Here is a 72,089-nt window from a genome sequence, read left to right as displayed (position 1 = left end):
CAAAAGTCTTGGAGAGATCAGGGATAAAGGGAATATATATAAACATAATAAAAGCAATATAAAGCAACTGACAGTCAACATCAAATTAAAGGGAGAGACAATCAAAGCAATTCCACTAAAATCAGAAACAAAACAAAGCTTTTTACACTCTCCATATCTATTCTATTTAGTACTTAATGTTCTAGCAAGGAAAATATGAAGAAAAAGGGAGATCAGGAGGATACAAATTTGAAAATGAGAAGTTAAATGTTCAGTTTTGCAGATAATATGATAGTATACATAAGTGATCCACAAAATTCTATCAGGGCATTTTAACAGCTGATGAAGAGCTTCAATAATGTGGCAGGATGCAAGATCAACTCAAAAAATCAGTAACCCTCCTATATACAAATGTTAAAAGGGCTGAGAAAAAATCAGAGAAACATCACCTGTCACAATAGCCACAACTAACATAAAATATCTGGGGTAACACTAACCAAAGATGTGAAAGACCTGTTGAAAACTGTATCAGTAAATGGGAAGATTTCCCATGCTCTTGGATAGATAGGATGAACATAATAAAAATAGAAATCTTACCATCTATGAATTCAATGCAATCACCATCACAATTTTTCACAGACCTCAAAAGAATAATACTCAATTTCATATGGAAAAATAAAAAGCCCAGGAAAACCAAAAAAATCATGTACAATAAGGGAACCTCTGGAAGTATCACCATCCCTGACTTTAAGCTCTACTATAATGCTATAGAGATTAAAACAGTTTGGAATTGGCATAAAAATAGATAGGTGGACCAATGGGATCTAATTGAAGACCTTGATATTATTCCACATACTTATGAACACCTGATTTTTAACAAAGAAGATAAAATTATACAATGGAATAAAGAAAGCATTTTCAACAAATGTTGCTGGCATAACTGTGTGTCAACATGTAGAAGAATGAAAATAGATCCATATCTATACTCATGCTCAAAATTCATATCCAATTGGATTAGAGACCTCAACATAAATCTAGGCATACTGAATCTCATAGAAGAGAAAGTGAGAAGTAGTGTTGAATTCAAGGGCACAGGAGACCTCTATCTATATATAACACCAGCAACAAATAGTGATAGGAATTCAAAACAGTGAATGCCATTGTAGTCTTACCTAGACAGTAACCATGCATCTTTGGAAGGAGTTTCCAAAGAATATTAAACTAGCAAGATGTGTTAAAAACTTATGAAGAATGAAAGGAAAGGGAAGAAGAAGTGATGAAAGCTGTTTGTCTAGTATGAAATTCCAACACCTTAAAAATTGAGAGAGAAATAAAAGAGTTGGGTAGAAATCTCAGATTTAGATGGCAGTTCTAGAATATCTTATGCAGGGTATCGGGAAATTTTTGCAAAGATTCCCAGTAACCTCCCATGCATTGCAGAAATAGTGAGGCCTAATGCAATCCACCCACCATACTTAATCATTGGCAGACTCATCTCACCTGACACAAGGGCATTATAGTATAAGAGAAGCATCAGCTACAGATGTTGTCAGCTAGATTCCATACAACAGCTTCTCATGACAAGCTTCTGGGTAGGAATCTCTAAGACTGCCCTAGTTAACTTCCAAAAATTATCAAAATTCTCCTGGTTTATTATTTTGTTACTTTTCATTACTATTCTTCATTAACAATCTTGTTATAGTTTTATATATTTTTAAGATTTTCATATATTATGATCATTTTTTCTCCTCCCTAATGCCTCCAAGTTCTTCCATTACTACCAATCTATCAGACATCATGTTTTGATCTATTTAAAATAAAATAAAGCTAAAAATGAACAAAAAAAACCCTGGAGTTTAAATTTGTGTTTACCAACTACCAAAGCATGAAGATTTATCTTCCCAGAGGAATTATTTTGGTTTTGTTCAGAAAGTATTTGAATATGGAACTAAAGATCATTTTTAACCTACTATTCTATTCTATTAACATGTTTCAGTACCAAGAAATTTAATTAATTGTCATTGCTTTATGGCAGCTCTGTAAAAGCACTTAGTATTATCACTCTGCCCTTCAAGATCCCCTTAGAGAATGATATCAAGAAATAATAAGACTTAGAACATGCTTATTAGGGCAAATGCATATGAAAGATACAGCCAGAGGGATTAGGATTCAGTGATTAAAGTTTCAACATAAGAAAAGAATGATAGCTAAGAAACAAGATAAAAATCGAAGGATTTAGTAGGAAGATCTCAAACTACAGGGCAGTTCTGAAAGATCTTCAACACACTGATGAGCAACCTATATTAGGCAGAAAGTAATTAACCCCAGTACATGGATACACCATTAACAGTCATTGAGTGGAGCATATCAACAAACCTGCCTTTACCTGAGCCGTATAATGCACACAAAGACTTACCAGTCATAGGTCAACCTCAACTGTGTATGCTCCAAGAGCTTCTCTTGACAAAGAGCTAAGGAAAATCATAAGGCTAATGAACAAAAGATAGACTAAGCCCTAAAGTAGTTTGCAATTAGTAGTAGTAGAATTTGCTAAATTTCATTAATTATTAATTGCAAGAGTAATGATTTGTTGGTTATTATATTAAGAACTACATGCTACATTTCAAAATTTATCATCCCTTTTATATAATCGATATAACTTATATAATATAATATCCCTCTTCTATTTCTTACAATACTGGAATAAATATGTAGGGGTTTGTGCATGTGTGTGTGTGTGTGTGGTGTGTGTGTGTGTGAGAGAGAGAGTGCATGCATGCATACACATTTATTTCTATGCAATCCTGTTAATACTGGTTAGGCAAATAACATAGACTTGCATATGCTGTTTTAGAGGATGTAAATTCTAGGCTTACTAAGGATCTCAGAGGTGGTTGACATGTGTTGTAGATCCAGTCATTTGTTGAAGACCAGAAAAATCAAAAGAGTAGAACAGAAGGACATGATTGTGCAGCTATGGCTCTGCTCTAAGTTTTGCATAGCTCATAACAAAAACATTTCACTATGCTTATGCCTGGAGCAGCCAATAATATTGACAATAATATGAATGTTCTTTAAAACACCTCAGTGTTTAGATAACAGAACTGTTATTTCAACATATTGTAAAGTAGTGAATACTGATATTTTCACAGATGGGGAATAATGAATGGCATTAATGTATTTGTGCCTGAGGGACACATAGTCATCCATTTTGAATTTATGAAAAAAATAACAGGAATAGTGAAACAAAACTAAGACAAGATTATATGAAAGAAAAATGATCAGACATGTCTCTTAGATTATAGACATGGCAACTAGTGACAATAATATGTGTCCAAAAAAGGCAGTTCTTTAAGTAAAACAGCACCATAAGGTTAAGGTCTTTACCCTCTTTCATTATTTCACCTCTAAATAAAAGACAACTCTCTGAAGCTTCATCATGGCATCCATCAGTGCCATTTTTACATCTTCAATCCACAAATTATAGATTAGAGGATTGAACACTGAAACCACATTAGTGTAGAAAACAGAAAAAAAATCTGTGGTTCATAGAATCAGATGAATGTTTAAAATGATTGAATGCTGCAGACCCAAAGAAAAGATACATGGTAATAATATGAGAGCTAAAGGTACGGAAGGCTTTTGGTCTCCCTTGTGTGGATTGAAGTTTAAAATGTTGCCAAGGATGAAAACATAGAAAATGAGAATGGTCAAACTGGGGATTTTGATGTTAATACCCATATATCTGATAACTATGACCTCATTGACATAGGTGCTGTAGCAAGAAAGTTGAGGAGGAACAGAATGTCAAACAAGTAATGGTTGATGACATTGTCATTGCAGTAGATCAGTCTGAGCATGTGTTAAATTAAGATGTAAAAATTAGCCAATAAGAAATTAGAGCTAATGGGTCAAGCAGTGATTTAATTAATATAGTTTCTGTATGGTTATTTCAGGGCTAAGCTAGCCAGGCAGCCAGGATGAAGAAGCAGGCTCTCCTTGAAACAATTGGCACTCCAATGTAGTCAACTAACTCCAAGTAAAAACTGAGGTTTAAAAAAATTCTAGACAAAAAAAAAATACAGATCTTGCTGTTTTCTGGCAGCTTGCCACAGCTCTTTTAAGAAAGACTTTCCTGACCCAGATGCAGCAGGAAAAATGTGGTGGGTTTTAAAATGCTGGTTTTCTGGGCTCTGCTGCCAGCACAATCTCTGGCTCTTTCAGGAGACCAAATATTTGGATGGGGTTTGTGAGTAGACTGCTGCAGCATGCTTAATGATAAGATGGACTCTCTGTGTGCCTGGAAGTGGGGCAGTAGGCACAGCTCAGGGACACAAGAGGCTTTGCCTTGCTGGACTGGGTGGGCAAGGTAGAAACTACCATATTTGACCTAGCAATGACACAACTTAAGTTTTTAAGAAGTGCTTAACATTTTAAGAAGCACTCCTGGACAGTAAAGAATTACAGATTTACAATAGGACAGATTCAGATATTAACAACCTGTTGGTGTCCATGAGGAAAAGCCTAAAGCCTGTCCAACTTAGGGTGGGTGGAGAAGGGAGGACAGAAAGAAAGGAAGAGGAGAGAAAGGGAGGGGAGGAGAACTCAAGGGAATGGGATGATTGAAATGGGGGAAGGGCAGAGAGAACAAGGGAAGAGATATCTTAAGAGAGGGAGAAATTGTGGGGATAGTAAGAAACCTGGTACTAGAGAAATTCCCAGGAATCCACAAGGATGACCTTAGCTAAGACCCTAAACAATAGTGGAGAGGGTATCTGAACTGGCCTTGTCCTGTTGTTGGATTGAAAACTATCATTAAAATCATCATAAAACCTTTATCCAGTAACTGATGAAAACAGATGCAGAGAACTCTCTATATGGAATATTTCAGTCACCAAGACCATTGTGGTCTCATCACATTTGTGACCATTGCAATAATGACTGATGAATGGTATATACCAGTGCTCTTTACATCTGAACAGTGTGATGGTAGCAAACAATGTTCTTGCCCTAAGTTGCTGCTCCTCCTCTTCCTTGATTCTTCTGTTTTGTCTACTTCTTTTAAACTGCCAGAATGTCTTCAGATGCCATTTGGGAAACATCTTTTTTTCTCTAGGAGCCAGTATTTGTGTTTCCTACCCAAAAATGGTTATCTTTCTTGTTCTCATAGTCATAGTCCTTTAACTTTCCTTATAGGTGAAAGTCAAAGTCATTTAGAAGACATTATCACTCAGATAAGTGCAATTATTATTTATTAACTGAAAACTGTAGTTAGTTCTTTATACAAAATACAATCTTTCTAATAATTGAGAGGCTTTATTTCACTTTTACTCTTTCTTTTGTCTTTGACTTTTTATTCTTTTTATGTTTTACTTGTTTATTTGTTTGTTTTTTTGTTTGTTTGGTTGGTTATAAAGACACAGTCTCTGTATATAACACATGGTATCCTAGAACTAACTATGGAATCCTTGAACCAGTTCATGGAATCCTTGAACTGGTGATGCACTAGCATCAGACACGCATGTGTGAAATTATAATATGTGTCACCACAACTGCCAGGATTTTTTTTGGTCTCTTCTATTGTTTGTTTTTTATCACTGTAGGTTCATAACATCAATTAGCTGTGCCTATACTCCTAACAACTCTAGAGTCTGAGTTCAAGACCTACCTGGAATCCAGAAAGGGTTCACAGTCAGCACAGATAACTCAGACCTTGCTTCAAACAAAAAAGTTAAAAGAGATGTGTATACATAGCTCAATGGTAGGGTAGTTATATGAATCTTAAATGGCCCTGAGTTAGCTCCAAGTGTGTATTAACACAGATTCTCCTCCTATTCAATTGCAGTGACAGTGATACTATTATCAATGATCAGGTGCTTACACAGATACTAGCAATGGCACCTATGTTGGAACTGCCAGCAACCATCATCAGTACTGAGAAGTTTTTAAGTCAAGGGTAGTGGCACATGCCTATAGTCTCAGTCCTCAAGAGACAAAGACAAGAGAATGATAATGTTATGATCCATTTGAAATCCAAAACATACTTCTGTCTCAAGGCAAAAGGACAAAAGGAAGCAGTGAGAAGTTATTAAGTATCAAGTGCACACATACTTCAAAGAAATTAAGTAGAAAAAATTACATGTTTATTTTCTGGGATATTGTATTTAAAATAAAGTATGTAATACTTTTAAAATATGTATTATTATTTATCATTTATTCAATGTGTACCCCTAGAAGTTTTAATAGTAACTTGCGGAATCTAAGACTCTAAGACTCAAAACATGCAAAACTCAAACTCAAAACCAATTTTTTCTGTTGGTCCTTCCATTTGACACAGCTTAGTAAACTCATGCTGACACAGGTCCAAGTAGCTCCCACCTAACTTGTGCCACTGTTTTAGCTGACATTTAGCAAACTTGATTCATTTTTCAGGTACGTACAATTAGCAAAGAATTATCACATCTCCTGTGGGGCATACAAATTTTTATTATTTAAATTTTCTCTTTCATGAATTTCAATACAATTTCTTTCTGGAAGATACTTTAGTTATAAATGATCATTGACCATGCTTCAGAATATGGGAGAAGGAAGGAAAAGCTGGCAGATGTTTGAGTGATATCACCCAGATTTTCATTGTGCTTATGTCCATCAATTCTTTTCCATTACCAAGCCCAGTTCAACTTCATGTTAATTACTCTTCACACTTGTATGCACACTCTTTTGCTCAGCCTTCTTCCACAGCATTCATCTGTTTCCCAAAACCTTTCTTCCTCCTCATCAAGATCGTTGCTGCCCCTGAAACTCTACTCAGCTCCTCCCTTTACTTAGATGTTCTGTTGGCAACCATGTCTTCAGTCAAGACACCTGCCACCTCCTGAGAAGAGTCTTTCAACCAGCCCATCCAAGACAGTAAGACAGTTATTCTGAGTAAAATTACATTTTCATTTTTTTTTGTTTGAAAATATTTATTTATTTATTATGATTTATTTTATTTATTATGTATACAGTGTTCTGCCAGCATGTATTCCCGCAAGTCAGAAGCGGGCACCAAATCCTATTACAGATGGTGAGCCATCATGTGGTTGCTGGAAATTGAATTCAGGACCTCTGAAAGGGCAGTCAGTGCCCGTAATCTCTGAACCATTTATCCATCCCCTATAATTACATTCTTTTAAGCTTTTGTGTACAATTTTTATTACATACTCACAAGTACAAATTTAGTTTTATCACCACCTTCTGAACCCTTCTGAGATCATAAGCATCTTCAGTCTTCTTCAGGGCTACAATTGTAATGTTAGACCAAATCTTACATATCCTGCTGTCTAAAATAGGATAGATGGTCACTCAGTTTATATTTGCTCTTAAATAAACTTGATAATTGTATATTATAAAATTAAAATCAATAAAGGGAAAGAAGTGACCACTAGTAAGTTAAGAATATATAATTTTTTGAGGAAAAGACAAAATTCCTTTAACAATGACAACTAAAATTGCTAGTCAAATTTTCCCAATGAAAATATAGCATGTCTTTATACACACATTTTAGCCCTCAACTCCATAAATAAAACCTAATATAGGATCCCTTTGTCCTAAATGACCACAATTATTTCACTTTTAGTCTGCAAGCACTGGAATCACAACAGACTTGTCAACTCCTCTTCACTAAACTGATTTAAGGATAAAGAGAACCATTCAAAAAAAAATCTACAATTATTCCTAGAGGATGCATACCTGAGTAAATGAGACTCTGTCTATAAGACTACTGAAATCCATATTTCAGTGCCACAGTGAAATAGACTTCTAGATGTACCCTAGTCAAAGATTTCACAGATGTGCTTAAGATGTAGATAAATGAAAGAGCACTTGCCGAGCATGTAAAAGATTTTGAATATGATTCTCCAAGCACATAACCTGTAAAAATATTATGCAGTGTTCATTGAAAATATTTCATTACCTTATCATTCTGAGTATAATATCATCCATTGCTTTGTATACATAAATCCCTGTGATTTCTAAGACTAGATCGTAAAATGCTGGTAGATGGCTGCCCAACTGTGTTTGTTCAGTCTCTAATACTGAAAAAAATACTTATGATTTTGGAAAAATATCTAATAAACTCTGCTCTCAACCATAAAAGAATGATGGGATAATCATTCTTTACTGTCTTTACTTCTAAAATTTTCTTGATAATTAACTTAACTTTGCATAATATTAAATAGTTTTCATTTCATAGTATTCTGACCACTGATATCTATTCCTACTTTTTGTTTTGTTTTGTTTTTGGATTTTAATGTTATTTTAGTTGTTGTTGTCATTGAAGTTTTTCAAGACAGTGGATCAAATCCAGGGTCTCATGCACATGAGCAAATGCTCTGCAAATGAGTGACTCCTCCAGTCCTATGCTTCAAATGTGCTAAGAGGTCCTTCTAAAACAAGTACAGATTCTTACTTAGGTAAACATGCTTTTCATCAAAGTTTTTCTCAGTGCAATGTGGACATCCTTATTCCTTAAACTGTAGATGAAAGGATTCAGCATTGGGCCCACAATGGTATAAAAAATGGTAGATACTTTATCTTCATCCCCAGATGTACGAGAAGGCTTAAGATACATGAATGCTGAGGCTCCAAAGAAAAGAGAAACAGCTACAACATGGGAGCCACAGGTGCTGAAGGCTTTTGACCTACCCCCTGCTGAATGGATGCCAAGGATGTTGGAAAGGATCAAGGTGTAAGAAATAAAGATAGTCAGACTGGGCACGATTACATTGACACCCACAACAATGAAAACGACCAGTTCATTAATGGCAGTATCTGTGCAGGACAGCTTCCTGAGAGGAGGTATATCACACATGTAGTGATTGATGATGTTGCCATCACAGAAGCTCAGACTTAGCATGCTACAAGTATGGGCCAAGGCTCCCACAAACCCCATCCCATAGACACCCACCATCATCAAGTGGCAGACCTGATGAGACATGGTGACCTGGTAAAGCAGGGGCTTACAGATGGCAGCATATCTGTCATAGGCCATGGCTGTCAAAATGTAACATTCATCAATAACAAAGAAACAGAAGAAAAAGAGCTGAGTCATGCACTCCGCATGGGAGATGGTGTTCTGCTTCACAAAACTCACCAGCATTTTGGGTGTTATGACAGAGGAGTAGCAGAGATCTGTGAAGGAAAGGTTGAAGAGAAAATAGTACATGGGGGTGTGCAGGTGAGGGTTCAAAACAATCAGAACAATCAAGCCCAGGTTTCCCACCATGGAGACCACATAGATTCCTAGGAAGAGGAAGAAGAGAGGCAGCTGGAGCTCTGGCTGCTGTGTCAAACCCAGCAGGATAAACTCCTTCACTGAAGAGTCATTAACTAATGCCATTCTTCTCTCGGTCCTATCTGTGAGAACAAAAACATTGTAACATTAAAATAAAATCCCAACCCCCTGTAACCTACCCCAGTAAAATAAGATTAAGAACCAGAATTGAATGTTCAACTCAAGCTCACACTTCTCCATGCTTTTGCTTTCTACATATCATGGGTGTTCATGTGCAAAAATAAACATAAAAGTGTGAAAGGTCATTTCTCTGAAAATAATATTCAGGGAACCAGTTACTGTATTTGGTTCTACTGCATCTCTGTTGTGCTTCTACCATCAAAATCTACCTCTTATTTAAGGTTCAGTAATTATCTCAGAAGTGAAGACACAAGGCATATCATAGATTCAAGGTGTTCCGGGAAAAGAAAAACAGGAATGTATCCACTTCAATACTTACCCCTGTGCAAGGAAAACTCATCAGTGACCTAAGTCCTCTTTTCTCTCACAGATGGGCAAGTACTTAATGTGTTGAAGAGCTATATGGGTGCATAGCCTCAAAAGAAGTGTGTGTGTGTGTGTGTGTGTGTGTGTGTGTGTGTGTGTGTGTGTATACACTTTTCTGTTGTTACTACATTTGCCTTCCTGATGATGAGGGAAATTAATTTTGGACTGCCAAAGTCAGAGCCATCATTTCTAGAGATTATATAAAGTCATGATAGTAAATCATTATTTCTAGTTGTGACTTTTCCAAGGTTGTCTTCTCTAGCCCAGAGGTTGTTAAATAGCATCTACTGGTGTATTTAAGAGCCAAGTGATTATGACTCAAGAGAGCTTTATGATACTATAATCTTAGGACCTCATTAAATATTGAAAAGTTTTTCTCTCCCAGGTATTTTCCCCAAGAGATCAGGCTTTATTGCTATGGTACTTAGGGACTAGTTCAACAGTAGTGACATTGGCTTGTTAGAGGTATACAATTTTGTTTTCTATTTATTGTTTAAAAATTTTATACATATATACACTGTGTTTTTACCAAAGTCACCCTGAATCCTTTTTCTATAGTTCCTCCCTCCAACCTCTTATCACTATACTCTCGTGATTGCACCTTTTTTTCTTACCTGTTTAACCTACTGTGTCCACTCAGTATTATCAATATATATATGAATGTAGGGATATCTATGTGACTATAAGTATTCTCTACAGGGTCCCATTCTTGAAACTGACTATGTTTCTTCCAGTAGCCACCAACCAACAGTAGTTCTTTTCCTTGAAGTAGAACTTCATAACTGTATCTTTCCTCATGGCCTGTATTTTGTAATGTTTGATTTTACACAGGTCTTATGCATACTGTTGATATCAATGTGAGTTTTTCTGAAAAGTGAACATGTTGAGGCCTCAAAACATGGTTTCAGTGTAGTTACCTATCACCTCTGGCTTTTGCAATCTTCCCACCCTAATTTACCTATGATCCCTTTGTCTTGGGAGAAGGGCTATGATGTACAGGTCCCATCCAAGACTGAGGACTCCCAAACTCTTGTTCTCTGCCCATTGCCTGGTTATGAATGTCTGTGTTAATCACCATTTATGCCAAAAAACCCACGTCCCTGATGAAAGTTGAAGAATGCACTAATCTATGGGAATAATTTATTATGGAAATTTATTAGGAATCAGTTTAATATTATATTCATGGCAGAAAAGCAGTCATATGTACTTCCCTGGGGAACCATGACTATCTAGTCTCAAGTAGCTTGCCCTAAGAATTATGCTAAATGAGTTTTATCAGTAGAGCAGTCTGAAATCCAAACAGAAAGTGCTTGCTCACTCACAGAACACGTGCACCCATGCAACAACAGAGGGTATATTCTGCCAACTCAGAAATTAATGTAGATCTTAGGATCCACAGCTACATAAAATTGATGATTTTTATTGGTCTTTGACAGCATGCCTACACTGTAAGTTCTATCAAACTAGAAAATAGGGATGAAACTTCTACTCAAATAAGAGCTTCATTTCCCCATGTTTTGACTTGAATATATGGTATCTTCAGCAAAAGGACCTCACCATCAAGTTATGCACATAATCAAGAGCAGTAGCAGTAGCCTGTAATATTGGAGGGTTCTTTGGGATACAACTAGCATACAACTCCAAACAGGTAACCCATTCCTGAATTTCACTTTTATTTGATAGCTTCAGGAGTTTAGGAGGATTCTTGTCTCCCAATTAGAAAGTAACTACATTTAATTCTTTTTTATACAAGAATATATCTTAAGATGTTTATATAGAAGAAGGCATACACAAAACTTTCCAAAGGTTTTAGTGTTAGTTATCGCTCCCCAAATGCCCCCATCTATTATACCCTCCCATATCTTGTCCCACTCACTCCTCCTGCTGCATTAGTCTCCATTCTTCCTTCATCCCATCTGTGCTCCAGATTTACATACATTTTCTTCCTGTCACCTTGGGCACCTTCCAAATGGAAAAGTAGGAAAACCTGTCCAATATACAATGGATTCTTTGTACTTTCTGTCACTAGATGAAATCCTATATATTAGTTTAGAATATCTTCTTTTGTACATACCAAACATACTTCTTAATAAAAGGCTATAATGTCAAAGGGATTTTGTCTATTTCTGAAGCACTTAAAATAATTAAGCCTAACATATGAAGGAGATGATCTATAAAAATTGTATGGAAGAATGAATATGTGAACATCCTTTCCCAATTCTCTAAGAATGCCTACTGGATATTGCTCACAATATTTGCCCCAAAGGCAAAGAAGTATTGGGAACAAAAGTTCTTATTTATAGACAAGAAGGTAGACGGTGATGGCAATCAAAAAAAAAAAAATGTTCAGTCACAGTTACCACCCAGAGGTAATTCCAGATTAATGAACAATAGAAGAAATACAATGAAATGCCATAACTCTCATCCATGAATATCACCTTGATCTTTGAAATAATACTGATAGTACAAGGTGTCTCTTTACATATAATAGTTGCATAGACTGAAATCAGAGAAAAATTTGTAACAGTGCAGTATAATGATGTCTGAAATGTCAAAATCTAGGTTCTATTCATTTTGTAGTGTTTTTGGGATCCATTAAAATGTTCTATTCTTTTGTAGAACACAACTAAATATTTACAGTACTTAGAAAGATAAATATGACCTGAGAATAATAGGGAAAATGACTAGAAGGGGAGGGAGAGAAGTAGCATGAGTTTCAGAGGAAATTACAGCAGTGGGAACAGAAGAAATGGTGAGAACAAGGAAGTATAGGGTAACAGCAATAAAGAGGAAGAAAGAAGGGAAAGGAAATTCCCTGAATTAAGAGTAATTCTTTGAGGAGTTCTGATAAACAAAATACAAAAGAGATATTACAAGGAGGTTTCAGCAAAGCTTCTAGTAAAATGGATACAGGAAAAACAAAAGGAGGAGAATCCTCCAAAACACCAGCCTAAGGGCTGACTACATTGTAGAGTTGTCACAAACAGAAGTTAGAAAAAGTGAACTTTTGGTTAAATTTTTACATTTAACCTTAATCTGCAAAGGAAAGTACAAGTTTGAAGTAGAAGAATGCACTAAGAAGAATAAATAAATTCAGAAACAAACACTAGACTATGGCAAGAATCATATCTCTACCATTTCATGTCCTTTTTATTTGCTCTGTTTTTAAACAACCCACCTAGTTTTATTTGTGCTAGACATATACTTAGGGATCTAGGGTCAACCACTTGACCATGATTGGCTTAAAAGTTCTTATATACTTAAAGATAAATGACTCTTTCCCCACTAGGAACTCTAAACTCTCAATAGTTCCTCAGAAAGGGGTATTGTTCAGGAGCTCCTCTAACCTCCATATTTCATATTCCTACATCATCTAACAGGGCTACTAGGCTAGGGAGAGTCAACTTTCTTCGGGGCCACTGGAGATTGCAGAAATTTCATAAACCTGGACCTTCTTTAATTCGGCTCATTGTCATTTGGCTTGATTGAGATTTTTGCACTGGCAGAGAGCTTGTGTTAGGAAAATTCCTAACCCTTGCCTTAGGACAAACAGGATTTATTTTTAACCAATGGAATGAATACATATTCAAATCATACAAAATGTTAATCCTCCAGCATCTCCCCCTTTCTGTCTAATTAAAAAGGGAAGTTTTAACTTTAACATAGTAAAATGCCATACAATAAAACAGTTATCAAGTAAGATTTACAGTTACAATATCTAGTCTATTTGTATTTCACAGATGAGCTTAAAGTTTTACATTTAACTTATCTTTTATCATAAATAGGAAAAACTATAGCTATAATTATGTAGTCGTCAACTCCATCAAAGACTAGAAAAGAATGAATGTTGCCTAACTACAGAGTCATCAGACTGTCTGGACAGTCACCAAAATTTCTATGTAATGTTGGGGCATCCATATTTGGTTGGCCTAAGGGCCTAGAATATCTGAAACTTTTCTGTGAATTCTGAAGGACTGTCATACTTTGTCTTGGAAAGTACAGCAGTTGCCCTATTTTGCTTCCTTCTGATCCAGGTTTGTGGCAGCACATAGAAGTGGATCTGACCCACCTTGCCTAAACATCAAAGAGTTCAGACCTGTTCTTGTTCTTTGAAGGTTATATGACAGGAAGTATGAACTAAGGTGTAATTACTAAGAGGATGTTTTGATCTAGGGTGAGTTTCCATGATGTTTTAGGTATTAAGATGGTAATTACTTTACTTTGTTTGTTCCTTGAATTATGGTAAAGAAGTCTCTTGCCTTCTCCTTCCTCATTGGATTGTGGTATGTAAAGGCTATGAGAAAAAAATAAAGACAAGGTAAACCTGGATATAGTAGTAAAGAATTTCAGTAATTTTGTTTCCAATGGAATGTTGAGCATAAAACAGGCATTCCTTATAATTTCAAGGGCAGGGAATTGTGGAACATGCCTATGGCTCCTTGAAAACATAATTTCAAAAAATAAATAAGAGTCAGTTATATCCCCAGTCACCACATAATGCATTGAACCATGCCCTTTTTGTTCTAAATTTCTTGAATATAGATGCCTGCAAGCAATCTGTCAAAGATAGATTTTTGGCATGATGGCACCAGGGTGACCTTTGCTAAAGCAAAACAGAAAGATCCTTGCAATGAAGGACCAGACTCTGCCTTAATATGGAGCTGAGGGCATGATTGTGTTTTTCATAGAAGAAGAATAATGTTCTATGACTGGCTGAACATTTGGTGCAGTGGGTGGATGATGCAATGATGTTATGGATGCTGAGGTCCCCACTCCACAAATAGTTCCAGTGAGATTGTTGAAACTGTGTTCCTGACCATCCAATGTTATCATTCTACAGTCTGAAAAGGGAAGGAGATCATTGTGATGGTTGGTGATCCTGAATTCCTGCTAGACCAGTTTTACAGAATTTTTGGAGCTATGTGAGTCCTATTTACTTTGGAGCTGGCCCAGGAATGCTGATTAAATATTTGGCTGGTGATCTACAAAATACCTTGTGACACAAAAGTTATCTTTGCCAGTATGGTATTTAATCTGCTGTTGACATAGAGGACCTGAGGAACTGGAACCTCAGAAATTTCCCCTTAGGGAAAAGATTTGGTGAATCAAGCAAATACTATTATGGAGGCAATGTGTGACTAAAGCCCTCTTCAAAATATGAGAAGTGGCATAAAAGTTTTTGCTTCTCCTCAGGGACTAGAAAAGTTCAAACGTATCTTTGTAAGTTGGTAGCAGCAATACAATTGGACTATCGGAGAGTAAAAAGACTCATGGCTCACCCACCACAGACACATTATCAGGTGGTGGTGGTGCATGCCATTAGTCCCAGCACTCAGGAGGCAGAGACAGGCAGATATCTGTGAGTTTGAGGCTAGCCTGGTTTACAAGAGCCAGTTCCAGTGCAGGCTCCAAAGCAACACAGAAAAACCCTATCTCAACCCCCCCAAACAAACAAACAAACAAAAATGCAGAAACATTTTCTTATTTATTTTTTTGTTTAGGATGAAGTTATGAGAATTGTAATTTGAACAATTGTGTGTTTATTATTAATTTTCTTTTTTATTTTTATTTTTATTAAAAATTTCTGCCTCCTCGCCTCCCATTTACCCCCTTCCCGCTGCACTTCTCCTCCCCCTCCTGTCCAGAGAGCAGTAAGGATTCCCTGCCCTGTGGGAAGTCCAAGTTCCTCCCCCCTCCATCCAGGTCCAGGAAGGTGAGCATCCAAACAGGCCAGCCCCGCCCCCTCCAAAAGCCAGTATGCGTAGTAGGATCCAAATCCAGTGTCTTTGTCCTTGGCTTCTCAGCATCCCTCATTGTCCACCATGTTCAGGGAGTCCGGTTTTATCCCATGCTTTTTCAGTCCCAGTCCAGCTGGGCTTGGTAAGCTCTGAATAGATCAGCCCCAACATCTCAGTGGATGGGAGCACTCCTCGCAGTCTAGACTTCCTTGCTCATGTTCTCCCTTCTTCTGCTCCTCATTTGGACCTTGGGAGCTCAGTCCGGTGCACCAATGTGTGGCTCTGTCTCTATCTCCATCCATAGCCAAATGAAGGTTCCCTCACGGTCCTGACTTTCTTTCTCGTGTTCTCTCTCCTGATCCTCGTCACGACCTTGGGAGCTCAGTCTGGTGCTCCAATGTGGGTTTCTGTCTCTATCTTCATTCATCGCCAGATGAAGGTTCTGTGGTGATATGCAAGATATTCATCAGTATGGCTATAGAATCTGGCCTTTTCCAGCTCCCTCTCCTCAGCTACCCACGGAACTAGCTGGGGCATCTCCCTGGATAGCTGGGAACCCCTCTAGAGTCAAGTCTCTTAATAATCCAAAAATGGCTCCCTTAATTAGGATATAAGCTTCCCTGCTCCCATATCAACCCTTCCTATATCCCAAGCATCCCATTCCCCAAAGCTCTCCCTATCCTCCCCTTCATGCTTTTCTCTCCCCATCTCCCCTTGCCCCCAACCCACCCCACCCCCATGTTCCCAATTTTTGCCCGTCAAACTTGTCTACTTCCAATATCCAGGAGCATAACTATATGTTTTCTTTGGTTTCACCTTCTTATTGTCTTCTCAAGGATCACGAAGTCTAGGCTCAATGTCCTTTATTTATGGCTAGAAACCGATTTTGAGTGAGTACATCCCATGTTCATCTTTTTGGGTCTGGGTTACCTCACTCAGGATAGTGTTTTCTATTTCCATCCATTTGCATGCAAAATTCAAGATGTCATTGTTTTTTACCACTTAGTAGTACTCAAATATGTATATATTCCACACTTTCTTCATCCATTCTTCCACTGAAGGGCATCTAGGTTGATTCCAGGTTCTAGTTATTACAAATAATGCTGATATGAACATAGTAGAACAAATGCTTTTGTAATACGATTCGGCATCTCTTGGGTAAATTCCTAAGGTGGAATTGTTGGGTCCTGGGGTAGGTTGATCCCAAATTTCCTGAGAAACCACCACACTGCTTTCCAAAGTAGTTGCACAAGTGTGCATTCCCACCAGCAATGGATGAGTGTACCCCTTACCCCACAACATCTCCAGCAAAGGCTATAATTGGTGTTTTTGATTTTAGTCAATCTGACAGGTGTAAGATGGTATCTCAAAGTTCTTTTGATTTGCATTTCCCTGATCACTAAGGAGGTTGAGCATGCCCTTAAGTGTCTTTTGGCCATTTGAACTTCTTCTGTTGAGAATTCTCTGTTCAGTTCAGTGTCCCATTTTTTAATTGGGTTAATTAGCATTTTAAAGTCTAGTCTCTTGAGTTCCTTATATATTTTGGAGATCAGACCTTTGTCTGTTGCGGAGTTGGTGAAGATCTTTTCCCAGTCAGTAGGCTGCCTTTGTGTCTTAGCGAAGGTGTCCTTTGTTTACAGAAGCTGCTCAGCTTCAGGAGGTCCCATTTATTCAATGTTGCCATTAAAATCTGTGCTGCTGGGGTTATACGTAGGAAACGATCTCCTGTGCCCATTTGTTGTAGAGTACTTCCCACTTTCTCCTCTATCAGGCTCAGTGTGTTCAGATTGATATTGAGGTCTTTAATCCATTTGGACTTGAGATTTGTGCATGGTGATAGATATGGATCTACTTTCATTCTTCTACAGGTTGACATCCAGTTATGCCAGCATTGTTGAAGAGGCACTCTTTCTTCCATTGTGTAGTTTTGGCTCCTTTATCAAAAATCAGGTGTTCATAGGTTTGTGGGTTAAGATCCGGGCCTTCTGTTCGATTCCATTAGTCAACTTCTCTATTTTTATGCCAATACCAAGCTATTTTCAATACTGTAGCTCTGTAATAGAGTTTGAAGTCATGGATGGTAATGCCTCCAGAAGTTCCTTTATTGTATAAGATTGTTTTGGCTATACTGGGTTTCTTGTTCTTCCATATAAAGTTGATTATTGTCCTCTCAAGGTCTGTGAAGAATTTTGTTGGAACCTTGATGGGGATTGCATTGAATCTATAGATTGCTTTTGGTAGAATTGCCATTTTTACTATGTTGATCCTCCCAATCCATGAGCAAGGGAGATCCTCCCATTTTCTGGCATCCTCTTCAATTTCTTTCTTCAAAGACTTAAAGTTCTTGTCAAATAAATCCTTCACTTCCTTGGTTAGAGTTACTCCCAGATATTTTATGCTATTTGTGGCTATTGTGAAAGGTGATACTTCTCTGATTTCCCTCTCTGCTTCCTTATCCTTTGTGTATAGGAGGGCAACTGATTTTTTGGAGTTGATCTTGTATCCTGCCACATTACTGAAAGAGTTTATCAGCTACAGGAGTTCTTTGGTGGAGTTTTTGGGGTCGCTTATGTACACTATCATATCATCTGCAAATAACGAAAGTTTAACTTCTTCCTTTCCAAATCGAATCCACTTGATTCCCTTATGTTGTCTTATTGCTATTGCTAGAACGTCAAGCACTATATTGAAGAGATAAGGAGAGAGTGGACAACCGTGTCGCGTTCCTGAATTTAGTGGGATGACCTTGAGTTTCTCTCCATTTAATTTGATGTTAGCTGTCAGCTTGCTGTAAATAGCCTTTATTATATTTAGGAATGACCCCTGTATCCCTAATCTCTCCAACACCTTTATCATAAAGGGGCGTTGAATTTTGTCAAATGCTTTTTCTGCATCTAATGAGATGATCATATGGTTTTTATCCTTCAGTTTATTTATATGATGGATTACATTGATAGATTTTCGTATGTTGAACCAGCCCTGCATCTCTGGGATAAAGCCTACTTGATCATAGTGGATAATTTTTCTAATGTGTTCTTGGATTCTGTTTGCCAGTATTTTATTGAGAATTTTTGCATCGATGTTCATGAGTGAGATTGGCCTGTAATTCTCATTCTTGGTTGAGTCTTTGTGTGGTTTTGGTGTCAGGGTAACTGTAGCTTCATAAAAGGAATTTGGCAATGATTGTTCTGTTTCTATATTATGAAATACCTTAAAGAGTATAGGTATTAGGTCTTCTTGGAAGTTTTGGTAAAATTCTGCATTGAAACCATCTGGTCCTGGGTTCTTTTTGGTAGAGAGGTTTTTGATAACAGTTTCTAATTCTTCACGACTAACAGGACTATTTAGAATGTTCACCTGGTCCTGGTTTAACTTTGGTATGTGGTACTTATCTAAAAAGTGTCCATTTCTTTTACATTTTCCAATTTCGTGGCATACAGGCTTTTGTAGTAAGATCTAATGATTCTCTGAATTTCCTCTGTGTCTGTGGTTATGTCCCCCTTTTCATTTCTGATCTTATTAATTTGCTTGTTCTCTCTCTGCCGTTTGATTAGTTTGGCTAATCTTGTTGAAAAAATCTTGTTGATTTTTTCCAAGAACCAGCTTTTTGTTTCATTGATTTTTTGGATTGTTTTCTGTGTTTCTATTTTGTTGATTTCTGCCCTCAGTTTGATTATTTCTAGTCTTCTAATCCTCCTAAGTGAATCTGCTTCTTTCTTTTCTAGAGCTTTCAGGTGTGCTGTTAAGTCTCCAATGAGTGCTTTCTCTGTTTTCTTTAAGTAGGCACTTAGCGCTTTGAACTTTCCTCTTAGCACTGCTTTCATTGTGTCCTATAGGTTTGAGTTTGTTGTGTCTCTGTTTTCATTAAATTCAAGAAAGACTTTAATTTCTTTCTTTATTTCTTCCTTGACCCAGGTGTGGTTCAGGAGTTGACTGTTCAGTTTCCATGAGTTTGTGGGCTTTCTGGGGGTAGCATTGTTGTTGAATTCTAATTTTAATCCATGGCGATCCGATAAGACACAGGTTGTTACTAATATTTTTTTGTAACTGTGGAAGATTGCTTTGTTACTGAGTATATGGTCAATTTTTGAAAACGTTCCGTGGGCCGCAGAGAAGAAGGTATATTCTTTCCTATTTGGGTGGAATGTTCTATAGATGTCTGTTAAGTCCATTTGGTTCATTACCTCCATTAAGTCTTTTAATTCTCTGTTAGGTTTCTGTCTGATTGACCTGTCCATTGGTGAGAGAGGAGTGTTGAAGTCTACTATTAGTGTGTGTGGTTTGATGGCTGCCTTGAGTTCTACTAATTTTGCTTCTATGTAAGTGGGTGCTTTTTTATTAGGGGCATAGATATTCAGGATTGAGACTTCATTCTGATGGATTTTTCCTGTTATGAGTATAAAGTGTCCCTTTCTATCTCTTCTGATTGATTTTAGTTTGAAGTCAACTTTGTTAGAAATTAGTATGGCCACACCGGCTTGTTTCTTGGGACCATTTGCTTGATAAACCTTTTCCTAACCCTTTACTCTGAATAGATGTCTGTCTTTGTGGTTGAGGTGTGTTTCTTGTAAACAGCAGAATGTTGGATCCTGTTTTTGTATCCAATCTCTTAGCCTGTGCCGTTTTATAGGTGAATTGAGTCCATTGATATTAAGTGATATTAATGACCAGTGGTTGTTAACTCCGATCATTTCTTTCTGTAGTAGAGTTTGTGTGTTTCCCTTCTTCTAGTTGTACTGGTGAAGGGTCACTAGATGTCTGAGTTATTGTGGGCATTGTTGGGCTCCTTGGTTTGTGATTTTCCTTCGATTACTTTCTGCAAGGCTGGATTTATGGCTACATATTGTTTAAACCTGTTTTTGTCCTGGAATACCTTGCTTTCTCCATCGATGGTGAATGCAAGCTTTGCTGGGTATAGTAGTCTAGGCTTGCATCCATGTTCTCTTAGTGTCTGTAGCACATATCTCCAAGACCTTCTGGCTTTCATGGTTTCCATTGAGAAGTCAGATGTAATTCTGATAGATTTCCCTTTATATGTTACTTGACCTTTTTCCTTTGCAGCTCTTAATATCTGTTCTTTATTCTGTATTTTGTGTTTTGATTATTATATGGCATGGGGATGCTTTCTTTTGATCCAGTCTATTCGGTTTTCAGTAGGCTTCTTGTACCTTCATAGGAATATCCTTCTTTAGGTTGTGGAAGTTTTCTTCTATAATTTTATTGAATATATTTTCTGGGCCTTTGAGTTGTAATTCTTCTCATTCTTCTACCCCAATTATTCTTAAGTTTGGTCTTTTCATGGTGTCCCAGATTTCCTGGATGTTTTGTGTTAAGAATTTGATGGATTTGTTTTGTTCTTTAATCTGTTAGTTTATTTCCTCTATAGTATCTTCAGAGTCTGATATTCTTTCTTCCATCTCTTGTATTCGGTTGTCTCTGTAGTTTCTGTTCATTTACTCAGAATTTCCATTTCCAGTCTTCCCTCAGATTGTGTTTTCTTCATTACCTCCATTTCATTTTCCAGGCCTTGCACTGTTTCCCTTACCTGTTTGATTGCTTTTTCTTGTTTTTCTTGTTTTTCCTAGGTATCTTTGAGACATATATTTATTTCATCTATCTTTTTATTTGTCATCTCCATTTCTTTATGGCAGTTTTTTACCTCCTGTTTAAGGTCCTCTATTATTTTCATAAAGTACTGTTTAAGGTCAATTTCTTCTATTTCTTCTGGAGTAGGATATTCAATTCTTGTTGTTTCGGGATGTCTGGATTCTGGTGATGTCATGTTGCCTTTCATGTTGTTGGAGGAGTTCTTGCATTGGCATCTGCCCATCTCTTCCTTCAAATGGAGCCAGGAGGGACTTGGTGTCTTAGACCAATCTTTGCTTGACTGAATCTGGTTGAATCTCCTCAGTGCCGGAGCAGGAGCTATTCCTTGCAGCACAATCTGAAGGAGCCCGCACTCCCTTTTCAGAATCCTCAGAGTTGCCCGGAGGCAGCCTCTCACCCCTTTGGGTGGATGGCCTTAGTGCAGGAGCAGGACACTTGAATACACTAGGGAAGGCCATGCAGATGGAACTCCACCACACCAAATCAGGGATTCCTGGTAGCCCATGGACACCGCAGGGACAAAAGGGCCAAGGTGGGGGCAGGGCAGGATGGAGTATCACACAGCGAACCTTGCAGCACAATCTGAAGGAGCCCACACTCCATTGCAGGAATCTTCCGACCTGCCTGGAGGGAAGCCTCTCACCCCTCTGGCTGGATGGCCTTAGTACAGGAGCAGGACACTTGAATACACTAGGGAAGGCCGTCCAGATGGAACTCCACCTCACCAGATCAGGGATTCCCATCCAAATGGAACTCCACTGTCTATTATTAATTTTCATACTAGAATTATGTATCAAGTATATAATGTTCATAATAAATCAGTTCATTATGAAGAAGTTACTGGTTAGAAAAAGGTTAGAGTTTATCTGATAAAAATTTGACATAATGCTAATGAGTCCTTAGATTTTACATGTCTGAAAAGACAAATTTGGACTTTGATGCAGGTAAAACTGCTAAGATATTCTACACCAACTTAAAAAGGCCATCCCATCTTGGTCATCCCTTACTCCTTTTTTAGAAGGTACTGTGGCCTTAGAAGCATGTGTATTGCAAAGCATTATCTGATTGCCCATAATTATCTAGTTACTTGTGAACATTTTAAATAAAAAGTGCATGGTGTCTAGTTACATACTCTCCCTTAACACTCTGTGAACAGAAGCTGGTAGTCAATGAAGAGTACGATATTCTGCCCTCCAGGCAATCTAAGACAGGATATGCCTGACAGAATTTAAGTATTGATGATGGGTAACTCTGAAAGGTTGAAGAAAACAACCTAAGACAGGAAGAGTTGCCTGTCCTATGGCAGAAGAGGAGGCTTTAATAAATCACTTCACAAAAGGGGACTCTGTGGGAACCCACAGAAGTAGATCTATTCCACTTTGATGAAAGGCCAGAGAGTTCAGACTTATTTGTGCTCCTTCAATGTTATGTGACAAGAGGTTTGACCAAATGTGTGGCTATTAAAAGAATATTTTGACCTAGGGTGTGGTTACTTCTTGTTTTGGATATTAAGAAGGAAATTACTTAATTTGTTCTTTCTATATTGGTAAAGAAGTCTTGCCTTCCTCTCCTTTTTGTTTTGTTGTACATAAAGTCAATGAGAAATAAATGCAAAGAGAATCTTAGTATATACCAGATGACCTCCAGACTCTATCTGCTGTCTGTTTTCTATCTTTCTCAAGCCTCACTCTTCCGCCCAAGCACAGGTGAAATTGTCTGGCCATACCTGAGCAGTTTGAACAGTAACTGTCAGAAATTGAGATGAAGACAGTTTATTTGCCCACATGCTTAGCTTTCAGCATAAGGGAAACAAACTACATAAGGATTTTCTTCAAAGCCCAACATCCTCTTTGAAGTAGTGCTGCCAGGAGCAGACACGCCTGACTGTTGAGAAAAGCTAGGTTTTTAAATATAGTAAGTGCCATATTCTGTAGGTCTTTGAAATGTTTGAAAAAATATCTATCTATCTAAAATACATTTTTGTATATCTAGAAAATGTAACTAAAATGACTTTGGTTGACTATTATATATGATTAACTGTATTTTTGTAATTTTGCATTTCTAATTATATATTACATTTTTATTTGAACTGCATAAACACAATACCTTAAACAAGAATAAAAAATGTTCATACAGTATAATAAATTTGCATTAATGAGCCAAAATCTATACCACTGTTAAATATTTTAAGGTTAGCAGTTGTTTTTTGGATTAAAGTAGATTTAAACAGCTACTCTTTTTTCCATCATTTCTATATCATATTGAATGCACTGTACGGGGAGTGTGCAGTGCTAACGCATGGGCGGACTGACCATTCCAAACATGATTCCAGTAAAGGGGAGCAACCGTAGCCAAAGGGGAGGGGGAAACTCACTGATTGAAACCAGGAAGCCAGTGGTGGGAGTGGAAAAAGAACCCGGTTCAGGATCCTGACCCTGGCAGAGGAGTTTTGGGCAAGGGTGCCTATCCGACTCACAGCACCAATTTTATAATTTTTGTAAGATCCCCAGTGGGCCCACGGAGCAGCTGGCAGTGGGTCCCGGTTCCCCAGTCCTGAGCAGCGGGGTCCGAGGTGGCAGGTCCCTAGCAGCTGGTGGCCGGGAAATGCTGGCGGGTCCCTGTTGGCAGTAGGCAGGAAGGCTCACAGAGCAGCCAGTCCCAGGCAGAGATGGCTGCCAGTTCCAAGCAGATCCCAGCAGGTCCCAGTACCTGGTCCCGAGCAGCGGGGAGGGCCCAGCCATGTGGCACTGGGCTGGTCTCAGCGGGCTGGTGGGTGTGAGCAGGTTGAGGGTAGAAGACACATGGGCAGACACATCATACAGAATAGAATTAAATATTTATTACTTAAAGGAGGGGGGAAAGAAAGGAGAGCGAGAGGGAGAGAAAGGGAAGAGAGAAGAGAAAGGAAAGAGACAGAGAAGGGAGCAGGAGAAGGGAAGCGCACATGCCAGAGGGACAGTAAGAATTCAAGATGGCAAAAGGAGGGAGGGGCCGCTGGGAGTGGGCGTGACTTGCCTCTTAAGATACAAAAACCATAACAATATCCACATTTCTATTTTAAGAAAGAGATTGAATATGATCAAAAACAATTTGTAAACAATCCTCCTCAAATGAATCCAAACATTCATAAACAATATTTTGGAATTTGGGCTTTGTTCTCTAGACTATTTCCTGCTGATTGGTGGGCACAGGTGATCTTTTAGGGACACTGAGAAAATTTTAAGATTATTGTTAAGTCTTGACTATAGAAATTTGTGAGGCTGGATCATCTCAATTAACAGTCTGGAGGCAGTTCTGGATGCTGGATTATCTGGACTATTGTTTTCATGGATGTATGGTCTCTTTGTTTTAAAAATGCATAAATGTTTAAAGCTAACATACATATCTATATTAGTAGAAGTACAGATTGTGCATTGTACACAAGTAAGCAAAAGATGATTATTTTTATTATGAGTTTGAACAGGTAAAAAATTCATCACATAGCTTGTAGTTCTACGTTTATTTTATTTTATGTGTGCAGACATGATTTTAAAGAATCTTCCTCAGTCAAACTTAATTTTCTTTAACCTGAAATGAAGCCACAGCCTCTCATTTCCTGTGAAAATAAAAAATAAATGTCTTTCCCAAAGTAACATATCTTTTGACTTCCATACTGTATCAAGACTTTTTAAATTATATAGGTTGGTCTAACCAAACAGCATTTACAATGAAATTTCTCTTATTGCTTTTGCTCTCTCATCAGTAGTCAAACAATTCAAAGACAACAAAATAACAAAGAGTATCCAGACTCCCTGTTTATTTTCCATGTTTACATTGCTTTTTAAATATTAGTTTAAGTTTTTTAAAGACTATTTTTTAAACTATTTCTTTTTGTGACTGTCTATAACCTTTATTCTTTCTTAAGCCTATACCATGCTTTTGTCAGAGACACTGGATCCTTTTACAATTTTTTATCTGAATTTGTCTTTATTGTATCTCTCTTTTTCTGATCACATGAGTCTTTAAACTGCTAACCTGAAATAAAAGGCAAAAGCAGCAAATTTAGTGGCTGACTCCACCTAGCACCTTGGTCTGTGAGACCTTAGCTTCATGGCAGAGGAACTGGCAGGATTCAGGATTTCCACCCCAACTCTGAGGAGTTAGATGCCGCCGAGTAGTAAGTAGCATGCCACCAGGTACTCATAAACTCCACTTAAGTGTTTGGTAGCTGGACCTCTCAAAAGAGCCACCGGTTTTTGCTACTAGCACTATTTCTTAAAGGAGCTATGCCTTTGATCACCACAAGCAAACATAACCCACTAGAAAATAGGCAGATATCAAGAATTCCTGCTTGATTCCATTGTTTTTATAAACTTTATTAGGTTTTATGTGAAAGTTTTGAGCCCACATTGGACTGCCATATGTAAGTGGAGGCAGAGCTTTTTTTTTTTTTATCATGACCACCCAGTCCCAAATAATCACAGAAAAACATACATTAATTACTGAGTGTTTGGCCTATAGTTAAGGTTTATGACTAACTATCTCTTATAACTAAATTAACCCATTTCTATTCATCTACATTTTGACACATGGTTTTACCTGTTCTCTAGCAGTTCTTCTTTCTCTGATGCCTGGCTCATACCTCTGTCTTCCAATTCTGTCCCTATCCCTCTTCATGGGCGTCCTAGATTGATAGTTCTGCCTAAACTTACCCTGCTTGCCATACGACAAACAACTTTTATTATTAACCAATGGGAGTAATACATATTCACAGCATACAGAATAATCATCCCACAGCATACATTCTCACCATTTCTTCATGAAGATATCTCAAGTCTATTCTTCTAATGATTTTCAGCTACAAATTATTGTCTCTCCTAAAAACATAGCCCTCTTACCTGAAACCTTGAACTGCACAATTCCCTAATCCTCTTCTCAACATATCCACAACTTCTAAACATAAAACTTCAGTCCATTCAGCTTGTCATGTCAACACTAGAAGCTTCATTGTGGCCAAGTGTCTTTCCAGAACTGGACCAACCTTCTAGTTTATTTTTCATATTCATTATTAATATTCTTCTGATAAAACTGCTGAGACCAGGCATATGTCTGGGGTATACCCAAACGGAGGCCCAGAGAGGCCATTACAGTTGAAGCCTGCATTGCCTTGGAGATCCTAAGAAGTTGGTGATGCCAGAACCTTGGAATACCTGCCATGGAAAACTGATAACAAGAAGTGGAAATAGCTTAAGAGAAAGAAGTATGATGAAGTCAACAAAGGTAAAAGCAGTTGGAGATCTGAAGAGTGTTATGACATCAGACATTGACATGCACAGTGTGGAGTTTTCCCAGATCATTTTTAGTCTTGCTTTGGGCTAGTATTTCCTCACCAGGTTCTATAGTAGGGGGCCACTTGTTTGTTTCCAGCTGCTCAGCCCCAAAATAACCACACAGAAATCATATTATTTAAAACACTGCTTGGTCCATTAGCTCTAGTTTCTTATTGGCTAACGCTTACCTCTTAATTTAACCCATTTCTATTAATCTGTGTATCAGCACGTGGCTGTGGCTTACTGGCTAAAGTTCCAGTGTCTGTCTCTGGCAGGGATACGTGGCTTCTCCTGACTCTGTCCTTATTTCTCCCAGCATTCAGTTTAGTTTTCCTCACCTAGCTCTGTTCTATCCTATCAGGCCAAGCCAGTTTCTTTATTAACCAATGGTATTTACAGCATACAGAGGGAAATCCCACATCAGGGTTCTCTTTCCAGTGTTTGGTAATGGTGATATATATCCTGCTCTATTTTGTGTTGGAAGTATGTGATCTGATTTTGCTTTTGATTTTACAGGGGATGACACTTAAGAAATTGCATTACTCTCAGAGAGACTTTGAACTTTATACTTTTAAATAAGTTTGAGACTGTCATAGGCTATGGGGACTTTTAAAGTTGGAATGAATGCATTTTTGCATTATGATATGACTTCAAGTTTTGGGTGACCAAGGAATGTAATGTGGTGGTTTTAAAGAAAATGTCCTCTAAAGGAACTGGCACTATTAGGATGTGTGGCGTTGTTAGTGTAGGTGTGGTTTTGTTGAAAGAAGTGTGTCACTGTGGGGTAGGCTTTTAAGATTCCTATGCTCAAACTACTCCCAGTTAGACAGACCACTTCCTGTTGCCTGAAAAAAAAAGATATAGGTCATTTAGCTACTTCTCCAGAACCATGTCTGCCTATACAGCAGTGTCACACCATGATGACAATGGACTAACCCTCTGATATTGTAAGACACCTAAACTATATGTTTTTACTTTATAAGAGCTGCTGTGATCATGGTGTATCGTCACAGCAATACAAACCCTAACTGAAACACTAAGTTTGCAACCTAATTCAAGATAGTTCACAGAAAAATACCACTGACAAGTATGTATTCCTTCAATATAGGCCATATGACCCTTCTGCAGTTCTTAAACAGAAGAAATATAATAAGCAAATTAATGTTGACTAATTGGAATTCTATATAGTGTACTATTTCTAGTTAAAACATATGCACTGTACATTATTTATTATGATGTTTTACTTTTTGATTCTATATACAAATAACCAAGTGTCAATATTTATGAACTCTAAAGAAAAGTTGTACTTTGGAAACAAAAAACAGTGGAAAATGTTTTTCTCTTTCAAATATATTTAAATTTTATTATTGGGATTAATAATTATTTCTTTGCCTTTTACAAGTTAAATCAAATCTATGCACTGGGATACAGAGAATCTGTAGAATTCCCTGCTATATTTTATTGTCACATCACTGAGGGCTGTTTCCCTGTCAAAGAGCACTCCCTCTGCTCTACAATTCTGCTCTATGTTCCAAGAAGTTGCCTGCACCTTGAAGTGAGGGAGCGTGACATAGATGTCCCATTTACAGTTTAGTGATAGCTGTCTCTCAATTCACTACCCTCTAGCCCTTATAACCATCAGGCAAACTCCTTTTGGAATGTACTAACAACTAGCTCTATCAATTCATAGGCAAAAAATGGCAGCAGACAGCATCTGAGGACTATAACAAAGACATTTCCACTTTGCTCTAATCTGCATGATGACCTTGCCAGTATTTTAAAGGTGCATTGTTCTGTGACTTTCTTGTGTTGTGTTATTATAAAAAAAAAATCCAGAAAATTGTTACAGAATTTGGAACAACCTGAATCAATGTCGCTGAGCTGTAGTCAATCCAGAATAAACAAGCTCTGATCTCTTTCAAGTGATAAGAGTTTATGCATTGAGATCAATCATTGGAGATGGAAATTTTTAAATATAAAAAAAAAATAAACCATGAGAAAAAAAAAAAAAAAAGAAGTAGTGGGTTTGAAGAGATTCAGCCCTGGTTCTAACAGCTTTAAGTCTTAAGATTGTTTTCACTGGGGCAGTCCCAGATAAATTGCTCTTATATGTGCATGCAAGAGACCAAAATTCCTTTGAAAGTTTATAATTTCTCATGGGAAAACACAACATAAAAGTTACTTTTACTCATAGAAAAACAAAACCATATTTTCTTGTCAACCTTTGCTGTTGGGAATTTCAAACTTTTTGCATTTTTTCCTTGTGATTCTTAGCTGGCCCATGGGACAGGCATTTACAACATAATTTACTTTCAACATGTCTCTGTAAATCATTGTAATACTCTCTGTTGCTTGAAGAAAAAAAAGGAAAAAATCTCCCCACAAAAAAAAAAAAAAAAAAAAAAGACTTGTCCTATTGTCTGACTGTTTAAAAACAATAGCTGAGAACACCTCCAAGTGGACAGATGTGAACATTTTCAGAATGTACTGATGAATTATGATGTTTAATGAATCTAAGTTTTACATGCTAATGAAATCTAAGTAAACTCTTAGCTTCTCTTTCTGGTAACTTGAAAATCACTGTTCTTAAACCATGCAGATGAACAATATAAGATGTATTCCCTCACTTTGTTTCCCTACAAATATCATGATTATTTGTGTGTTATGATGACTGCCTGAGTACCTTAGCACAGATTTTTTTCCCTAAAGCACAGACACTTCAGTTGAGTCTGCAGATTGTCATAGGGTGACAGAACAGGGAAGATTGACATCTCCACCTTCACACTGAATCGGTTTAGTCTGTTCTTTTACCTTTGGGTCAGATTGCTCCTGTTAAACTTTGCACACAGACACACTAGACAAGTAAAGGCGGTAGATATTTAGGTACACCAAAATTTCCTTATCTCTCTAGTCCCCCTCAAGGCTAAATAAATAAATGTTGTGTAACTAACATAGCTTTGGGTTTATGGCCACATTAGGACCCACAGATTGATAACTACCAGGCTTGCAACTTCAGAGCACTGCCTACAAGGCTCTAGTCACCAGCAATTTTTTAACATAACCCTGTTTGTATCCCTTGCCAAATTCAAAAAGAATTAAATTAATGCTACATTAAGATGGTCATTTCTGGCTATTAGCCACCACCTTGACTTGCTGACTCTATCAGTATTTTTTCATTTCAATATCTCAGATTTGATTCACTGGAACCATTTTACAATAGCCTCTTAAGATGGACTTTGCGCCAGTGAATAATAATGAATAATCAGGAAAAAAAGATTAGTTATCAGAAATTAAATATGATGTTTGTCTTTTGATCATTAGAGATATATCATATTTATTAATTAATTAAGATATTTCCATCATGTATTTAACTTTGCTTTTAATTACAAAGGTAAATCTGATTATTATATGTCTATTTAATAAAAATAGTTTTTCCCAAAATTAACCAGAAAAATTTATTTATTTCATTAATATTTTAATCATTTCCTTTGCATAAATTTTAAAAATCATTAGTATTTCACATTTAAAAACAAATTTTGAAATTAAAAAAACTGAGGAAACACCTTAGGCTTATTTTTTTATTTTAAAAAGTTTGAAAGGCTTCTACTAAGCCTATCCTTCCAATATGGGAAAGCTTTTCTTTACAAATTCTTACTAAAAGAAAAGCATGTGTTCACTTATTCTTTTCCCATCTCCAAAATTGTAGATGAGCTAGGATAAAAAAAAATACTAAATACTCAGATTTGATCAATAGGCTGAACATTTTTCTTAATATTTTAATATATGCCCTTATTTCTATTCTTTGTATGCTGATTCATATTATATGTGACAAATTACATTTGCTTTCTATATTACAGTTTGAATTGATCTGATAACTGTAACAATAAATATATTTTCTTGGATATATACAAAACTTAAATGACCCCATGTGAATCCCAAGTGTGTATTCACGCAAATTCTCTCCCTATTCAGTTGCAGTGACAGTGATAATAATATCTATGATCAGCTACTTACACTAGGTCAGAACTGTCAGTTGACCCTAATTAGTACTGAGATTCTGCCATATGCCTATTATTTTTGTCCTCACAAGACAAAGTCAGGAGGATGATCATTTCATGGCCTCTCTGAGATACACAATCCTGCCTCAAGGAAAAAGTATAAAAATAAGCACTGAAAAACTATGAAGAATCAAAGGTAGACTTAGTTAGGAAAGTTGTATGAAATAAGCATTGTTTATATTTCACGATTATGATACTTAAAACACAATATGTAGTACCTTTTAACTTTGTATGATTTATTAAATGTGTACCACAACAGTTCTATTACTATCTGTCCAATCTCTAAGATTGGGAGGACAAAGAGTTGAATCTTGCACAATCCAAATTCAAACCAAACCAGTTCCATTTCACACAGCCTACTGAAGAAATGAAGAGACAGGGCCAGATGGCTTTCACATAGCTCCTGGTGCAGGTTCAGCTGGCATCTAAGAAGCATTGACCCACATTTGCATATGTTTATCAATAACCAGGAAACATCATCCATTCCGCAGAACAAGGAAGTTTTTGTTATTTAAGATTTGTTGTTTCATGAATTTCACCTAAACTTGCTCATGGAACCTGGACTGCTTATAAATGAACATCTCCTAGGATTCCAAATATGGGGAAGGAAGAAAACAAAGTTCATTATATGATTGATATCAGCTGGATTTTTATTGTGCTTACTGAGAGCCATTCTTTTTGTCTGTAAAGCCCCAATTCAACCTTGTGTTGTAATTATTCTTTACATTTATATACATATCATTCTGCTTAGATTTCTTCTACGCATGCATCTGTTTCCCATAACTATGGCTCATGATGGTCAAGATTGTTCCTGACTTGAAGCTCTGCTCAACTCATTTCTTTGTTTAGATGTTCTGAGGCAACCTTGCATCTGTAAAGTCACCAGTCACCTCCTTAGAAAGGGTCCTGTGACCAAACAACCCAATATAAGACAGTTTTTCTCAGTACAAATACTGACAATTTGTATTAATTTATTCAAAACTTTGTATTTTGTTTTTCCATACAGACTCATAAATATGAAACTCATTTTACCACCTTATTAGTTTTTAGATCTCTGCAATAAGAAGTATCTTCAAACTTCCTCAAAGCTGTATAATTAATTTTTTACCAAAGTCTAGATATCTCTATGTCTAAAATAGGATAGACCAGTAATATAAATTTACAACTTCAACAAACTACATCATGTTGCAAAGACTTCTGAGACAGAATGACAGTGAAATTATAAATAGAAAGAACCATGTGATAACAAATTAAGATCATATGATTTATTACAGAAAACACAGTATTTATATACTGAGGAATAGTAAACATCTTAAGTTCAATTCTTTCTAATTAAGACATAGATTTATACACACATGTCTGCCCTCAAGCCCATAAGAGGAAATCCTAACACAGGTTCCCTTTATACCAAATGACCTAAAATGTTGTTTTACTTTCAGTCTGCAAACACTGGAACCACAACAGACTCATCACCTCCTCTTCACCAAACTGTTCAAGGCTATAGAGAAAAGAATATATTTAAAAGGGCATTTCTGCACCAAACTTCAGCTTCTCAAGAAACAAAGGAACCTTTAAAATACAACCCCTTCCAAATATTTCCAGGGGATTATTAACCAAATTGTTGTGTCACTATCTCTAAGAATACTGAAATCAGTATCTCAGTGGAATAGCAACATAAGACCTCTAGATGTACCTTGATCTAAGATATCAACACTGTGCTTAGGATGAAGCTTCTGGAAGAGCACTTGATTAGGAAAGAGGAGATCTTGATTAAAATTCCCCAAACACACATTTGCAAAAACATAAATATGTATATTTTAAGAAGACTTCAGGATATTACCATTTCAGAATGTAATATCATCCAGAGTTTTGTACTTAAATGGACATGATATTTAAGGCTAAAATGTACCATACCAATAGATGATTGCACTAATGTTTTTATTTTAGTTTTCAATACTGAAAAAAAGATATGTATGATATTGGAAAATTACAGTATAAACTGTTCTCTGTAGCCTAAAAAGATGATGGGTTAAACATCCTTCACTCCATTTACTTCTGGATTTTCCTAAATAAATAATTAATTTTGCATAGTATTAAATAATTTTGAATCCACACTAGTTTTTGGATTTTGATATGATTTTGGTTGTTTTTACTATGACTGTTTTTCAAGTTATGGATTAAATCCATGTAAGCAAATTAAATACAGGACTTAAATTATAATTAAATCCATGTAAGCAAATGCTCAGGCAATAAGCTACTTCTCTAGTCCTAGTCTAGTCTAGTCATAGTCTAGTTGTAAGACATACATACCCTAAGATTGTTCCTTCTATAACAAATGCAGATTCTACTTAGGTAAACATGATTTTCCTCAAAGTTTTTCTCAGTGCAATGTGGACATCCTTATTCCTTAAGCTGTAGATGAAAGGGTTTAGCATTGGACTCACAACGGTATAAAAAATGGTAGATATTTTATCTTCATCTCCAGACACACTGGATGGTTTAAGATACATGAAGGCTATAGCTCCAAAGAAAAGAGAAACAGCTACAACATGGGAGCCACAGGTGCTGAAGGCTTTTGACCTACCCTCTGCAGAATGGATGCCAAGGATGTTGGAAAGAATCAAGGTGTAAGAAATAAAGATAGTCAGGCTGGGCACGATTACATTGACACCCACAACAATGAAAATAACCAGTTCATTGATGTAGGTACTTGTGCAGGAGAGCTTCCTGAGAGGAGGTATATCACACATGTAGTGATTGATGAGGTTGTTATCACAAAAGGTCAGACTTAGTACACTACCGGTATTGGCTGTGGCTCCCACAATCCCCATCACATAAGCACCTACAATCATCAAATGGCAAATATCATGGGACATGCTGACATGGTAAAGAAGGGGCTTACAAATGGCAACATATCTGTCATAAGCCATTGCTGTCAAAATGTAGCATTCGTCAATAGAAAAGAAACAGAAGAAAAAGAGCTGAGTCATACACTCAGGATGGGAGATGGTGTTCTGCTTCACAAAACTCACCAGCATTTTGGGGATTATGACAGAGGAGTAGCAGAGATCTGTGAAGGAAAGGTTGAAGAGAAAGTAGTACATGGGGGTGTGCAGGTGAGGGTTCAAAACAATCAGAACAATCAAGCCCAGGTTCCCCACCATGGAAACCACATAGACTCCCAAGAAGAGGAAGAAGAGAGGAAACGAGTTCTGGCTGCTGTGTCAAGCCCAGCAAGATAAACTCCTTCACAGCAAATGAAGAGTCATTTGCTGAAGCCATTCCTTGGGTGATAACTGTGAGAACAGTAAAAAAAAAAATAGTAATATTAGAATAAAATCTCAGCCGTCTCCAACCTTTACCATGAAAATGAGACTTAGAACCAGAATGGAAGGATAAAGTCATGCTCACTCTTCTCTGCCTCTGTTTTATAAACTTTAAGACCTTTAATCTCCAGAAATAAATATGAACATATAAAAGGTCAACTTCTTTGGAATACTATTGAAGTCACCAATGACCATCATTACTTCTGCATCATCTCTGTTCTGCTTCTATCTTGAATATTTACCTCCCATTTCAAGTTCAAAGGTAAAATAAAAAGAAAAGACCTTAAGCAAATAACTCACTGACTCTCCCAGGGGTATTTTGAGGGGAAAATCTAGCGGGCTTCCCATTTAACACTTACCTTTGTCCATAAAGTACTCATAAATGAACTTAAAAACTCCTCTCCTCTACCCTCACAAAGGGGCAAGTAGAAATGGCACTGATGAACTGTAAAATAATTTATTTTCTGTTTTTACTAGGCTTGGATTTCTAGTGATACAGAAAATTAATTTTAAATAAGTGAACCAGAGCCATCATTCCTCCAGATTAAACAAAGCCATGGGATAGAGACAAGATTTTTGGTGTCATCTCTGTCCAGAATGCCTTCTCTAGCCCAGAGGTTGGTAAATAGCATCTACTGATGTCACAAGAGCCACTTGGTAATGACTCAAGAGGCTTTTATGAGTTTGCAATCTTAGGGACCTGATTAGTATTGGAAAAGCTTATGTTTTACAGCTATTTTTCCCAAGAGATTAGGCTTCTAGGTACACTACTTACATATGACTTTAATAGTAATGACATTGACTTATTGGAGATATCCAGTATTGTTTTGTTTTATTGTTTGAAAGGTTTGTACATATGTACAGTGTATTTTGATTAAGTTCATACCTTATACTTTCCCTCCAATTCCTCCTCTACCCTATCACTATACCTCACATATTCATCTTTGCTTTTCTCTCACTTTTTAAGCCCACAGGGTTCAGTCAGCACTGACTGACTGGATATGTCTGTAGAGACATCTACATGAGGATAAAAAGCCTCTCAGGTGCTACATCCTTGAAACTCACTGTATCTCCCGTTAACCACAAACTGCTAATAGTTCATCAGATAGAGATGGAACATCATGCCGATAATCTCCCTCAATTCTTGAAATTTGTTTGGTCTGATTTTACATAGGTCTTATGCAGACATGCAACCACTGTGAGGGTCATTGAGCAGTGAACTTGTTGAGTCCTGAAAACACTGTTTCAGTGTAGTTACCTGTCATCTCTGACTCTAACAATTTTCAACCCTTCTTTCTTTATAATCTTGTACACTTGGGAGAAGAGCTATGATGTGGTGATCTTCCTACCTCAAATTATGGATGTCTATGTCAATCACCATCTTCTGCCAAAAAAAGCATTTCTGATGACAATTGAGAGGTGCACTAATCTATGGCTTAAAATATATATAATGGAAATTTATTAAGAGTCAATTTAATTCTATATCCACAGCAGAAAACTCGACAGGGGCACTTTCCTAGAGACTATGACCTACCTAGTCTCAGCTCATTCCAAGAACTATGCTAGGAATAAGATTTGTCTGTGGAGAATGCTGGAAAACAAAACAAAAAGGGCGTAGTAATCCTACAACACGTGTACCAATATAACACAGGTGTATTCTGCCACATCAGCAATTATTTTAGCTCTTGGTTTTATAACTTAATAATTGATCATTACTATTTGCCTATAATAACAAGCCTAGATTTTAGCACTACAGTATCTAGACAACAGGGGTGAAGTTTTTAGGCAGAAACAAACTTTATGGTATCTTCAGCAATAGAATCTCACCATGAAGTTATGGACATAATCAAGAGCAGTGGTAATTGTCTTTATTTTAGGGTGCTTATATGGAACACAACTGGCATAAAACTCCAAAAATGGTAGCCCATTCCTGAATCTAAGTTTTTATTTAATAGCATATGGTGTCTAGGAGGAACAATGCCTCCCAATTAGAAATAGATCTATTTAATTTGTTTTTATACATGAATATATCTTAAGAAGTTCATACAGAAGTAAACATATACACAAGTTTCTCAAAGGCCTTAATATCAGTTATCTCTCCTCAAACTCCTGCTCTATTCTGCCCTCCCGTATCCTGTCCAACTCAGTTCTCCTGCTGCATTAGTCTCCGTTCTTCTTTCATCCCTCCTGTGCTCTGGATTTACACACACTTTATTGTTGTCACTGTGGGTACTCTACAAACAGAAAAATCAAGAAACTTGTTTAATATACAATTAATTATTCATACTGTCTATCACTTGATGAACTCCTATATGTTTTTATAATGTCCTCTTTCATACATATCACATAAACTACTTAATCAAAGTGTATAATATCAAATTAAATTTGTCTGTTTTCCTCACAGTTACTTTTAAGGCATTTAAAAACATTAAACCTGGCTGGGCAGTGTTGATGCATGCCTTTAATCTCAGCACTTTGGGGGCAAAAGCAGGTATATCTCTGAAGAAGGACGAAAGGGGAAGAAAAGGACGAAGAGAAAGGAAGTTCCCTAAATTAAAAGTAACTACTCTGTGAGGAGTTTTGATAAACAAAATACAAAAGGAATATTACAAGAGAGGATTCAACAAGTCTTATAGTAAAAGGGATACAGAAAAACAAAAGAAACAAAATCCTGCAAAACAATAGCCTAAGTGATAACTAAATTATAGAGTTGTCATGAACAGATATTAGAGAAAGTGAGCTTTGGTTAAATTTTTACATTTAACCTTAAACTGGATATGAAAGTACAATTTTGAAGTAGGAGAATATACCAGGAAGACTAAATGAATTCAAAAACAAACATCAGAACATGAGAATAATCATGACTCATTTCTCTAGATAATAAATCATAAAATTGGTGAAATTTATGGATAAAGCAAATAACAGAGCAGTTAGAATTTTATAAAAGGAAATGCAGCCAATTACAAGTCTTTCTATTTAGGATGAAAAGAAATACAACAACTGCTAAAATGAATCTCAATTTTGCCTGACTATCCAAAATTACTTAGAGATCCAAAATTCCTTAGGGCAAACTTGAAATGTGCCCTGCAGGATATATATTCCTTGGGGGTAACAAAGTGATCAAGACTTTGTGATTCATTAAATATTTTCTATAAAATGTTAAAAATGTTTGTTGTTCAGTTTTGTTTTGATTTGATTTTACTTATTCCTCTCTTCCATTAGCATTCAAAGTGACTTCTAGTACTGTGGATGCTAGTCAGTAGGAGAAAAGTTTCTAGTTGGGTATCAGCTGGATTTTTCCTGTTCAATGACATAAGCAGTGTCAAGAATAAGCACTTACCATCTGGTTCTTGAGAAATTCCAGTAATTCCTTTGTCAATGGCCTATGGGGCCTGTCTATAGGATCCTATTGGTCAAGAAGTTAATAAAATGAAACACACTCCAGAGCATGCAGTTTTTAATTGGTGGCATAAAATGGCTAGTTGAGGTATTGTCTTCTGCATTATATGGTGACTCCATTTAAACTACATTTGTGTGTATATATATATTTGTAAATATAATATATATATATATATATGTATTCGTAAATTTCTACAATAGAAGGTTCTCATGTGGCTTTTCTAAAATCTTTTAGTGTTAGTGGTTTCTCCTCACAATCTCTGAGGAATTCACATACATATTCAATGTATTTGGTTATATCAAACCCCATTTCCTCTCCAGTTCCTCTTTTAGCCTGGCTGCCATGTCCTCTTTTTATTTATATAACCCACTGAGTCAAACCAGTACTGTTTGTGTCGTCACGGGTAAAGAGACATCCACTAAAGCATAAACTTCCTTGAAGAAAGCTGATTCACTAACCTAATAGCACTATTAGTTGATACAGGAATACTAAATATGGAGGCAAGAGGTGCTCATGAACCTATACCACTAATGGAAGAACTATTGAGACATTATAGTTCATAGTAGAGAGGGAGTCATTTTTCTTTAAGGATATAATCCCTGTTAAGTCAATTATGCTCAAGTGATTGACCCCACACCCATGAGAATATGTCCAGCACAAGTAAGACTAGGTTGATATTTTAAAACCGAAATAAAAGTAGGACATGAAACTGGGAGAGGTTAGAAAGGTAAGCAATAGATTGATATGCAAGGAGTTAGGGCAGGATTCAAATAAATATCATCAAAGTACATTGTATGACATTCTCATAAGGTTAATAAAAATATTATGTTAAAAAATGAACCTGAAATATGCCCTTAGTACATCATAAGAAATATTATTGCAAGAAAAGTTTTCTGTCAAACGCTAACCTAGACTTTATGATGAAAGTCTTTCAAATTTTATACCTCCAATGTACAGGTAGGTAAACATGGAATGAAGGTAGCGAGGTTCCAAGATTCTACTTGAAAGGCTATCTTATCTCTTTCTTTCTTCCATTTGCACTGGTCAACATCACCCTACTTCAATGATAGTAAAAAACATCAAATGTTAATCCTTCCACTAAGACATACAGATCTTCATCTTTCATTCACTCCTGACTCCTTACAAGCCTGACATGTTCAACCTTATTAGTCAGCGCCAACTTAAAACACAAATCTTCATGTTTTACTATATTTTCAAAACTACAAGAACATAATATTAACTAAGCTGAAGTTTCTGCCTTACTTCAAATATTTGTCTGTAAATCTAAAATTAGTTCAAAGCTATTTTTAATAGCTAAATGAAATCAACAATTGTTATAGAATCTTATTTAATGATGCAAAGGTATTTTTCTTGTGTTTATCCTGAAGAATATTATTTTAAACTAGTAAAGGAGTGTTACTTTTGTTTATGTGGCATTTTTAATGATGTACAGATGTGTTTTAATTATGTAAAGATGTGTTGCATCTGTTTCACTTTTCCTGCCTAAGAACCCTGATTGGTCTAATAAAAAGCTAAAGAGCCAACAGCTAAGCAATAGAAGGGTAGGGGACTGCTAGGCAGAGAATAAATAGGAGTAAGACTCTAACCTCAAGAGAGAAGAGAGGTAAATTAAAGAATAAGGAGAAGAGAAAGAGGGATACACCCAGAACAAGAAGCCAGGCAGGAGACAGCCTGCAGACAAAGAATTGAGACTTGGAGAGAGAGAGAGAGAGAGAGAGAGAGAGAGAGAGAGAGAGAGAGAGAGAGAGAGAGGGAGGGAGGGAGAGAGGGGGAGAGAGAGAGAGAGAGAATAAAGGAAGAAAGGAAGAAAGGGAAAGACAAAAGCCTTGAGGCAAAAGGAAGGTAAAGAAAACAGATTAATTAATTTATTTATTTTTGTTCTTTTTTTATTGAGTTATACATTTTTCTCTGCTCCTCTCTCTTCCTCTCCCCTCCCCTTCAACCATCTCCCATGGTCCCCATGCTAACAATTTACTCAGGAGATCTTATTTGTTTCTACATCCCATGTAGATTGGATCCATGTATGTCTCAGGGTATTCATTGTTGTCTAGGTTCTCTGAGATTGTGATTTGTAGGCAGGTTTTCTTTGCTTTATGTTTAAAAACGACTTATGAGTGACTACATATGATAATTGCCTTTCTGGGTCTGGGTTACCTCACTCAATATGATGTTTTCTAGCTCCATGCATTTGCGTACATATTTCAAGATGTCATTATTTTTTCTGATGTGAGGTACTCCATTGTAAAAGAATTCAGTACAATAAAGGAACTTCTGAAGGCATCACAATCCCTCACTTCAAACTCTACTACAGAGCTACAGTACTGAAAACAGCCTGGTACTGGCATAAAAAATAGACAGGAGGACAAATGGAACTGAATCAAAGACCCAGATATTAATCCACACACCTACGAATCCCTGATTTTTGACAAAGAAACAAAAAATATAAAATGGAAAAAGAGAAAGTATATTTAACAAATGGTGCTGGCATAGCTGGATATCAACATGCAGAAGAATGAAAATAGATCCATATCTATCACCATGCACAAAACTCAAGTCCAAACAGATCAAAGACCTCAATATAAAGCCAGCCACTCTGAAGCTCATAGAAGAGAAAGTGGAAAGTACACTTGAACTCACTGGCACAGGAGACCCCTTACTAAATATAACCCCAGTCTTCAGAAATAAGACATTCAGTATAAACTCCATTTTGTGAGTCTCAGATATAATGACCTAGCTTCTATAACTCCTGGTTGTCTTGATTCCTTAGGTATTATTGCTTTGTATTAACTGAATAAAAAGTAAGTATATGAAAATGGTGCTGTTTCTTCAATAAAATACTTTCAAACTTATCATATATTCACAGGTATTGGTGCTTGTCTGGCATTGAAAGGCATTTATATCCATTCCCAGCAGTAAAAAATATATTTTCCTTAACAATTTTAATATTCCCTTATTTTTCCCCATATGTTAATTCATATGTTTTTATGTGACAAATTACATTTGCTTTCTATATTATGGTTTGAATTGGTCTTACAACTGTAACAAATATATTTTTCATGGATATATATGAATTTTAAATGGTCCTGATATAGCTCCAAATGTTTATTAAGACAATTCTCCCCCTATTCAACTGCAGTGACAGTGATACATTAGCTATGATCGGGTGCTTACACAGATTACTACCAATGGAAGATGTATTGAAACAGCCAGCAGTCATCGTCAGTGCTGAGAACTTAAGTCAAGGGTAGTGGCACATGCCTATAGTCTCAGACCTCCAGAGATAAAGACAAGAGGATGATAATTTCATGCCCTCTCTGAAATTCACAACACAATTCTGTCTCAAGGCAAAAGGTCAAAAGTAAGCAGTGATAAGATATAGAGTATTCATTCATTCCCAATAAAACACACAGAGACTTATTATATTAATTATAAACTGGTTGGCCTAATAGCTCAAGCTTATTATTAACTGGCTTTTACAAGTTAAATTAACCCATAATTCTTGCCTGTGTTACCACGTGGCTTGGTATCTTTTATCAGTGCAGCATTCTCATCTTGCGTCCTCTGCAGCTGGCTTGTGACTGCAGACTGAGCCTTCCCAGAATTCTCCTAGTCTGGTCACCCCACCTCTACTTCCTGCCTAACTACTGGCCAATCAGGACTTTGTTAACCTAGTACCAGTGACAATTCTTTACAGGGTACAAGAGCATTATCCCACAGCAGGCCCCCAATGAGAGCGACACTTTTAAAAAAAGTGTTCTTGTTGGAGAAAGTGTGTCACTGTGGGGGCGGGCTTTGAGGTTCCTTTTGCTTAGGTTTCCCTCGGGAATGAATGGCTGTGGGACCAGGAAGGACAGAAATTTCTGTCTACAGGCATTATTTTCTTTCAAACCACCATAGCATTTTCATGGAATGGTGAACAAAAGCATATTTTAAAATAAATTCTAGGGATATAATTCTGGAGAAAAATGTTGTTATATCATTTTAAAAGTTATGAAGTTATTGGATCTATGCTGTTGATTTTCTTTAATCATAAATAAGAAAACTGAACAGTGACATGAAGTCAGTCCAATTGGATGTATCCCTCCTTATCAGGGCAGGATTTGCACCTGGCATCCAGATATTCACTAAATTTTTGACTTTCTGGTCTTGATGTGTCATTCTGCTGTGTTCTACCTTAAGAAAGAACAGCTGAGAGAAGTAACAGAATGCCTGTCTCAGTCTGATCCCACCTTGGGATGGTGGTGTTGCATCTGTGGGATTTAAATGTTATCAGGAGTTGTCAAGTTTAATTGCTGAGTTTGCATAGTTCCAGTTTACTGGCGGCATCACCCTACCGAGATCTTTCCTCTTATCACTTCATGTTAACTCTGAGATTTAAATATTGCCATCTGTGAACAAAGCCTGCAGAATTAAGAAAACAGCTTCGGTAAATTAAAATCCTAACTGATGCGTAATTTGGAAACTGCAAAAAAAAAAAAAGATATAGAGTATCAAATACATACTTATTTTAAGGAAATTAAGTAGAAAAAACTTACAAGTTTATATTTCTGGGATATTGTATTTAAAACAAAGCATGTAATACTTTTAAAATATGTTTCATTATTTATCATTTTAATAATGTGAATCTCAGAAGATTTAATGTAATTGTGATGACTCTAAGACTCTGATTAAGACTTAAAACATGCAGAACTCAAACTCAAAACCAAAGCATTTCTGTTGCTCCTTCCATTTGACACAGTTTACTAAACTCATGCTGACATAGGATCATGGAGCTCCCACCAAAGTCTTCTGCTATTTCAGCTGACATCTACTAACATTGACTAATTTTTCCGGTGTGTACAGTTAGCAAAAAAAAACATCATCCCTTCAGCAGGACATGCAAATTTTTATTATTTAAGTTTTCTCTTTCATGGATTTCAGTAAAATTATTTTATAGAAGCTCCATTAGTTATTAATGAAAATTGACCATGCTTCAGAATATTGGAGAAAAAAAAAGGAAACGCTATCAGATGTTTGATTGATATCACCCAGACTTTTAATGTGCTTATTTTTATCCATCTTTTCCCTTCCAAGCCCAATTCAACCCCATGTTAATCACTCTTCACACTTGTATGCACACTCTTCTGCTCAGCCTAATTCCAAGCATTCATCTGTTTTCCAAAACCATTACTCCTCCTCATCATGATCATTGCTGCCGCTGAAACTCTACTCAGCTCCTCCCTTTCCTTAAATGTTCTGTTGGCAACCATGCCTTCAGTCAAGACACCTGCCACCTCCTCAGAAGCAGTCCTTCAACCAGTCCACCCAAGACAGCAAGACAGTTATTCTCAGTACAATTACATTCTTTCAAGACTGTGCATATTATTTTTCCATTATACGCACAAGTACAAAATGTAGTTTCATCACCACCTTACTAGTCTGTAGCCTTCTGAGGTCATAAATACCTTCAGCCTTCTTCAGAGCTACAATTGTAATGGCTGACCGAATCCTAGATAGCTTGATGTCTAAAGTAGGATAGACAGTTTATATTTGTTCTTCAATAAACTCATTCATTGTATATTATAAAAATTAAATTAGGAAATGAAGAGAAGTTACTAATAAATTAAGATTATGTAATTTTTTGAGGAAAAGACAAAATTCCTTAAACAATGACAGCTGAAATTGCTTAGTCAAATTCTTCCCAATGAAGACATAGCATATTTTTATACATACATTCTTGATCTCAGGTTCATAAATAGAAAACCTAATATAGGCCCCCTTTATCCTAAAGGACCATAAATGTTTCATTTTTAGTCTTCAAACACTAGAATCACAACGGATGCATCAAGTCCTCTTTACTAAACTGATTTAAGGATAAAGAGAATCATTCAAAATTATTCGACTATTCCCAGAGGGTTCATACCTGATTAAATGACTTTAAGACTGCTGAAATCTGTATCTTGGTGGCACAGTGACATAGACTTCTAGATGTACACTAGTCAAAGATCTCATAGATGTGCTTAAGGTATAGATAAATGGAAGAGCACTTGCCAAGCATACAAGATAATATGAATATGACACCCCAAACAAACAACCTACAAAAATATTCAAAGACGTAGTTTTAAAAGATCTCATGATCTTATCATTCTGAGTATATTATCATCCACTGTTTTGTATATACAAATCTTCATGCTTCCCAAGACTGCAGTGTAACATACTGATAGATGGCGGCACAAATGTGTTTGTTCAGTTTTCAATACTGAAAAATCATTGTTCACTGTGTTTCCTTCTGAAATTTTCATTGATAATTAACTTAATTTTGCATAATGTTAAATTGCTTTAATTCTACATTATTCTTGTCAGATGCTTTTGTTTGTCTTTTGATATGTTTTGCTTTTTTGGATTTTGATGTTGTCATAGAAGTTTTTGAAGACAGTGGGTAAAATCCTGGGCCCCACACATATAAGCACATGCAATGCAAATGAATGACCACTCAGGTCCTATGTGTTGCATGTCCTAAGATTTGCTTCCACAACAAATACAGATTCTACTTAGTTAAATGTCCTTTTTCTTAAAGTTTTTCTCAATGAAATGTGGACATCCTTATTCCTTAAACTGTAAATGAAAGGATTCAGCATTGGGCCCAAAATGGTATAAAAAATGGAAGATACTTTATCTTCTTCCCCAGCCACACTAGAAGGCTTAAGATACATAAATATTGAGGCTCCAAAGAAAAGAGAAACAGCTATAACATGAGAGCCACAGGTGCTGAAAGCTTTGGACCTGCCCTCTGCAGAACGGATGCCAATGATGCTGGAAAGGATGAACGTGTAACAAATAAAGACAGTCACACAGGGCACTATTATATTGATACCCCCAACAATGAAAACTACTAGCTCATTAATGGCAGTATCTGTGCAGGAGAGCTTCAGGAGAGGAAGCACGTCACACATATAATGGTTGATGATGTTGCCGTCACAGAAGCTCAGGTTTAGCATGTTACCAGTATGGACTAAGCCTCCAAAAAACCCCATCACATACACACCCACCATCATCGAGTGACAGACCTGATAGGACATGGTGACCTGGTAAAGCAGTGGTTTACAGATGGCAGCATATTTGTCATAGGCCATGGCTGTCAAAATATAGAATTCATTGATAACAAAGAAGCAGAAGAAAAAGAACTGAGTCATGCACTCTGCATGGGAGATAGTGTTCTGCTTCACAAAACTCACCAGCATCTTGGGGATTATGACAGAGGAGAAGCAGAGATCTGTGAAGGAAAGGTTGAAGAGAAAGTAGTACATGGGCATGTGCAGGTGAGGGTTTAAAACAATCAGAACACTCAAGCCCAGGTTCCCCACCGTGGAGACCACATAGATTCCCAAGAAGAGGAAGAAGAGAGGCAGCTGGAGCTCTGGCTGCTGTGTCAATCCCAGTAGGATAAACTCCTTCACTGAAGATTCATTTGCTGAGGTCATTCCTTGGTTCATAGCTGTGAGAACAGTTAGATAATAATATTAAAATGAAATCCCAGCCCTCCCTAAACTACCACTTTAAAATGAAATTAAGAACCAGAATTGAATAATAAATTCAAGCTCAGACTTCTCTGTGCTTTTGCTTTTTACATTTCATGGGAGTTCATGTACAGACATAAACATAAATGTGTGAAGGACATTTCTCTGAGAAGAATATTAAGGGAAGCAGTGATCATTTTAGTTTCTGCAACTTCTCTGTTCTTCTTTTATCTTGTAAATCCACCTCTCACTTAAGGTTCAGTGATAATCACAAAAGAGAAGGCACAAGGTGCATCAAAGACTCAAGGTGGTTTGGATAAAGAAAAACATACATCCAATTCAGTACTTACCCTTGTGCATGTAAGACTCATCAGGGACCTCACTGACTCTTTTCTTCTCTCACAGATGGGCAAGTACCTGTTGCGTTGAAGAGCTGTAAAAGTGCAGAGCCCCAAACATACATATATATAATTTTCTGTTGTTACCACATTTGCCTTTCTGGCAATGAGGGGAATTAATTTTGGACTGGCAAAGTCAGAGCCATTATTTATAGAAAAGTAATGACAGTAGATCATTTTTTATAGTGGTGATTTTTCCAAGGTTGTCCTCTTTAGCCTAGAGGTTGTTCAATAGCATCTACTGATGTTAAAGAGCCAAGTGATTATGACTCAAGAGAGTTTTATAAGACGGTAATCTTAAGAACCTCATTAAAACTTGAAATGTCTTTGTTTCCTTGTTATTTCCCCCAAGATATCAGGTTTTATTGTCATGGTACTTAGGGACTAGTTCAACAGTAATACATTGACTTTTGGCCATATATAATTATTTGTTTTACTGTTTTAAAATATTATACATATATACAATGTGTTTTCATCAAGTTCTGCCAGAGTCCTTCCCCTGCCATTCCTGCTGTAACTTCCTACTACTATCTTCTCACAACTTCACCTTTTCTTCTTCTTTTTTTTAATTTACTGTGTCTACTCAGCACTGCCAGTATGTTTATGAATGTAAGGATATCTATGTGAGAATAAGGAGCCTCTCCAGGGCCCCATCCTTGAAATTATGTTTTTCCCAGTAGCAACCCACTGACTATAGTTCCAAATTCTAAATTGAAACTTCATAACCATATCATTCCTTAATGCTTGTATTTTGTAATGTTTTATTTTGCACAGGACTTATGCATACTGTTGCAACCACTTTGAGCTTTTAAGTAAATGTGTTGAATCTCAATTTTCCTTTTATTATAATTCAGAAACCTTTTCCACATAAGTTTTTTACTTGCTTTATGTGGTAAAATGATGCATTCTAAGATAATATATTCCCTTTGCATTAAAATTCCCAAAGGGGAAATTCTGGAAGGCAAGATGTCTAGAATGAAATTAAGATTTGGATTCACACTATCCTCATCTACCTCCTGTAATTTCTCTTCAACTACAGTAAATTACTTTTCAGCTTCAGCTGTTAAGTCTCTGGGACTATTTAAATCTTTGTCACCATGTAAGGCTTTGTTTAAATGAATTATTAGATTGGGTTTTATCCCAACAGCCAGTGATAGATTGGAAATGTATCCTAACAATCTTTGAAAATCATTAAGAGTCCACAATGGGTCTCCCTAATTTGTGCCTGTTTTGTTCTAATTTTCTATAAACCTATTTTATAACCTAGGTAATTGACAGAATCTCCACTTTGTATTTTTTCAGGAGCAATTTGTAATCCCCATTTAGGAAAAACATTCTTTATTCCTTCAAACATTCCATTAAACATTCTAAAATAGCTACATTTGAATCAGATGACAAAATAGCATCCATGTAATGGTTAATTATAGATTTAGGAAATTGTTTTTATACTATTTCCTATGGCTGACTTACAAAGTATTGGCAAGGGCCGGGCGGTGGTGGCGCACGCCTTTAATCCCAGCACTCGGGAGGCAGAGGCAGGTGGATCTCTGTGAGTTCAAGGCCAGCCTGATCTACAAGAGCTAGTTCCAGGACAGGCTCTAAAAAAAAAGCTGCAGAGAAACCCTGTCTCGAAAAACAAAAAAACAAAAAAAAACCAAAGTATTGGCAATTGAGCATTTCCTGTGGAAGGATAGTCCATTAGTGTCTCCTAGTAGGCTGAGAATTACTATAAGTAGGGACTGTGAAGGCATATTATTCTTTGTCATTTTCTTGTAAAGACAGAGTGAAGAAACAATCTTTTAAATTAGTAACTATAAGAGGCCATCATTTTGGTAATGAAGAAGGCAGAGAAATTCCAGACTGCAGACGGCCCATAGATTGAATTACCTTATTGACAGCTCTTAGATCTGTCACCATTCTTCATTTACCAGATTTCTTTTTAACAACAAATACAGGAGTATTCCAAGGACTGCATGATGATTCAATATGACAAGCATCTAGTTGCTTCTATACCAGCTGTTCTAAAGCCTGTAGTTTATCTTCTGTTAAAAGCCATTGTTTAACCCATATTGGTTTCTGAGTTAACCATTTTAAAGGTAGGGCTGTTGGTACCTCTAAGGGTTTGCTAGTTGCTTTGTGTTCTTGTATACCCTCAATGGCTGGTAACCTTTTTGTATGGTACCTTATAATATCCTTCCCAAAAACATGAGTTTCTGAGACTCCAGAAATCTTAATCTGTTTATTTAATTGCTGGCCTAGGTCTTGACCCCATAAATTCACTGTGATATTAGCCACATATGGCCTCAGCCTTTTTCTTTGTCCTTTTGCCTTATGCATTCAACCCATTTCATGCTTTGTTTCACTTGAGATATGGTTACAATTTCTAGGAAGTGAACATCTGCCTCTTGAGAGGCCAATTTAGATGCCAAGATTCTGGAGAATATATACTCACATCCACATCCATGTCTAGTAATCTCTCAATTACAATGTTATTTATATGCACTCTTAGCTTTGGTCTTTGATCATTTATAGAAGTCTGCCAAACGTTTCCCATTTCCTATTCCATTTTTTATTCATCTTTAATATTTATTGCATCATCCAGAACAACATTTTTTTTTTACAGCAAGCAATGGATTTTTTTTTTAATTTTCTTGGTGAGACGTGTCCTCCACAGTGACTGGAAATGACAGGACCACGTTTTACTTGGGGGCCTGTGAGAGATGCCCCCAATGAATTTCCCAATGTTATCAGATTGCCTTGTCTGTCTTTGTTGATCTGCATTCATTGGCCAATATTCAAAGATTATTACTTTGGAGAATAGGATTTGCTTTGTTTCCACAGGAGGTGAGAAATGGTGGATTCATTCTTGGTTAAGAAAAATAAGGATTGGTCAAAGAAGAAAATTTCAAAAATATCAAAAGGAGTAGATGGCCCAGATGATTCAACATTTAAACCTTTTTTGTTAGTTTTCTCATATTCTATGAGAAAGTCTCACATGTCTGTTTCTGTGTATGTACATATATTTAGTACTTTGATGATATCAACTCACATTCTTTCTACAGGTAGCAAATCTACCTCATCCTTCTTTCAAATTACATTCTTTTTTATCATCCATTGAGTCAAATCAGTGCTGTTTCTGTCATCATTGGTACAGAGCCATCCACTGGAACATGGACATCATAACAAGGTCAATTTATAAAAAAAAAATACTGACTCTCCCTAGGCGAACAACCTTATTAGGTGATACAGGAACATGAATTATGGAGAGAAGGCTCATGAACCAATCCTACTAAATGAGAAACTAATGAGTGTTGATAGCTCCTAATATTAAGAGAATCAGTTTTCTTTGATAATATGAACCCTGTCAAGTTAAGTCATATTCAAATGGTTGACCCCATACCCATGAGTATATGTCCAGCACATATACAGCTAGATGTGTTGCTTAAAAACAAATCAAAACCAGGTGATGGTGGTGAATGCCTATAATCCCAGCAGTTGGGAGGTAGAGGCAGTTGGACCTCTGTGTATTCACAATCAGCCTGGTCTACAAGGACTAGTTCCAAAATAGCCAGGGTTGTTGCACAGAGAAACCCTGTCTCAAAAAAGAAAAAAATAAAACAAAAGCAAAAAATCAAAAATAGGTCATAAAATTAGAAGAGGATAAGAAGATTAGGAATGAATCTAGATAAGGGAGGAGTCAGGTGATTATGATAAAAGTACATTGTGTGATATTCTCCAAAAGAAATTAAAATGTCATCCTAGACAAGAGCCTGTTGTCATAGTTGTCAAGTCTAAGAGACTTAGGCAGACAAGTAAATCAAATAAAAACCATAAAAATAAATGCTCATTTAAACCAATCAAACAACTCCATGAAAACTTGGAGCTGAAATACTTGAACACAAAATTCTAGTAACGTCTTAATGATTTCCTAATATAAGTCCAACCTCATTGAAATAATATTTGTGGTAGTTAGGCGAATGGGTTCTACAGCATAATTAATTCATTTTATCCTTGATCAAATCTCAGATCTACCTATTTTGTGTCTTCGTTTCCTCTTTGTAAAATAGAAGCAATAGTAGTAGCATCATGGGTTTAAGGGAGGTTTTTTTAAGTCCTTAGAAAGTGTCCAGCATACCATAACTTAATAGGTAATAACTGCCATTACTTTTGGCATAAAAATGTTAAATATAAATGTATTTTATTTATTCAATATGATTATAATATGCTGTTGTATGTAACATTTTCCATTTAATTTTTTGATACATGCCAATAATGTGGGCAAAAATATATGAAAAGACATGAAAATCACCAACCCTGCAACTGACAAAGGTCTGATCTCTAAAATATATAAGGAACTCAAGAGACTAGACGGTAAAAAGCCAATTAACCCAATTAAAAAATGGGGTGCTGAACTGAACAGAGAATTCTCAACAGAAGAAGTTCGAATGGCCAAAAGACACTTACGGGCATGCTCAACCTCCCTAGCTATCAGGGAAATGCAAATCAAAACAACTTTGAGATATCATCTTACACCTGTCAGATTGGCTAAAATCCAAAACACCAATAATAACCTTTGCTGGAGAAGTTGTGGGGTAAGGGGCACACTCATCCATTGCTGGTGGGAATGCAAACTTGTGCAACCACTTTGGAAAGCAGTGTGGCGGTTTCTCAGGAAATTCGGGATCAACCTACCCCAGGACCCAGCAATTCCACTATTGGGAATCTACCCAAGAGATGCCCAATCATACAACAAAAGCATATGCTCATCTATGTTCATAGCAGCATTATTTGTAATAGCCAGATCCTGGAGACAGCCTAGATGCCCTTCAGTGGAAGAATGGATGAAGAAACTGTGGAATATATACATGCTAGAATACTACTCAGCGGTAAAAAACAATGACATCTTGAATTTTGCAGGCAAATGGATGGAAATAGAAAACACTATTCTGAGTGAGGTAACCCAGACCCATAAAGATGAACATGGGATGTACTCACTCATATTCGGTTTCTAGCCATAATTAAAGGACATCGAGCCTATAAATTTGGGATCCTTGAGAAGATAATAAGAAGAACCTCCACCTGACGATAGATGAAGAAAATGACAGAGCCCCACATTGGAGCACCGGACTGAGCTCCCAAGGTCCTGATGAGGAGCAGAAGGAGAGAGAACATGAGAAAGAAAGTCAGGACCGTGAGGGAACCTCCAGCTGGCGACAGATGGGGAAGGTGACTGAGCCCCACATTGGAGCACTGGACTGAGCTCCCAAGGTCCCGATGAGGAGCAGAAGGAGCGAGAACATGAGGGAGAAAGTCAGGAACGAGAGGGGTGCGTTCACTCATGGAGACGGTGGGACAGAACTAATGGGAGATCACCAACTCCAGTTGGAATGGGACTGATGGATCATGCGACCAAACCCGTCTCTCTGACTGTGGCCAACAGCGGAGGCTGACTGAGAAGCAAAGGACAATGGCGCTGGGCTCTGATTGTTCTTCATGGACGGGCTCTGTGGGAGCCTTCTCAGCTTGGTGGATCACCTTCCAGGACCTGGGGGGAGTTGGGAGGACCTTGGTCTTAGCATAGAGTGGGGAACCCTGATGGCTCCTTGGCCTTGAGAGGGAGGGAGGGGAGGTATGGGTGGAGGGGAGGGGAGGGAAGGGGGAGAAGGAGGGCAGGGGGAGGAGGAGGGGAGGGAGGGGGGAGGAGGAGGTAAGGAGATGGAAATTTTTAAATATTAAAAAAAATAAACCAGGAGAAAAAAAAATAAAATAAAAAAAAAATTCTCCTAAATTCCAAAAACAGAAAGAAGAGAAAAAGAAAAAAGAAGTGAGAACACTGAAAAAAAAAAAGTAACTACTGGCAAAGTCACATCTTATCTATGTTAATGACTATGTAGAAGATAAACTCATCAAATAAGAAAATGCATTACAAAATTATTGCAAAATATGGGGAAAAATCATTTTGAAATAAAGAATGCAAGTCCATGGATTGTCTTGGGAAGAAAAGATATGCAAGAGAAAGTAATGGGTGATCTTGTTCCTAAGTAAATTAGTAGACAGAGCATGGTCTTATGTTGATATAGGCAATGGACATTGTGATGAATACAATTACTCTGTGGATACCTACAAAGAATGATTGCATACAAAGACATTACATGATAGAAGGAAAGGGGGATACTATAGAAAACTTGGGGCACTGTAGGAATATAAAAAAGGGAAAAAATAAAAGATGGGTAATCAAAATGACAAATAAAAAATTTAAAGGGTAACAGCAGACAAGTGGAAACAGACCTAAAAGACTCAAACCTAGACAGAAGAGTTAGTGATCCTCTGCATGGTTCTCTTAGCACCAAGTTTCAATTCTTATTCCTGAGGCTATAAATGAGGATTCAGCATGGATACCAAAACCTATATTATCAGAAGATATAAGTTCAAATAAATGATAAATAGGAAAGAATATGAAAGTACTAAGTGCTCAGATTTGATCAGTAGTTTGAATATATTGAGAATAAAAACTTAAGAATATCACAAGAATGAGATCACAAAACTCTTCATCCAGGAAAACATGAGGCATGGTACTTTTTTTTTTTCATGGTTTATTTTTTTTTATATTTAAAAATTTCCATCTCCTTCCCTCCTCCTCCCCCCTCCCTCCCCTCCTCCTCCCCCTTCCCTCCCCTCCTTCTCCCCCTTCCCTCCCCTCCCCTCCACCCATACCTCCCCTCCCTCCTTCTCAAGGCCAAGGAGCCATCAGGGTTCCCCACTCTATGCTAAGACCAATGTCCTCCCAACTCCCCCCAGGTCCTGGAAGGTGATGGATCAAGCTGAGAAGGCTCCCACAGAGCCCGGCCATGCAGAAGAATCAGAGCCCAGAGCCATTGTCCTTTGCTTCTCAGTCAGCCCCCGCTGTTGGCCACATTCAGAGAGACGGGTTTGGTCGCATGATCCATCAGTCCCATTCCAACTGGAGTTGGTGATCTCCCATTAGTTCTGTCCCACCGTCTCCATGAGTGAACGCACCCCTCTCGTTCCTGACTTTCTCCCTCAAGTTCTCGCTCCTTCTGCTCCTCATCAGGACCTTGGGAGCTCAGTCCAGTGCTCCAATGTGGGGCTCAGTCACCTTCCCCATCTGTCGCCAGCTGGAGGTTCCCTCACCCTAGAGGGGTTCCCAGGTTTCCAGGGAGATGCCCCCAGTTAGTTCCTTGGGCAGCTGAGGAGAGGGAGCCTGAAAAGGCCAGTTCCTATAGCCATACTGATGAATTTCTTGCATATCACCATAGAACCTCCACCTGACGATAGATGAAGAAAATGACAGAGCCCCACATTGGAGCACCGGACTGAGCTCCCAAGGTCCTGATGAGGAGCAGAAGGAGAGAGAACATGAGAAAGAAAGTCAGGACCTTGAGGCATGGTACTTTAGTCACCAAGGTCGTCCTGACCTTCTGTTGCTCATCAAAATTCTTGCCTGGAGTAGGCACAAATAATCCATGATAGGTCATCATCTTGAAGTGTTTCTAGCTGATTAGTGTGACGGTAATTAACATGTGCTATGAGCAGATTTTTCTTTTTCTTTTACTTTAATCTGTCAGAACACAGTCCTCAAATGTCATTTTGAAAAACAATTTCTCAGGGAGTCTAGAATTTGTTCTCTCTCCATAACTGTCTTTATATTGTTTTCTCATAGCCCCTCAACTTGTCTTACAGGTAACAATATATATCATTTTATAAGACTTTACCCTTTAAATATGTATAATATATAGTCTAAATAAAAATGTATATACATGTACATGTATGTTCTTTTGCCTAGCCTCATCCATAGCATTCACCTGTTTCCCATAACAATCCCTCCTCCTCATCAAGATAGTTCCTGCCTCTAATGCTCTCTTCAGCATTTCCCTCTGCTTAGACATTCTGTGGACAGCTCCACAATCAGTCAGATCACCAGCAACGTCCTCAGGTCAAGATAAAACAGTGACTCTCAGCACAATTACATTTCCTCAAGATATTGTGTATCATTTGTTTGATATAAATTTACAGACACAGAAATGGTTTATTTAATCACCTGAATAATCTACGTGTTTCTGAGATCACAAATATCTTTAACTTTTTTCATTGCTGTATTCTTAATATTTGACCAAAGCCTATATACCTTGTTGTCTAAAATAGAAAATATTCTCATTCTATTTTTGCTGCTACAATAAAGTCAATTATTGTATAAGAGTAAAATTATTAAACAGGAAGAACAGACTGCTAGTAAATTAAGATTATATCATTTATGTGAAGAAAAACAGAATTACTCTATCCAGGATTAATTTTTATGGGTCTGGGGTCACTCAGAGATTTACAGATATGACCAAATATAAATTTATTTCTAGCAAAGAAGAGGCTTTTATTCAGACTAAAAAATAAATACTGAAAAAAGTGTCAGAACATGAGAATAAGTATCACAAGTCATTTCACTAGATAAAAAAAGCACAAGATTGGAGAAATCTATGGAAAAATTAAATAAAATAGCACAAAGTAGGAAAAAAGGAAATACCCCATTGCAGAATTTTCTATTTAAGATAAAAAAGAAATCCAGCAAGTGCTCAAATGAATCTTAATTATTTCTGAATTTCAAAAATTACTAAGGGACCAAAAATTCCTTAGGGCAAACTTGAAATGTTCTCTACAGGACAGACATTCCTTGGTGTCCCATGGTGATAAGGACTTGGTGATTCATAAAATATGTTCCATAATAAATGTTAAGTACATTACCTTTGGTTTGTTTTTGTTTTGATTTTTTTTGTTATTCATTTCTGGATACCATCTGTTTATCTCCATGTTCAATATCATAAGTGATGTCAGCCATAAGACATTACTGTCAGGTTTTTGATGTACAGGAGTAAGAATAGCTTTGGCAATGGCCTGGATTTTTGTAGAGACCGTCTATGGGACCCTTTTGGTCAACATGTTAACATGATATAACCCACTCATGGCATTGGAGGTCTTAATTAGTGCCATAAAATATCTTGCTGGGTTTTGTCTTCCCCTAAATGGTGACTCCTTTTAATTAGGAAACTTCTACAAAAGAAGCATTTCACAAAATGAAAAGCTTTTCAAAAAGCCTTCAGTGTTAGTTGCCTCTTTGCTTAAAGTTGTCTACCATGACTTCAGGCTCTTACAAACCTTTAGTGTTAGTTGTCCTATATTCTCTGAGAATGTCATATATAATTCCTATTTCTTTGTTCTTCTTTGGATCTTCTTGCAGCTCAGGTAACTTGTCCTCCTCTCAATTTGGGTCCCCTTTTAATAATATACTGACTCTAATCAGTGCTGTTTGTGTCAATATGGGTGCAGAGCCACCAACTGATACATGGACATCCTAGAAAGGCCACTTCCCTAAAAATACTGACTCTACCTAGCCTAGCAGCCTTATTGGGTGATATAGAAACATGGAATATGAAGATAAGAGGGACTCACAAACCCATACCACTAACCAAGGAACTATTGTTAGGTGATAGCTCCTAGTGGAAAGAGAGTCAGTTTTCTTTGGCTGTCAAATTAATCATGCTTAAGGGTTGACCCCACACCCATGAGTATGTGTCTAGCACATATAAGACTAGGTGTGAGTTGTTTAAAAACTAAACAAAAATAGGAAATGAAATTGGGAAAGGATAGGAAGATAAGGTTCTGTAGTGAGGGAGCTTCATTGCGTCTGTCTTTCTCAGGAGAGGCATGGCAGTCTGACTAACTTAGGAGAGGTGTGGCATCTGACTGATCCATCTACCTCACTTCCTTCTTCCTATTCTGTCTACTCCACCCAAGGGCTGGCCAAGGCAGTTTCTTTATTAATTAACCAATGAAATCATCAGATAGATAGAAGACACACCTACAATAAGGAATGGATCTGGATAAGGGAGGATTCAGCTGAATATGATGAAAGAACATTGTCTGATATTCTCAAAAATTAAAATATTATTTTAAAATAGAACCTGAAACATGCTTAAGTATATTGTATGAAATATCTTTGTAATAAACTGGACACAGAGAACCCGCAGAGAGAGGACTGCTGAACTTGCCTAAAGGTGAGATGGTCTCTTAGGGTTCCTGCTTCATGAAAGAGTCTGCGAGACGTTCTGCAGGACACAGCAGAAAGTGACTGAACTGTCTTTGGAATTTCCTGCTTCATGGAAATGTCTGCTGGACACTATGGGCCTGAAGGCTGAAGATGGATGCCCCAACGGTACAGAGGAACTTTGGGTGACTATCCAGGCAGCGAGATGTTTCTGTCATTTCTAGAGTTTGGAAGTTGCTTACTTCTTGTTTACTTAGGTAATAGTATATCCTTCTGGAGTCTTTCATGGAGTTGAAGAATGGTTAGTTATAGTTATAATTTTCCTTTGTAATGGTAAAAGATAAAGTAGATATAAATATTGTAACTGTAATTCTTGTTTGATAACTGTTTTGCTATATGTAATTTTACTATGTTAAAGCTAAAGCCATTCTTTTTAGTTTAAACAGAAAAAGGGGAAATGATGGAGGAGAGTCATCTATCTATATGTTACTTTCATTGGTTAATAAAGAAAGTGCTTTGGCCCTTTAATAGGACAGAAAATTAGGTAGGTGGAGTAGACAGAACAGAATTGTGGGAAAAAGAAAGCAGAGTCAGGTAGACACCTCAGTCAGTTGCCACGCCTCTCCTCTCCGAGACAGACGCAAGTTAAGATCTCTCCTGGTAAACCACCACCTCGTGGTGCTGCACAGATTACTAAATATGGGTTAAAGCAAGATGTGAGAATTAGCCAATAAGAGGCTACAGATAATGGGCCAAGCAGTGTTTAAACGAAAAAAAAAAAAAAAGAAATATCTTTGTAAGAAGACTTTTCAGTCAAACCCTAACCTAGACTTTATGAATAAATTCTTTCAACTTTTATACCTACAATGTGCATGTAGATATACATGGAGTGACTGTAGACAGTTTCTAAGATTCCACTTTTACAATAAAACTGTCTCATCTCATCTTTTCTTTCATTTGCATTAGGTCATGTCACCCAGATTTAATGACAGCAAACTATATCAAGTGGTAACACCTCACTAAGGCATAGAGAACTTCATCTTTCTTTCACTACTGATTGCTTACAAGCCTGACATTTTCAAGTTTATCAGTCAGTGATAATTTAACACAGAAAGTTTCATATGGCACTATATTTCTTGACTATGAAATACCTTAACTACATTATATGTCTCTGTATGCTCCTTAAATGTTTGAAGATAAATCTAAAATAAGTACAAGCCTTAGCTTTAAAGCACTAAATTTAATTAACAACAGATTAGACAATGTACAAAAGTTGAGTAAACTTATTATTAAAGCAAAACAACTAAAAGAAGCTGTCCAATGAAACATGGAAAAAAATAACTGAGCAAAGCTTCTGAGATACTTCAGTCATGTTCTTGATAGATAGGAGGATATGCAATTAGGAAAAATGAAGACATACAATTAAGACCATCTATGTAAGAGACAAGTTCTACACAGTGAAGCCCCAGAGCATTCAATATTTTTCTATAACAAATTTGACTATCTAATCTACATAAAACCATTTTAGCAAGTATTTAGAGATAGATAATTTATAACTTTTCCAAAAATAATTGAAACAAACAAATATGATGCATTGATTTATTTTTTGACCTGGTCTGTTTGACATAGATGTTTACAATTATTCACCTAACTATAAGGAACTGCTTAATATTCAGTAGTAAAATCAAAATATTGGCATGTTCATTGTGTACTACAAAATGTGAATTATTAAAATTCAGAAATATGCTTCCTAGAGTGAACAGTTTTTTCATACTAAATAGACAATATTTTCAAATAAAATATATTCAAAATTTCTAAATTTATATAATTGTTTCTAGTCATAATATGTTCTATCAGGTATACAGGTGAAACAGCTATTTGAAAATCTTTATTTGTTAATTATTCACACTTTAATTTCCTTTAAACACCAATAAGAAAAAAAATACACATACAAATGTGATAGCTTTTCAATTTTAATTTTTATTGACAAAAAAATTGTGTACACGTATGAGGTGAAATGGAACGGTATCACAAAGGGAACTATTTAACAGTGATTAAGTTGGTCCATTTAACATATCTATCATCCCACATTCTCACCATTTCTTCATGAAGACACCTCATGTCTAATCTTTTAACAATTTTGAGCTATGAATTATTGGCTTTCCTTAAAACTTGTTCCTTGTACCTGAAACCTTGAACAGCTTAATCCCCTTGTCCTCTTCTCAACACACCCACAGCTTCTAAATGTTAAACTTCAGTCAACTGACTTGTCAACACTGGAAGCATCACCATGACCAATTGTCCTCCCAGAACTGGGCCAGCTTGTGAATTGATTATTCTTTATCAGTCTGTGTAGCCTGCATATGAGTGTCACTATGTTAAGTCCAAAAAACATGCAAGTATCATACATGTGAGTGGCTCATATTTCAAGTTTGATTTAGTGCCAGGATTTATAAACATAATGCAATATAACTCATCCCGTCTTTGTGAAAGCATTTTGTTTACTTATTAAAATTTGTCATTCACAGCAAATTCAATTGAGAAATGGCTAATCAAGGCCTTGTGAGGTATGTAGGCAAAAGAATTGAAGAAATCCACAAGCACTCAGGCTCTGCTTGGGGAATAAAATTTTAATCGCATTACAATACTGAAATAAATATTAAAACAAATATAAATGCCTAAGTATCTGTTGAATGCAATGAGTTTATTGAGATCCTATTAAATTTTTTTTCTTTTTTTCTCATTTTTTTTATTAAAAATTTCCATCTTCTCCCCTCCTCCTCCCCCTTCCCTCCCCTCCCTTCCACCCATACCCCCACTCCTCCCCTCTCCAAGACAAAGAGCAATCAGGGTTCCCTTCACTATGTTAAGTCCAAGGTCCTCCCAGCTCCCCCTAAGTCCAGGAAGGTGAGCAACCAAACTGACAAGGCTCACAGTGAGCCCGTCCATGCTGTAGAGGTCATGCTCATTGCCGTTGTCCTTGGTTTCTCAGTCCTCCTCCACCGTCAGCCACATTCAGAGAGTCCGGTTTGGTCCCCTGTTCCATCAGTCCCATTCCAACTGGACTTGGTGGTCTCCCATTAGATCTGTCCCTCCGTCTCAATGGGTAAACGCACTCACAAGGAATTATATATCTTAGTTAAGGGAGCCATTCTAGGGTTGGCAGAGACTTGACTCTAGAGGGGTTCCCAGGTGTTCAGGAAGACGCCCCCAGCTAGATCCTTGGGCAGCTGAGGAGAGGGTGCCAGAAATGTCCAGATCCTATTGCCATACTCATGAATATCTTGCATATCACCATAGAACCTTCACCTGGCATTGGATGGAGAAAATGACAGAGCCCCACATAGGAGCACCGGATTGAGCTCCCAAGGTCCGGATGAGGAGCAAAAGGAGGGAGATCATGAGCAAGGAAGTCAGGACCGTGAGGAGTGCGTTTATCCTATTAAACTTTTAACTGGCATTATTTTCTTCTAAGCATATTGTTATAAACTAGTGTCTCAGAACTTTCCATACATTACATCTTCATATGAAAACAAAGCTATAAATGACAAACTACTGTCTTGAGGAAGACATACCCACTAAGAAATAACTTCCCTGAATGTATTTGAAATAGGAATAGACAGTGGACAATGTATATTTGTAACATATACAACTATAAAATTTTGAGAACTTAAATTTACTGTGATTTTGATCATGCTTCTTTCCGTACTCCAAAATATGATATAATTACCAATAACGATGCAAGAATATAGAAGGTGTGATATGGCTCACATGTTCACAAAACTTGACCCAAATTTCTTTGTATCACCATCCAATAAAAATGAGAGACACAGATTGCAACTCTACAAAGTGGACCAAAATGTGAGTAATCAGTCCCCCAGCTTGACAGACCAGTTTCTAGGTCCTAGGACCCTGGGGAAAGATTTCTCAGCCCATCTCCTACCTGACTCAACCATACTAGCTGGTCAACAGGCAAGCCACCTGTAGGGAGCCTGCTCCAGCACCTTTCCCCGTCAAACTCTGAAATCTACAAGTATAACTCTGCCCTCATACGCATCCATCCCCAGAGACCTCAGCATCTTCCTGAGACACAGACAGCAACAACATGGAGTAGACCAAGAACGGCTTCCTGAGAAACAGACAACAACTACAAGAATAGATCTAAGAGAGGATCACTGATACACAGATACCAACTACAAGGATTGAAACAAGGGGCAAAGACACTTCTTACTTTCCATTTATATCCCCTTGATCTCCTTTTTTTTTTTGTCTTATTGCTCTGACTAGAGCTTCAAGTACTATATAGAATAGATATGGAGATAATTTGCAGATAATATGATAGTGTACATAAGTGACCCTAAAAATTCTATCGGAGTATTTCTACAGCTCATAAAGACATTCAGTAATGTGGCAGGATACAAGACCAACTCAAAAAAATCAGTATTCCTCCTATATACAAATGATAAAAGGGCTGAGAAAGAACTCAGAGAAACATCACCCTTCACAATAGCCACAAGTAACATAAAATACCTTAGGGTATCACTAACAAAATGAATGAAAAAAATCTGTAAGACAAGAATGTTAAGTCTTTTTAGAAAGAAATTGAAGAAGATCAGAAAATGGAACGATTTAACATGCTTTTGGATAGGTAGAATCAATATAGTCAAAATGGGAATCATACCAAAAGCAATCCACGAATTCAATACAATCACCATCAAAATTCCATCACAGTTCTTCACAGACCTCAAAAGGAACAATATTAAATTTCATATGTAAAAACAAAAAACCCAGGAGAGCCGAAACAATCCTGTAAAATAAAGGTACCTCTGGAGGTGTCACCATCCCTGACTTCAAGCTCTACTATTGTGCTATAGAAATGAAAAAAGCTTGAAATTGGCATAAAAAGGGACAGGTGAACCATTGGAATCTAATTGATGACCCTCATATTAGTCCACATACCTAGGAACACCTGATTTTTGACAGCTAAAAGCTAAAATTAAACAATGTGAAAAAGGAAGCATTTTCAATAAATGGTACTGGCATAACTGGATGACAACATGTTGAAGAATAAAAATAGATCCCCACACACAAAACTCAAATCCAAATGTATCAAAGACCTCAACATAAATCCAGGCACACTGAATCTCATAGAAGAGAAAGTGGGCACAGGAGACCTCTATCTACCTATAACACCAGTAGCACTGACTCTGAAAACAACAATTAATAAATGGAACCTCCTGAAACTGAGAAGTTTTTGTAAGGCAAAGGACAACATCAATAAGACAAAATGGCATCCTACAGAATAGGAAAAGACCAACCCCATGTCTGACAGAGGACTGATCTCCATACCATTTTAAAAACTCAAATAATTAGACATCAAAATACAAAATAATTTAATTTCTTCATTAGCAATTCTTTTTAGTTTTACTTTTAAGATCTTCATTTTTTTGATCATATCCTTTCTCTTCCCTAACTCCTCCAAGTCTTTCCATTAATCCCTATCCATCAGACAACATGTTTTTCTCTATTTAAAATAAAATAAAACTAAAAATGAGCAAAAAACTGGAGCTTAATTTGTGTTTGCCAACTATGGAAAAGAATGAAGACTGATTTCCCCGATGGAAATATTTTAGTTTTTTTTAGAAAGTATTTGAATGTGTAACTAAGGATCTGTTTCTTAATCTAATGTTCTATTCTACTAATATGTTTTGGTACCAAGAAATTTATTGGACCCAAAGAAAAGACAAAGGGCAAAAATATGAGATCTACAGATACTGAAGGCTTTTGATCTTCTTGTGTAGATTTGAAGTTCAGAATGTTGGCAAGGATGAAAACATAGAAAATAAAAATGGTCGAGCTGAGGGCTATGATGTTAATACCCACATCTCTGGTAACTACAGCCTCATTGACATAGCTGCTATAGAAAGTTGGAGGAGGGGCAAAAGGTCAAACAAGTAATGGTTGATGTCATTGGCATTGCAGTAGGTCAGTGTGAGCATGAAGGTCAAGTGTGCAGAGGCTCCAGCAAACCTCATCTTATAGTCACCAAGCTAGAAAAGAAAAAACCTGAGAGGATATGATCACTTAATAAACCATTTGTCTGCAGATGTCTACATGCAATTATTGGCCATTGAGTACAACATGTAGCATTCAAAGATGACAAAAAAAAAACTGACAGAGAACCAGCATGCATCAGGCACCCTACATATAAAATAGCACTATTCTCAGAGACAAAGTTTATCAGCATTTGTTGACTGGAGACAGAAGTGTATCAGAGACCAATGAATAATAGGTTGATTAATTTCAAATCTTGCACTGGAATACAGGTGCCCTGCTGTATTTCCTTGTCACATCAACTAGAATCTGTTTACTTGCCAATGTCCACTCCGTCTGACCCTTACAGTAGGTATTCCCCATCTTTCAGGAAGGTGCCTGTACCTTGGGGTGAGGGAGTATGATGTAAATGTTCCATTTACAGCTTAGTATTTTTTATCCTGCACTAATCCCTTCACCCCACCCTCACAATCTTGTAACTATCAGGCAAAATCTACTTAGAGTGTACTATGTAACCAATGGTTTCTACCAACTCAGAGGCCAAAATTTTCAGCAGATGGCATCTGAGGGCTATAAGAAAGAAGTTCCCCCCCCCTTTACTCTAATCTCCTGTGTTATGACTCTGCTAATATATTCAAGGTGCATTGATTTGTGACTTTCTTTAGTTCTGTTACTACAAAAGCCTCCATAAAATTCTTACAACATTGCAGGCATGGCATTTGGAGGAACCTGAATCCATGTTTCAAACTATTGTCATTCTAGAATAAATGATATCTTTGAAGTGACATATGTTTTTGTGTTGAGACAGGTCATCATCTAACTTCCAAACTTGCCCTATAGCCTAGATGGTTTTAAAATTCAAAAGAAAAATAGCTCAGAATACCCCCAAGTGGACATATATGAACATTTTCAGGACTGCTGAATGATTTAATGAACACAATTTTAACATGCTTTTAAAATCTCACTAAACTGTTCAGCTTCCTTGTTAGCTAACTTGAAATCATTAATCTTGGATATTATAAAGATGAACAATGTAGTACATATTCCCTCACCTTGATGTGCTATAAATATCATGATATTTGGGGGGGTTATGATGATGGTGACTGCTTGAGTAACTTTTCATAGACTTTTCCCAAAAACACTCTTCATTTGAGCCTACATATTGCTCTGGAGTGAATGAACAGGGCATAAAATTGACTCTCCACCTTCCCACTGTCTGTGTCTTCTGTTCTCTAACCTTTGGATCAGATTGCTTATGTTAACTTTGCACACAAATATATTAGACATTCAGAGAAAGGAAGTAGGAAATTGAGATATGTCAAAAATTCTTCATCTCTCTAGTGGTCCTCCTCAAGGCTAAAATATACATTGTGTGACTAAGATAGCTTCAGAGTTTACAGAGCCATGAGGACCTACAAATTGACGACTATCAGGTCAGCAGCTTTAGAGCACTGCCTCAAGACTAGTCACCAGCACTTTCCTGCAAGACATGCAAATTTTTATTGTTTAAATTTACTTTTTTGTGAATTTCAATACAATTTTTCCTAGAAGTTACTTTGGTTATAAATGACCATGATTTAGAATATGGGAGAAAAAAGGAAAACCTGGCAGATGTTTGATTGATAACAGTCAGAGGTTTTTGTGCTTATTTCCATCCATTCTTTTCCCTTGCCAAGCACAATTCAACCTTATGTTAATTACTCTTCACACTTGTATGCACACTCTTCTGCTCAGACTTCTTCCACAGCATTCATCTGTTTCCCAAAACCTTTCCTGTCCTCATCAAGATTCTTCCTAACTGTGAATCTCTATTCAGCTCCCCCCTTTACTTAGATGTTCTGTTGGCAACCACGCCTTCAGTCAAGACACCCGCCACCTCCTCAGGAAAAGTCTTTCAACCAGCCCACCCAAGATAGTAAGACAGGTATTCTCAGTAAAATTACATTTTTGTATTGTGTTCATTTGTTTAAAATTATTTATTTATTTATTAGAATTTATTTTATTTATTATGTATACAATGTTGTGCCTGCATCTATTCCTGCAAGTGAGAAGAGAGCACCAAATCCTATTACAGATGATTGTAGGCCACCATGTGGTTGCTGGGAATTGAACTTGAAACCTCTTGAAGATCAGTCAGTGCCTGTAACCTTTGAGTCATTTCTCTATTCCCTACAATACATTCTTTTAAAGTTTGTGTATTATTTTTCCATTTTATATTTACAAATACAAAATTTTAGTTTTATCAGTACCTTACTATTCTGTACTCTTCTAAGATCATAAGTCTTCTTCAGAGCTACAACTGTAATGTTAGACCAAAGCCTAGATATCTTGATTTCTAAAATAGAATTGATGGTCACTCAGTTTATATTTGCTTTTTAGTAAACCTGATCATTTTGTTATACAATCAAAATCAATAAAGTGAAAAAAAGTGACTACTAATCAATTAAGGTTATATAGTTATTAAGAAAAAAAGACAAAATTTCTTTAACAATGACAGCTAAAATTGGTTAGTCAAATTCTTCCCAATGAAGACATTGCATGACTTTATATACACATTCTAGCCCTCAAGTCCATAAATGGAAAACTTAATGTAGGATCCCTTTGTCCTAAATGACCACAGTTGTTTCATTTTTAGTCTGTAAGCACTGGAATCACAACAGACACGTCAACTTCTCCCTATTAAACTGATTTAAGGATAAAGAGAACTATTCAAAATGAAGTCTACACCTATTCCCAGAAGATTCGTATCTGAGTAAATGAGACTCTGTCTCTAAGATTACTGAAATCAGTATCTCAGTGGCACAGTGACATAGACTTCTAGATGTACCCTAGTCAAAGATCTCACAGTTCTGTGTAAGATGTAGATTAATGGATGAGCACTTGCCAAGCATATAAGAAATTTTGAATATGATTCCCCAAACACACAACCTCCAAAAATATCCAGAAATGTACACTTAAAAGATCTCATTACCTTATCATTTCAGAGTATAATATTATCACCTGCTTTGTATACAGAAACACCTGTAGTTTCTAAGACGAAATTCTAACATGTTGGTAGATAAGTGTTCAACTGTGTTTGTTCAGCCTCAATATTGAAAAAAAATACAAATAATTCGGGGAAATTATCAAATAAACTATGCTTTCTATAAAAGAACGATGGATAAATTATCCTATACTGCTGTTGCTTCTGAAATATCGTCAATATTTAACTTAATTTTGCATAATGTTAAACAATTTTAATGTCACACTATCCTCGCCAGTGGCTTCTCTTTCTGTCCTGTTTTGTTTTGTGAATTTTGATGTTAATCTAGTTGTTGTTGTCACTGAACTGTTTCAGGACAGTGGGGCAAATCCAGAGCCTCGTGCATTTAAGCAAATGCTCTGTAAATGAGTGATCACTCCAGTCCTATATAACAAATACAGATTCTACTTAGACAAAAATCCTTCTCCTCAAAGTTTTTCTCAGCACAATGTGGATATCCTTATTCCTTAAACTGTAGATAAATGGATTCAGCATTGGGCCCACAATGGTATAAAATATGGTAGATACTTTATCACCATCCACAGACATACTAGAAGGCTTAAGATACATGAATGTTGCTGCTCCGAAGAAAAGAGAAACAGCTATTACATGGGAGCCACAGGTGCTGAAGGCTTTTGACCTACCCTCTGCAGAACAGATGCCAAGGATGTTGGAAAGAATCAAGGTGTAAGAAATAAAGATAGTCAGGCTGGGCCCAATTACATTGATACCCACAACAATGAAAACCTCCAGCTCATTGATGGCAGTACTTGTGCAGGAGAGCTTCCTGAGAGGAGGTATGTCACACATGTAGTGATTAATGATGTTGCCATCACAGAAGCTCAGACTTAGCACTGTACCAGTATGGGCCAAGGCTCCCACAAACCCCATCACATACACACCTACAATCATCAAATGGCAAACATGATGGGACATGGTGACCTGATAAAGCAGGGGTTTACAGATGGCAGCGTATCTGTCATAGGCCATGGCTGTCAAAATGTAACATTCATCAATAATAAAGAAGCAGAAGAAAAAGAGCTGAGTCATGCACTCTGCATAGGAGATGGTGTTGAGCTTCACAAAACTCACCAGCATCTTGGGGATTATGACAGAGGAGAAGCAGAGATCTGTGAAGGAAAGGTTGAAGAGAAAGTAGTACATGGGGGTATGCAGGTGAGGGTTTAAAACAATTAGAACAATCAAGCCCAGGTTCCCCACCATGGAGACCACATAGATTCCCAAGAAGAGGAAGAAGAGAGGCAGCTGGAGCTGTTGTTGCTGTGTCAAACCCAACAGGATGAATTCCTTCACTGAAGAGTCATTAACTAAGGCCATTCTTCTCTGGGTCATATCTATGAGAAAAAAATAGTAACATTAAAATAAAATCCCAGACCTCTCTAACCTAAACCAGTAAAATGGGATTAAGAACCAGAATTGAATGAAAAGAAAATCAAGCTCAGACTTCTCTGTGCTTTTGCTTTCTACATTTTATTGGCATTTATGTACAGAAATAAATATGAATGTGTCAAGGCCATTTCTTTGAGAAATATATTCAAGGAACCAGTGACTATATTTGCTAGTACAGCATCTCTGTTCTGCTTCTACCTTGAACATCCATCTTTCACTTAAACTTCAGTGATAATCTCAAAAGAGAAGACACAAGGCATATTAAACACTCAAGGTAGTTTGGAGAAAGAAAAACAAGAATGCATTCGATTCAGTACTTACCCTTGTGCATGTAGGACTCATCGGTGACCTCACCTGACTCTTCTTTTCTCTCACAGATGAGCAAGTACTCATGGTATTGAAGAGCAGTAATAGGTATATTCATATACGTGTGTGTGTGTGTGTGTGTGTGTGTGTGTGTGTGTGTGTGTGTGTGTGTGTGTTGTATTACAATTGCCTTTCTGGTGATAAGAGAAATTAATTTTGGACTGGCAAAGTCAAAGCCATCATTTCTAGAGATTATATGAAGCCATGATAGTAGATCATTAATTCCACTGGTGACTTTTCCTCTGTAGCCCAGAGGTTGTTAAATAGCATTTCCTGATGTCATAGGAGCCAAGTGACTGTAATCTTAGGACCTCATTAAAAATGAAAAGGTTCCTGTTTCCAAGGTATTTTCTCCCAAGAGATTAGGTGTTATTGACATGGAACTCAGGGACTAATAAAATAGTAATGCCATTGGCTTATTAGAGGTATACAATTTTGTTTTCTATTTGTTGTTTGAAAATTTTATACATCTATACAGTGTGCTTTCACCAAGTTTACCCTTAATCTTTCCTCTGCAGTTTCTCCCCCAGCCTTCTACCCCATCCTCTTACAGCTTCACCTTTTTTTCTTATTTCTGCAACCTAATATGTCCACTCAGCACTGCCAATATGTATATGAATGTAGGGATATCTATGTGACTATAAGTATTCTCTTCAGGGCCCCATCCTTGAAACTGACTATGTTGCTCCCCATAGCCACCAACTGACAATAGTTCCTTACCTTAAGTGGAACTTCATTACTATATCATCCCTCAATGCCTGTATTTTGTAAGTTTTGATTTTCACAGGTCTTGGGCTTACTGTTGCAACCACTGTGAGTTTATTTCAAAAGTGAACATGATAAGTCCTCGAAACATGGTATCAGTGACATTATATCACCTCTGATTTTTACAGTCGTCCCACCCCTAATTACTTATAATATCTTAATATTAGGAGATGGGGCATGAAGTGAAAGTTTCATTTAAGATTGAGCACTCCCAAACTCTTGTTCTCTGCCTAATTCCCCTTTATGGATGTCTCTGTTAATCACCATCTATGTCAAAAAAATAACTTCTCTGATGAAAGTTGAGAGATCCATTAATATATGGGTATAATTTATTAAGGAAATTTATTAGGAGTCAGTTTATATTATATTCACAGCAAAAGAAAACAGACATATGGACTTCCCCAGGGCCTATGATGTGTCTAGTCTTAGGTAGCTCTTCCCAATAACTATGCTATGAATGATTTCTGTCAGTAGATCAAGCCTGAAATCCAAAAATAAAGAACTTGGTTACTACCACAAGACTTGCACCAATACAACAACAGAGGGTATATTCTGTCATGTCAGCAATAATTGTGGCTCTTAGGATCCACAGCTGGTTATTACTATTTGCCTGTAATAGCATACCTACATTATACATGATATCAATCTAGAAAATAAGGATGAAGTTTCTAGGCAGATATGGGCTTCGTTTCCCCATGTTTATGGTATCTTCAGCAAAAGGATCTCACCATCAAGTTATAGGCATAACCAAGACCAGTAGCAATAACCTGTAATTTCAGGGGGGGTGGGGTTGAGGGAAAACAGCTGGCAAACAACTTCAAAACAGATAGCCCATGCCTGAATCTCAGTTTTATTTGATAGGCTTGATATCTAGGAGGAAGGATCTCTCCCAAATTCTAGGGTAGCTTCCACTTATACCTTTTATACGTGAATAAAAGTTAAGGAGATTATACAGTAGTAAGCAAACACACACTTTCTCAAAGGTCATAACTTCAGTTATCTCTCCTCAAATTCCCCCTCTATTCTGCCCTCCCATATCCTGTCCTACTCATTCCTCCTGCTGCATTAGTCTCCATTCTTCCTTCATCCCACCTATGCTCTGGATTTACACACATTTTATTCCTGTCATTGTGGGCACCCTACAAATAGAAAATCAAGAAACCTAATTAACATTGAAAGGATCCTTCATACTTTCTATCACTAGATGAAATCCTATATATTTTATAATGCCTTCTTTCATACATATCACACATACTTCTTTATCAAAGTCTGTAATTTCAAAGTGATTTTGTCTGTTTTCCTAGTAGCTACCTCTGAGATACTTAAAACAGTCAAACCTAATATAGGAAGGGGTGTTCTATAAAAATGTATGGAAGAATGATTAAGTGAACATCCTATCCCAGTTCTCTAAGGATGCATACTAGATATTGCTCACCAAATTTGCCCAAAAGGCAAAGAAGTATAGGGTACCAGTGTTCTTAATTATAGATAACAAGGTTGAGAGCAATGGCAGTCATAAAAAATGTTCAGGCACAGCCAACATCCAGAGGCCATCAAAGGTAATTCCATGTTAGAGTTATAAACATCAGAAGAAAGAAAATAAAAAGCTATAGCTCTCATCCATGAATACTACCCTGCTTTCCTGAATAATGCTAAGAATACCAGATGTCTTTTTTTGCATACAATAGTTGCATAGATTGAGATCAGAAAAATAAATTGTAACAGTGCAGTAAAATTAGGTTAGAAATGCCAATACTGTCGATTCTGTTCTTTAGGAGTGTCATTGAAATCCATGAAAATGTTTTATTCTTTTGTGGCACAAAACTGAAAAATCTACAGAAAGATGAATATGGCCTGAGAATAATGGGAAAATGATGAGAGAGAGAGAGAGAGAGAGAGAGAGAGAGAGAGAGAGAGAGAGAGAGAGAGAGAGAGAGAGAAAAGTAGCATGATTTTCAGAGGAAATTACGGCAGTCCAAACAGAACAAGAGGTGAGAGACAGGGCATAAGGATATAAGATAGCAGCAAGGAAGTGGAAGAAAAGAAGGAACAGAAAAGAAGGTCCCTGAATTAAGAGTATCTTTGTGAGGAGTTCTGGTTAAAATATAAATAAAATATTACAAGAGAGGAGTCAGCAAGTCTTCTAGTAAAAGAGATACAGGAACACACACAAAAAAGAAATACCTCCAAAACACTAGCCTAAGGGCTGACTACATTGTAGAACTCTCACAAACAGAAGTTAGAAAGAGCACACTTTTGGTTAAATTTTTACATTTAACCTTAAACTGCACATGAAAATATAAGTTTGAAGTAGGAGAATGCACCAAGAAGACTAAATGAATTCAGAAACAAATGTCAAAACATAAGAGAGTCATGGGTTATTTCTCTAGATAGCAAAACTCAAGATTGCTGAAGTCTGTAAATAAGTAAATGACAGAGCAGAAAGAATTTTAAAAAGGAAAACACTTTTGCAGAATTTTCTGTTTAGGAGGAAAAGAAATATAGCAATTGATAAAATGAATCTCAATTATTCCTAAGTTGCCAAAATTACTAAGGGAACAAAAATTCCTTAGAGCTAACTTGAAATTTGTCCCAAAGGACAAACATTCCTTGGGGGTCTCAGAATGATCAAGACTTTGTGACTTATTAAATATGTTCTACAAGAAGTTAAAAATATTTTTGTTTCTCTAATTTGTTTTGATTCTCTTTTTTATTCATTTTTCTCTTTTAGTACCATACAAAGTGAGTTCCAACACTATGAATATTAGCCAATAGGGTTGAAGGTTCTAGCTGGGTGCCAGCTGGATCTCTCCATGTTAATTTAATTAAGCAGGGACAGCAATTAACCCTCACCGTCAGGTTTTTGGAAAACTCAATAATTGTTTTGCCAGTGAACTTGAGGTTTAGGAGGCCTGTCTATAGGACCCTATTTGTTAACAAGTTTCTTGGGAGTAGAGGTTTTATTTGCTGGCATAATATATCTAATTGATGTATTATCTTCAGTATTATATGGTGACTCCATTTAAATTCATTTCATATGTATTAGGAAAGCTCTGCAATAAAAGGTTTTCATATGATTTCTCAAAAAGCCTTTCACATTAGTTGTACCTCTCCATAATCTCTGAGAAATTTATTATGTGCATTCAATGTATTTTGATTAATTCAACTCCCATTTCTTCTTCAGCTCCTCTTATAAACTCTCTGCCACACCCTTTTCTCAAATTTATGTCCTCTTTTTATAACCCACTGAATCATAAGTGTGATGGATATGTCATCATGGGTGTAAAGCCATTGCATCGGCTTCCCAGAAGAAAGCTGACTTTCCAGAGCCTAGTAGCCCTGTTGTTTGATATAGGACTATGAAATACGGAGGTAAGAGGGGCTCAAGAACCCATACCACTGAGGAACTATTGAGAAGTTATACTTCCTAGTGAGGTGAGAGTCATTTATCTTTAAGAATTTAACCCCTTTCAAGCCAATTATGCTCAAGTGCTTGACCCCATACTCATGAGTATATTTCTAGCACAAATGAGACTAGTTGAGTAGTTTAAATACAAACCAACCAACCAAAAAAGGGCATGATATTGCAGAGAATATGAAGGTAAGGGATGGATTTGGATATGGAAGTAGTTAAGAGAGGTGTTGGGTGAATATCATTGAATTACATTGTATGATATTTTCAAAATGTTAATAAAATATTGTTAAAAAAGAACTTGAAATATACCTTTAAGTGCATTACATAAAACATTACTGAAAGAAGAGTTTTCTGTCAAACCCTAACTTTAACTTTATGATGAAAGTTTTTCAAATTTTATAGCTCCAATGTACATGTGGATAAACATGGAATGAAGGTAGAGAGATTCCAAGATTCTACTTGTACAGCACAGCTATCTCATCTCTTCCTTTCTTCCATTTGCATTAGGCCACACAACCCTAAATCAATTATAGCAAAGAATTTTAAATAGTAACCCCTCCACTATGACATACAGAACTCCATCTTTCATTCACTCCTGACTCCTTACAAGTCTGACATGTTCAGCCTAATTGGGAAGTGCTGATTTAAGACACAAGTTTCAAGTTGTAGTGTATTTAAATAACTATAAAAACATAATATTAAGTAAGCTAAATGTTCCTGCATAATTTTACATATTTGTCTCTAAATCTAAAATTAGTTTAAATCTTGTTTTAATGTACTAAATTGGATTAAAATTATTGTGGAATATTAATTAACTAGGCAGAGATGTATTACATTTGCTTATGCTGCAGAATATTACTTTAACTGTATGAAGGAGTGTTAATTTTGTTTATGCTGCATTTGTTTAATGATGTATGGATGTGAGTTTAATTATTTTAATATGTGTTGCATCTGTTTCGCCACGCATGCCTTATGTACCTGATTGAGCTAATAAAAAAGCCAAACAGCCAAAAACGAGGCAGAAAAGGGATAGGTGGATCTGCCAAGCAGAGAGAATTTATATGAGAGCTGTGGGATAATGCTTTTGTACCTTGTAAAGATTTGTCACTCACATTGGTTTAATAAAATACTGATTGGCCAGTAGCCAGGCAGGAAATATGGGTGGGGTGACCACAATAGAATTCTGGGAAAAGGAAAGGTTCAGTCTACAGTGGTCACAGACACAGAGGAAGCAAGATGAAAATGTTGCACTGAGAAAAGATACCAAACCATTTGGCTATTCATACATAAGAATTATGGGTTAATCTAATCAGTAAGGGCTAGTTAATAAAAAGCCTGAGCTAATAGACTAAATCGTTCAAAATTAAAATAAGCCACTGTGTGTGTCTTTGGGAATGAACAGCTGTCGGAGCAGGCAGAATGGAAACTTCCATTTACATAGGAGGAGAAATCTGGGCTCAAGAGAGAAAAGAGAAGTAGAAATAAAAAAGATAGACATACTGAGTGAAAGAGGCAGGGACCTGCAAGTCAACATGCACAGAATAAGACATAATTAAAGAAGTAAGAAAGCTAAAAAAAGAAATGTGACTAAGGTAGGCCAAGCATTCAACACTGATAATAAGTCTCTGTGTCATGATTTGGGAGCTGGTTGGTGACCCAAAAGAAGAAAAGTCAAATACAAACAATAGATGAGACAATGTAGGAAAACTAAAAAAAACTTGAAGAATAACGGCAAGAAAAAAAAAGATTCTGTCTATTGAAACATAGAAAAAACAATGGAAAAATAACTGATCAAAGATTCATAGGTAACTCAGCCACCCACATTTTGGATAAAGGAGAGAGTGTACAATC

The 72,089-nt window shown here is 36.8% G+C and overlaps 4 protein-coding genes across 4 annotated transcripts; all 4 read right to left on the bottom strand.

The window, feature by feature from the left end:
• Positions 1-8,428: 8,428 nt before the first annotated feature.
• Positions 8,429-9,358, bottom strand: LOC119810232 (olfactory receptor 145-like). Its single transcript, XM_038323612.1, has one exon. It carries the CDS (start codon positions 9,356-9,358, stop codon positions 8,429-8,431), a length of 930 nt encoding a protein of 309 aa, XP_038179540.1.
• Positions 9,359-32,859: 23,501 nt separating this feature from the next.
• LOC119810325 (olfactory receptor 145-like) lies at positions 32,860-33,802 on the bottom strand. Its single transcript, XM_038323747.1, is given in 2 exon segments — positions 32,860-33,718; positions 33,720-33,802. Coding segments are annotated over 2 exon segments (933 nt in total). The 5' UTR covers positions 33,794-33,802.
• Positions 33,803-43,788: 9,986 nt separating this feature from the next.
• On the bottom strand, positions 43,789-44,730 carry LOC119810298 (olfactory receptor 145-like). The gene has a single exon (XM_038323711.1). It carries the CDS (start codon positions 44,728-44,730, stop codon positions 43,789-43,791), a length of 942 nt encoding a protein of 313 aa, XP_038179639.1.
• A 19,960-nt stretch (positions 44,731-64,690) lies between these two features.
• Positions 64,691-65,635, bottom strand: LOC119810330 (olfactory receptor 145-like). The gene has a single exon (XM_038323755.1). The coding sequence runs from the start codon at positions 65,633-65,635 to the stop codon at positions 64,691-64,693; it is 945 nt and encodes a 314-aa protein (XP_038179683.1).
• Positions 65,636-72,089: the final 6,454 nt, after the last annotated feature.

Source organism: Arvicola amphibius, chromosome 3 (genome assembly GCF_903992535.2).
Source record: "Arvicola amphibius chromosome 3, mArvAmp1.2, whole genome shotgun sequence".
NCBI classification, from domain to species: domain Eukaryota; kingdom Metazoa; phylum Chordata; class Mammalia; order Rodentia; family Cricetidae; genus Arvicola; species Arvicola amphibius.
Note: the sequence above shows the minus strand (reverse complement) of the source record. Positions and strands in the feature narration are given on the sequence as shown.

Bases quoted from the DNA above. Each gene is read 5' to 3' on its own strand.
- LOC119810232 (XM_038323612.1), bottom strand. From the start codon at position 9,358: ATGGCATTAGTTAATGACTCTTCAGTGAAGGAGTTTATCCTGCTGGGT.
- LOC119810298 (XM_038323711.1), bottom strand. From the start codon at position 44,730: ATGAACCAAGGAATGACCTCAGCAAATGAATCTTCAGTGAAGGAGTTT.
- LOC119810330 (XM_038323755.1), bottom strand. From the start codon at position 65,635: ATGACCCAGAGAAGAATGGCCTTAGTTAATGACTCTTCAGTGAAGGAA.